We start from the raw sequence: 72,089 nt of genomic DNA, 5'->3' as shown, positions 1-72,089 counted from the left end.
TCTGAAGGCCATGTTCTTCCCTCTGAGTTCAGAATCAGAAGATACAATGGTCAGAGGATCTGTGCTTTCGCTCTGACTCTGATCAACCGGCTTCACAAGTTCCAAAATGAAGCATTCCCCTGATCAGAAGTCTCCTAGGTTTAAAGGTCGCGTCGCTATCCAAGTACAAAAGCAACTGTACCTTCCTGACGACCTACCTAACGTTCTCAGCCACAGCAGAAGCTGGATTTTCCAGAACTGCCCTCCAACGGTAGCATTTCCTATGCAACGCTCAACCCTAATCCTTGGAGTATATAAGAGGCTGAAGACTGAAAGAAACGGCTAGAAGAAGAAGCATTCACATACGCGCAAGATATATTCAAAATCTTCTAAGTTTTCTTTCATCTGAAATTCATTGAGTTTACTATTAGCTTTTTAGAAGCAAATCTCTTGTAAACAATTCTTTGATAAACTGTTTGTTTAGTTCCTTTAGGAGATCAAGGTTGATCGGATCCTAGAGAAGACTAAGAGAGTGAATCTTAGTGTGAGCTAAGTCAGTGTAATTGTTAGTCACTTGTAGGTTTCAAGTGCAGTTGTAACTCTTACCTGATTAGTGGATTGCCTTCATTCTAAGAAGGAAGAAATCACCTTAACGGGTGGACTGGAGTAGCTTGAGTGATTTATCAAGTGAACCAGGATAAAATCCTTGTGTGCTTTACTATCTCTTATCTTTAGCACTTAAGTTCTCGAAAGATTTGTCAAAATCTTTTAGGTGGAAGTTTTATACTGAAAACGTTATTCAAACCCCCCCTTTCTACCGTTTTTCATACCTTCAATTGGTATCAGAGCGCAAGTTCTGATTACCACACCTAACAGTGTTCAGTGATCCGGGCCGGTGTGAAAAACAATGGCTGCCACCACCAGTGAAACTCAAAGAGATGGTTACAATGCAAAGCCTCCTATGTTCGACGGTCAAAGGTTCGAATATTGGAAAGATAGACTGGAAAGTTTCTTTCTGGGTTTCGATGCAGATCTCTGGGATATTATTGTGGATGGCTACGAGCGTCCAGTTGATGCAGATGGCAAGAAGATCCCAAGGTCAGAGATGACTGCAGATCAAAAGAAGCTGTACTCACAACATCACAAAGCAAGAACAATTCTTCTAAGTGCTATTTCTTATGAAGAGTACCAGAAGATTACAGATCGTGAGTTTGCGAAATGCATTTTCGAATCTCTGAAGATGTCTCATGAAGGAAACAAGAAAGTCAAAGAATCAAAGGCATTGTCTTTGATCCAAAAGTATGAATCCTTCATCATGGAGCCAAATGAGTCCATTGAAGAAATGTTCTCCAGATTTCAGTTGCTTGTAGCTGGCATACGACCTCTCAACAAGAGCTACACAACAAAAGATCATGTCATAAGGGTCATCAGGTGTCTTCCTGAAAGTTGGATGCCTTTAGTGACTTCAATAGAGCTCACGAGAGACGTTGAGAATATGAGTTTAGAAGAACTCATCAGCATTTTGAAATGCCATGAGCTGAAGCGCTCAGAGATGCAAGATCTGAGGAAAAAGTCCATAGCCTTGAAATCCAAATCTGAAAAGGCTAAGGTTGAGAAGTCAAAAGCTCTTCAAGCTGAAGAAGAGGAATCTGAAGAAGCATCAGAAGATTCTGATGAAGATGAGCTGACTCTGATCTCCAAGAGACTCAACCGAATCTGGAAGCACAGGCAGAGCAAGTACAAAGGCTCTGGAAAGGCAAAAGGAAAGTCTGAATCCTCAGGCCAGAAGAAGTCCTCAATTAAGGAAGTCACATGCTTCGAGTGCAAAGAATCAGGGCACTACAAAAGTGACTGTCCAAGATTGAAGAAGGACAAGAAGCCAAAGAAGCACTTCAAGACGAAGAAGAGTCTGATGGTGACATTTGATGAATCAGAGTCAGAGGATGTTGACTCTGATGGTGAAGTCCAAGGACTCATGGCTATTATCAAAGGCAAGGAAGCAGAGTCAAAGGAAGCTGTTGACTTTGACTCAGAATCAGAAGGAGATCCTAACTCAGACGATGAAAATGAGGTATTCGCTTCTTTCTCTACCTCTGAACTAAAACATGCCTTGTCTGATATTATGGATAAGTATAACTCCTTATTGTCTAAGCATAAGAAGCTGAAAAAGAACTTATCTGCTGTTTCCAAGACTCCTTCTGAACATGAGAAAATTATTTCTGATTTGAAAAATGATAATCATGCCTTGATCAATTCTAACTCTGTGCTTAAGAACCAAATTGTTAAGTTAGAAGAAATTGTTGCCTGTGATGCCTCTGATTGTAGAAATGAATCTAAGTATGAAAAGTCTTTTCAAAGATTCCTAGCTAAAAGCGTGGATAGAAGCTTAATGGCTTCAATGATCTATGGCGTAAGCAGAAATGGAATGCATGGCATTGGCTATTCTAAACCAATTAGAAATGAGCCCTCTGTGTCTAAAGCTAAATCCTTGTATGAATGCTTTGTTCCCTCTGGTACCATATTGCCTGATCCTGTACCTGCTAAAGTTGCTAAACACCCTCTTAAAAAGGGATCTTTCTCTGTGACTAAATATCATGCAAATATTCCTTTAAAATATCATGTTGAGACACCCAAGGTGATCAGAACCTCTGGGGTAACTAACAAGAGAGGACCCAGAAAGTGGGTACCTAAGGACAAGATTATCTATGTTGCAGATATCCTTGATAGCTCCACTGAAACACCAATCATGGTATCTGGACAGTGGATGCTCGCGTCACATGACGGGAGAAAGGCGTATGTTCCGAGAGCTGAAACTTAAGCCTGGAGGCGAAGTTGGCTTTGGAGGAAATGAAAAGGGTAAAATTGTTGGTACTGGTACTATTTGTGTAGATAGTAGTCCATGCATTGATAATGTATTATTAGTAGACGGCTTAACACATAACTTATTGTCTATAAGTCAATTAGCTGACAAGGGTTATGATGTTATATTCAATCAAAAGTCCTGCCGGGCTGTAAGTCAGATCGATGGCTCTGTTCTGTTTAACAGCAAGAGGAAGAACAACATTTATAAGATCAGATTATCTGAGTTGGAGGCTCAGAATGTGAAGTGCCTTCTGTCTGTTAATGAAGAGCAGTGGGTATGGCATAGACGGTTAGGGCATGCCAGTATGAGAAAGATTTCTCAGCTGAGCAAGCTAAACCTTGTCAGGGGCTTACCCAATCTGAAGTTCGCTTCAGACGCTCTTTGTGAAGCATGTCAGAAAGGCAAATTCACAAAAGTCCCTTTCAAGGCAAAGAATGTTGTCTCAACCTCAAGGCCGTTAGAACTTCTGCATATCGACCTTTTTGGACCAGTGAAAACTGAGTCTATAGGTGGCAAGAGATATGGGATGGTTATCGTTGATGACTATAGCCGCTGGACATGGGTAAAGTTTCTAACCCGCAAGGATGAGTCTCATGCTGTGTTCTCTACCTTCATTGCTCAAGTGCAAAACGAGAAGGCTTGTAGGATTGTGCGTGTCAGAAGTGACCATGGTGGAGAGTTTGAGAATGACAAGTTTGAGAGTCTGTTTGATTCCTATGGAATTGCACATGATTTCTCTTGTCCCAGAACTCCTCAACAAAACGGTGTTGTTGAGAGGAAGAACAGAACTCTTCAGGAGATGGCTAGAACCATGCTCCAAGAAACTGGCATGGCTAAGCACTTTTGGGCAGAGGCAGTAAATACAGCATGTTACATTCAGAACAGAATCTCTGTGAGACCAATTCTGAATAAGACTCCTTATGAATTGTGGAAGAACATAAAACCCAACATTTCTTATTTTCATCCTTTTGGCTGTGTTTGTTATGTTCTCAATACTAAGGATAGATTGCATAAATTTGATGCTAAGTCTTCTAAGTGTCTATTACTTGGTTATTCTGAGAGATCTAAAGGTTTTAGATTTTATAATACTGATGCTAAGACTATTGAAGAATCTATTCATGTTAGATTTGACGATAAGCTTGACTCTGACCAGTCAAAGCTAGTTGAAAAGTTTGCAGATTTAAGCATTAATGTTTCTGACAAAGGCAAAGCTCCAGAGAAAGCTGAGCCAGAGGAAGATGAACCAGAGGAAGAAGCTGGTCCCTCTAACTCACAAACTCTGAAGAAGAGCAGAATCACAGCAGCTCACCCTAAGGAATTGATTCTGGGCAACAAAGACGAACCAGTCAGAACCAGATCAGCCTTCAGACCCTCTGAAGAGACCTTGCTCAGTCTGAAAGGATTGGTGTCCTTAATTGAACCCAAGTCCATAGATGAAGCTCTTCAGGACAAGGATTAGATTCTGGCCATGGAAGAAGAATTGAATCAATTTTCCAAGAACGATGTTTGGAGCTTAGTGAAGAAGTCCGAGAGTGTCCATGTTATTGGAACGAAATGGGTATTCAGAAACAAGCTGAATGAGAAAGGAGATGTAGTCAGAAACAAGGCAAGGCTAGTTGCTCAAGGCTACAGCCAGCAGGAAGGAATAGACTACACTGAAACATTTGCTCCAGTAGCAAGACTGGAGGCAATCAGACTGTTGATCTCTTTCTCAGGAAATCACAACATAGTTCTACATCAGATGGACGTGAAGAGTGCCTTCCTAAATGGTTATATCTCAGAGGAAGTCTATGTACATCAACCCCCAGGTTTTGAAGATGAGAAGAAACCAGACCATGTGTTCAAATTGAAGAAATCACTCTACGGTCTGAAGCAAGCTCCCAGAGCATGGTATGAGAGACTTAGCTCATTCCTTCTGGAGAATGAGTTTGTAAGGGGTAAAGTAGATACAACTCTTTTTTGCAAGACTTATAAAGATGATATCTTAATTGTGCAAATTTATGTTGATGATATTATATTTGGTTCTGCTAATCAATCTCTATGCAAAGAATTTTCTGAGATGATGCAGGCTGAATTTGAGATGAGTATGATGGGAGAATTAAAGTACTTTCTGGGAATACAAGTTGATCAAACACCAGAAGGAACATATATCCATCAGAGCAAGTACACTAAAGAACTTCTGAAGAAGTTCAATATGCTGGAATCTACAGTGGCCAAGACTCCAATGCATCCTACATGCATTCTGGAGAAAGAAGATAAAAGTGGTAAAGTATGTCAGAAGCTCTATCGTGGCATGATAGGTTCACTTCTATACTTAACTGCATCTAGGCCAGACATACTATTTAGTGTTCATTTATGTGCTCGTTTCCAATCAGATCCAAGGGAAACTCACTTAACTGCTGTTAAGAGGATCCTAAGGTATTTGAAAGGCACCACTAACCTTGGCTTGATGTATAAGAAAACATCAGAGTATAAGCTTTCAGGTTACTGTGATGCTGATTATGCTGGAGATAGAACAGAGAGAAAAAGTACTTCTGGAAATTGTCAATTTCTGGGAAGCAATCTAGTCTCATGGGCAAGCAAGAGGCAATCAACCATTGCACTATCAACTGCAGAGGCAGAATATATCTCAGCAGCAATATGCAGCACTCAGATGCTCTGGATGAAACATCAGCTGTAGGATTATCAGATCCTTGAGAGCAATATCCCAATCTATTGTGATAACACCGCTGCAATCTCATTGAGTAAGAATCCTATCCTGCATTCAAGGGCAAAGCACATTGAGGTAAAGTATCACTTTATTAGAGATTATGTACAGAAGGGCGTACTTCTTCTGAAGTTTGTTGATACTGACCATCAATGGGCAGATATCTTTACAAAGCCCTTAGCAGAGGATAGATTTAATTTTATTCTGAAAAATCTAAACATGGACTTTTGTCCAGAGTGAAGATGGATCAGAACCTCTGACTATGATACTTCTTGATCAGAAAATGTCTAGTCCAGAAGGTAACTCAATCAGAGTGTGTGTACCCACTGGTACTGACTCTGAAGCTGAGACAACAACACGTGCGTCAGTATTTCTGATGCATAGTTCCTTGTGCCCGTGTGACAGTCTGTTATGATTGCGTGTAGATATGCTTCTCTCCTGTGTGTGATTTGTGTATTTTACTGTTACTATCTATCTTTAATTTTCAACCGTTGATCTTAAAGTGCTTTTTGAATCAACAACGGTTATTTGCCAAAACCCACTATACACACACGATCTCTGTCACTTCCAGTTTTTACTCTCGCTCTCTCTACTTTTTCGAAACCGCTTATCCTCGATTTCTCTCTCGATCTCTCTTCATCTTTCAACCTTCATCTTCTACCTCAAACCTTCAACCGCTTCAAAATGGTGAGACAAACCAGAAGAGCTACTGCAGATGCACCCCAGTTCCCTCACATGGTAGTTGGTCTCGCAACGGGTCAAAGGGGCCCTGAGAATCCGACACAAGATCAAGCTCAAGAGCAGATTGTTCCAATTGCAGAACGAGGCTGTGCCGTTCACTGCGTATTTGCTCCTGAGGAACTTCAAGTCCTGGCAGAATGGAGATTCGACCTCGACAACCTGGCTACAAATGGGTATGATCTTCGTCTTGAAGTCCAAGCTCAAGGTTGGGGAAATTACTTCAACAGACTTCGAGGACCGGTGTATGATAGATTGGTCAAGGAATTCTGGAAGCACGCCGACTGCGATGATACTCAGGTGGTATCTCACATTCTCGGAAGAAAGATCATCATCACTGAGAAGTCTTTCGTGAATTTGTTGGGTGCAGACACTGCTTTTGGGTATCGTTTCCAACTCACGGAATCGAAGCTGAAACCCAGCACCAAGGATACAATCAACCAGGCCCTGTACACCAATTTCAAACCGGGCAAGACGAGTTACAAGGTGATGGACCTTCATCCCAAGCTCTGGATCTGGCACAAAATCCTGCTCCACTGCATAAACCAGAGACCGAAGGGCAGTTCTCCAGACTACATCAACTTCAACCAGAAGGTGATGTTGTTCTTCATCCAAGACCAGAAGAAGATCTGCCTTCCCTACTTCCTGTTCTCCTACTTGAAGGAATGTATCCGGAAGTCTCGCACCTCTGCCTCCATCAAGTCAGCAATCAAGTATATCCCCTTTGGGAGGCTGCTCTCAGACTTTCTCATTGAAAGCAACTTGGTGCAAGATCTGGTCCATGCTGGATGTGTAGAGGACCTGACCACCATTGTCAGTGATGTCTTCACTGCAAATTCTCTGAAGAAGATGGGTTTGGTCCAGAAGAAGATTGCTCCTGCTCGTGAAGACACATCTTCTGAAATCAGAAGTAGAAGGATGCCTCTGAATGACTACCCTCTGTGGACACAGGCAGACAATCCTGACGCCATTCGGTGCTATGTTGAAGACCTAAGGGCTCAAGGATTCGAAATTGATCTTGATGATTTCGTCAGCAGACTGCCACCAGCTCCAGAGTTTCCTTCTCCTCCCAAGAAGAAAGCTCAGAGGAAGATGATACTGGACGAATCTTCTGAGGAATCAGATGTGCCTCTGGTCAAAAAGAAGAAGAAAAAGCCTGATGATGGTGATGATAGTGATAATGAGGATGGTCCTCCTAAGAAGAAGAAGAAGAAGGTCAGAATCGTGGTGAAGCCTACTCGGGTGGAACCAGCTGCTGAAGTGGTCAGAAGGACTGAACCTCCTGCCAGAGTGACTAGATCATCAGCACATTCAAGTAAGCCTGCACTTGCTTCTGATGATGATTTGAATTTATTTTATGCACTCCCTATATCTGCCATGCTCCAACACTCCTCAAATCCCCTCACTCCTATTCCTGAATCCCAACCAGCTGCCCAAACCACCTCTCCACCACATTCCCCAAGATCTTCCTTCTTTCAACCTTCCCCTACTGAAGCACCTCTCTGGAATTTGCTTCAGAACCAACCCTCTAGGTCAGAAGAACCAACCTCTCTCATTACCATCCCGTACGACCCATTATCTTCTGAACCCATCATCCATGAACAACCAGAGCCCAACCAAACCGAACCACAACCCAGAACGTCTGATCACTCTGTTCCCAGAGCATCAGCACGTCCTGCTGTCAGAACCACGGATACAGACTCTTCCACAGCCTATACACCTGTATCCTTCCCAACCAATGTTGCTGATTCTTCTCCCTCCAATAACTCTGAATCCATTAGAAAATTCATGGAGGTAAGAAAAGAAAAGGTGTCTACCTTAGAGGAGTATTACCTCACTTGTCCAAGCCCTAGGAGATATCCTGGCCCTAGACCTGAACGTCTAGTTGACCCAGATGAACCTATCTTGGCCAATCCTTTACAAGAGGCAGACCCTTTGGCTCAACAAGCTCACCCTGCCCCTGACCAACAAGAGCCTATTCAACCAGAACCTGAACCCGAACATTCAGTGTCTAACCAATCCTCGGTTAGATCACCTCATCCTCTGGTTGAAACTTCAGAACCTCACCTTGGAACCTCTGAACCTAATGCTCAACCGTTTAACATTGGTTCTCCACAAGGTGCCTCTGAAGCCCATAGCAGCAATCACCCAGCCTCTCCTGAAACCAACCTCTCCATAATTCCCTACACTCACCTCCGACCCACATCTCTCTCTGAGTGCATCAATACTTTCTATCATGAAGCTTCTTTGATGCTACGCAATGTGCACGGTCAGACTGACCTCAGTGAGAACGCTGAACGTGTGGCTGATGAGTGGCACAATCTAGGCACTTGGCTAGTGGCTCAAGTTCCAATTATGATGCAGCTCCTGCATGCAGAGGGAAGTCAGAGCATTGAGGCTGCAAAGCAAAGGTTTGCTCGAAGGGTGGCTCTTCATGAACAAGAACAGAGACATAAGCTTCTTGAAGCTATTGAAGAAGCCAAGAGAAAGAAAGCTCAAGCAGAAGAAGCTGCACGTCAAGCAGCAGCTCAAGCTGAACAAGCCCGATTAGAGGCAGAGCGACTTGAAGCTGAGGCTGAAGCTCTTAGATGCCAAGCACTTGCACCAGTAGTGTTTACTCCTGCTGCTTCTGCTTCCATTCCAGATCCTCAAGCTGCTCAGAATGTTCCTTCCGATTCTGCTCAGTCAAGCTCATCCAGACTCGACATCATGGAACAGCGTCTTGACATTCATGAATCCATGCTGATTGAGATGAAGCACATGATGATGGAACTTCTGCGTCGAACGGATAAACCTTAGTTTTAGGATCTCTTCGTTTTTCTTTTTCTTTAACGTTGTTTTATTTTTGTTAAACTCTGTTTCTTTTTATTTACTTATTCTACTTTGTTCGTTTGTGATTAACTATGCATATATATATATATTTGTGTCACATATGTTTGCAAAAATCTTTTTATTCATCATGTCTCTATGTTTACATCATACATTCTTTCCCTAAAAGTCTAGAATGGAGGATCCCTCCTCATTCTTCTGCACTCCTGGCGCTGCTCTGACCTATCCTTCTCCAGACGCTCCAGTGCATACTGGATGTTGCTGAGCCTGTCCTTTAGCTCATCCCTCTCCAGAATCTCTTCTGCGGTATTGAGCTTCTCTTCCAAACTCTCTTTTTCTTCCAGCAGCTTGAGTTCAAGCCGGCTGAGTTCTTGCACCTCCTCCACGAAGGCAAGAAACTCCCTCAGGTCTCTCTTCACCTCTGGACGCAGGTCCTCTTCCAGCAGTGTCTGTGTCAGCTCCGCGATGGTCGTTGTACCCTCTGGATGCCTGATGTTCAGGAACAAGTCCTCCTCAAAGGCCTTTTTCCTCAGCTCTTCTAGTGCTACGATGTATGATGCCATTTTTCTTTTCCTACAAATTGTTCGAAGTGTGAAGCTTACCTTTCTCTCCAACGCTTTATATAGGCTTCACTTTCTCTCTAAAAGTTAATGCTCCTACGGTTTCTCGAGGTTAAGTTCTTGGTAACTGACCCTTCTCTTTACTCCCTTAACCGGTGGTAAACGTTCTTCTCTTGCATTAACTCTTCTATTTATTTCGCCTAACTCTGATTCTTGCATCGTTTTCATCTTCTTTAAACTTAGACCTTCTCTAAGGGGGAGTACCTTGTACTTCAAGCTAAGTTTTTCACACCCCAAGCTTTTTGCTTATGACAAAAAGGGGGAGTAAACCCAGTTTTTGATGTGTAAGATGTGTTAGTGTGATTTATTTTTCTTTTGGAGAATTTAAGAGTTCCACCTTCATGACCATAGATGTGTCACTGGGCAAATACAAGGAATACATTTCACTTCTTCTGAAGTGATTCTAAGTTGACTCTGATACCTAAGACTCTGATACCTTGTCCATGACTCTGATTACCTATGCGCTCTGATTACTCAATTTTCATCTATGTCATAAGTTTTTCACTCTGAACTCTTATATCATTTAGCTCAGAATCTAGACTTTACTAACGTTTTCATCAAGTATTAGATTCAGGGGGAGCTAAGCTCAGAATCAAGCAGTGACTTGAATTCAGAATGAGCAAGATAAACTATTCACATCAGGATAAGTATTATTCTATATCTCTAAACTCTGAGTGAATTCAGTTTAATGTTTAAGAATTGTTCATCAAAAATCTTAGTTTTGTCATCATCAAAAAGGGGGAGATTGTAAGATCAAGTTTTGATCTAGTAGTACAACTCTATGTTTTGATGATTACAAGTTAACCTTTTGATATGAACAATTGTGGTACTCTAACGTGTTCTTCTGAGTGTGCTATTTACAGGCTCTGACCTCTATTCAATCTCACACAAATCAGAAGCACTGTGCTTAAAGAGTGAACCAAGCAACGCTTTCGCATTCACCATGTTCAGTATGAACAGTGGAAAAGCTTCAGAAGTTCTGAAGTTATACAAACTCTGATGTGGACTCAGTCACTAGAAGCTCTGAAGATCCAGAAGTTCTGATAACCAAGAAATACTGAAGGTTCAGATGTTCTGATGGTGTAGAAGACTCTGAAGTTGCAGAAGCTGAATAGTGGAAACTCTGAAGTCCAGAAGCAAGAAACTCTGAAGGCCATGTTCTTCCCTCTGAGTTCAGAATCAGAAGATACAATGGTCAGAGGATCTGTGCTTTCGCTCTGACTCTGATCAACCGGCTTCACAAGTTCCAAAATGAAGCATTCCCCTGATCAGAAGTCTCCTAGGTTTAAAGGTCGCGTCGCTATCCAAGTACAAAAGCAACTGTACCTTCATGACGACCTACCTAACGTTCTCAGCCACAGCAGAAGCTGGATTTTCCAGAACTGCCCTCCAACGGTAGCATTTCCTATGCAACGCTCAACCCTAATCCTTGGAGTATATAAGAGGCTGAAGACTGAAAGAAACGGCTAGAAGAAGAAGCATTCACATACGCGCAAGATATATTCAAAATCTTCTAAGTTTTCTTTCATCTGAAATTCATCGAGTTTACTATTAGCTTTTTAGAAGCAAATCTCTTGTAAACAATTCTTTGATAAACAGTTTGTTTAGTTCCTTTAGGAGATCAAGGTTGATCGGATCCTAGAGAAGACTAAGAGAGTGAATCTTAGTGTGAGCTAAGTCAGTGTAATTGTTAGTCACTTGTAGGTTTCAAGTGCAGTTGTAACTCTAACCTGATTAGTGGATTGCCTTCATTCTAAGAAGGAAGAAATCACCTTAACGGGTGGACTGGAGTAGCTTGAGTGATTTATCAAGTGAACCAGGATAAAATCCTTGTGTGCTTTACTATCTCTTATCTTTAGCACTTAAGTTCTCGAAAGATTTGTCAAAATCTTTTAGGTGGAAGTTTTATACTGAAAACGTTATTCAAACCCCCCCTTTCTACCGTTTTTCATACCTTCATTCAGAACTTCTTGAAGGTTCTGAAGACAGTGAGTCTGATGAGAAGTGAGCCAACATTTCAGAAGAGTCTCAATTTTCTCAAGAGCTTGAGAAATCTGAGAAGAAGAAAGATTAACGCTCCATGGAAAGACTTGGTCAAATACCAAAGTCTTGAGTTCAGAAATTAAATCGACAGAAGTCATTCTTGAACTAGAAGGAAGGGAGGATGGAACTGAATGATAAGGAAGTGAATTGCGTTGTGATGGAGAAGAAGGATTGCGGAGATTATAAGGAGAAAAAGTAACAGAAAATCATGCATAAAACTTATCAAATCATAAAGGCATGTGAGTTACGAAGAAGACTATGCATTGAATCAGAGAAGAATTAATTAACACAGTCAACATAAAATAAATTTAGTCATAACAAATAAATGCATGCATGATAGAGATGAGGGATTCAGGGCTTGGAAGTGGAGGGAAGGTTGGCCATTAGGTACTTCATGATTGCTTCCATTTTGCCTGAGGACTCTTGGATTTGCTTGCTTTGCTCATTCTGAACACGTCCTTGTTCCTCAACCATCTGAAATGACCTTTGCTGATCATTCTGAATTCTGTCAATTCGGGCAGCAAGAATTTCAACTTTTGGAGCTGGAGCAGAGGTAGGAACTTCTGGAGCTTGAGTATGAGGAGCAACTTGAGCATCTGATGACATTGCAATATCAACTTGAGTTGACCCTAGCTTCTGAACTTCATCAGCATCTGCATCTTCCAGAATAACTATGCCGTCAGAGCTTTCTTCTGCAACCTCTGCTGAAGGCATCTCAGCATCCTCTGAGGTACATTCAGAGACAACACATTGTCGTTCAGCCATGGCTCTTCTCAAGGGTTCACAAACCTTGTGCAGCACTCTCTGCCTCTGCTCATAGGCCCTTTCAGATGCATCATGAACTCTTAGTCTTTTCTCCCTGCTAAGTTGCTTCTGAAGTTCATGACCTTTGCCTTTTGACCATCTCTCAAAGGCAGACCATAGACCATCAACAAGAGAAGCATCAAACTGATTATCAGTTACCTGATACAGCCAGTTCAGTCTTCTGGTGGCCTCTTCAGAAAACTCCTGAATGAGTTGAGTAAGACTCTGAGGAAGGAAGGAGGTGGCCAGGGTCAGAACAGGCTGAGGAGTTCTGGCAGCATTGGAGCTTGAAGCATTTGATTCATCCATGTTCTCTGAAGGAGTGGAATCAATCTCATGGTCCTTCTCTACGCCTGAGTGATCTGATTCATCCATGTGCTCAGCTTCAGAGATAGTATCTGGCCTTTGCCTTGAGGTGACAGTCTTCTCAGGTGAAGTGAAACTCAGATCCTGTGAGTTGACTGCTGAGTAGTTGGACAAAGACACATAGGAGGTCTCAGCAGCATCTGGAAGCTGATCTTCAAAGTTGGAAGCAATTTGCTGAAGGGGCTTCACGTTGAAAGGCGGTACAAGGATCTGAACATCATCATCCTCTTTTTCTGTCTCAGCAGGGATCTCACCAGTTTGGGTTATGAGGAAGGTGTGTGAAGTGGATGCAGGCTTGGGAGTGAATTGTTGAACTAAGGTTCTCAAAGTAGCCTCACTTTGAACAATACCTTGAATGAAGGAATTGAAAGGAGGTATTGGTTCAGTGGAGACGGATGTGGAAGAGGTATAAATTGGAGTGGAAGGGATGACTGTGGTAGCTGTTTGGATGGTTGATTTAGGAGCTTGAGGTTCAGCTTGTGTTTGAGTTTGTGTTTCAGGTTGAGGTTCAGGTTGAGTAGGTTCTGTTTGGTTTGAGGTAGGCAGAGAGGTAGATATAGGCAGGGGTTGTTCAGGTATAACTACTAAAGCAGAATCAGAGTTAATGCTTTCAGTAATTACCTTACTGGGACTTCTGATGGATGTGGTTGTGGTAAGTTTGGCAGCCCTTGCTGGATCAGAAGTTCTTTTAGATCTTCTTTCACGTTGTTCTTCTGAAGCAGGTTCAGAAGCTTGCTCTGCAACTGCCTCTTTCTGCTGAAGGGGACCTTTCAGAGGCAGTTTCCCTCTCCTCACAAAGTGTACTTCATCAGAATCTGTGGATTCTTCAGCCTCTGAGGCATGTCATCATCTTCAGTCTCCTCACTTGAGGAGTCTTCCCATGAGTCTTCTGAGCTTTCAGAATCAGAATCTTGTTGTGGTTGAGCTGAGGTTCTCTTCGGAGGCCTTTCAGGAGAGAGTTCCCTGATGATCACAGTCTTGGATGCAGCTTTCTTCTTTGCAGGTTCCTCTATCAGAATCCCTTTGCCCTTAGGATCTGAGGGCTTGCTGCTTGTTGTTCTCCTTGATTTCCTGGTTGTCAACTTAGGAGGACTTTCAGGAAGTGTGTTGACAAATTCTGCAAGAGTGATAGGATCTCCTTGTCTTCTGAGCATCCGCACATACTCCAGAATACATGCTGGATTGTCCTTCTTGGACCAAATAGGAAAATCATCAATGGGGTAGTTCCTCTGACGCATCTCATCAGAAGTGTCTTCTCTGGGAGCAACTTGAATTTTCTCAATGATCTGCATCTTCTTCAACTTTGTGCCATTGAGAGCATCACTGATACTCATGGCCAGATCTTCATGAAGTCCAAGGTCTGATAGAGTCTTGACAAGCTTATTTTGGACGAAGATATCTGACAGCAGCCTTCCATACGGAATGTAAGAGATGAACCGCTTGTTCTCAGAAACAGTTGTGGTCCTTGATTTCTCAACACATTCCTTCAGATAATTGAAGAGCAGGAATGGCAGGCATATAGGCTCACCTATTGAAATGTAGTACATGATTACCTTTTGAGTTGCATTCAGGTAATCTGTTCCTCCAGTCCTGGGGTGAATGCAGTGCATGAAGATCTTCTGCCAAATCTTCATCTGAGACTTCAAGTCCTTAATGTTATACTTGGTTTTCTCGTAAGACCAGTTGTCATAGAGCGCCTTGTTGACAACAGTCCTCATCCCAGCAACATTTGCCTCAACATTTTTAATCCTTTTTCCCTGCTGGAACTCCATACCCAGCAGCTTTGCAATAGATTCTTCAGAGATCACAATTTTCTTGTCCAGCACATGAGAGACAACGTAGTAGTCGTTGCAGACTGCGTTCTTCCAGAACTCGACAACCAACTTGTGATAGATCGGACCACAGAGCCTGTTGAAGTAGCCAGACCACCCTTGCAAGTTGACTTGGTCCCTAATATCAAACCCATGTTGAGCCAGATTATCAAAATCAACTCTTGCTTCACAGCACACATTCAGGTCTTCTACTTTCTTTGCACAAGTAACTACATTTGGTGCATTCAGAATCTTCTGTGCTTCCTCAAATCTTTGATTCTCTTGATCTTCAGCAGTTTGTTTGGACGAAGCAGAAACATTTACCTTGGGTTTCCTCGATTTCCCCATGATTCTCAGAGAATGAGGTTTAGGGTTCAGAGAGAAAGGGGAAATGTTGGAGGGAGGAGTATGAATGAATGCAATGCACACGAATAGTTTTAAAACCGTAAGTGTAAGTGAGTGGGAGATCGTGTGTGACAGTGCATATAGTGGGTTTAATGGTAACCGTTGACAGTTTTAAGAAATAAAAGGCAAAATCAACAGTTATAAAATATATAGTCTGAAAATAGCGTAGTAGAGGAGAGTAGACATCATCATTATAGCAGATATACCACGTGTTGGTCAATTCGCAAGTGTACGAATACCTCCGGGTTTTAAAATATCGAACCACAGGGATTGTGAGTGAGAATTGTTGATTTAAGTCTAGAGTTTGCAAGTTCTTAAAACAGTAAAATTCAGAAATTGGTTTTGGTTGATTGTGACAAAAGTTTTGCAAAAGAGCAATGTTGAAAGTGATGTAAATAACAAATGATGGAAAATTGCCTTGGGTTTTTGATCAACTAATCCATTTTAGTCCACCTATCCTATGCATGTGATATCTTGATTTGTCTCTTGTTGTTATAGCCTATGTACTTACTAGTTGATTCCTCACAAAAGTAATTCTCTCAAATTGAAAGATAAGCCCAATTCCTTGTGTACTTAAACATTCATAAGAGGTATGATAGCATGGTTATTCAGGCCAACAAAACCCTACCCTCACTCTATTCCTAGAAGCAAGTATAGAAGGATCTATTCCAATTCATGTCCCTAAATCATAACAAATTTCCATTTGATTATAATCTAGCCTATAGCAGAGGTGCACCAAAGCTAAACATGCAATAAGGAATTGAAATACAAGATTGAATCAAGACTCATGCATAGAAATAGGATTTAACAAACTAAAATTTCATAGAATCTCTTAACCCAAAGCAAAAAGTAAACTAGCCACTCATGGCTAGTGAATTCATAAAGGAAATGTAAAGAAAACCTGAGAAGAAATACAAGTTGGAAGCCTCCCTTGGCCCCATAGTTCTCCTCAGCTCTCAAACTTGATCAAAAATGAGTAAAATATCCAAATGTATCAAAGAAATTGGCCTAAGCCTTATTTATAGGCAAAATGAACGAAACTGGGCGCTCAGGCGCCAATTCAGAGCGCCTGAGCGCCAATTGCATGTTGAAAAAAACATGCCTCTGACCCTATTGGCGCCTAGGTGCCCATTCCCAGCGCCTAGGCGCTTAAGCTCGCCTGAAAGTGACTTTTTGGCTTCTGAAACTCCTCTTTTCAATCCTCTTTATGTTCTTCATCAATTCCATGCTTCTTGGCCTTCTTTCTCCTTCAGTTTCTGCTCTCCAAACCTAACCAACAAGACAAGGAAGATTCTAGAAGCTCCAAGAGCTCATTAGCACTAGAAGTCCTTCATAAAACACAACAAAACCATGCAAGTCCTAAACTTTACTTAAAATGCAAGAAAACTACCTATAAAACTACTAAATTACCAAAACAAAATCAAGACTAAAGAAAAGAATAAAAATGCATGAGAATGCATGAAACACTACATGAGACTCAACAAAAAGACTCAAAACAAACGAAGAAATGACCTTAAAAACACTACTAAAATAGGGTCATCACACCACTATACTCAACGACAGCTCGTCCTCGAGCGTAAATAACACTCGCTTGCCCTCAAGCGCAAGAAATGCTCCCATACAAGTGCTCTCAACAAGGAATACTTCACAAAAACAGGGGGATAAAGGAATCACAGCTAGTTCCAAGAGAAAGACCCGACAACCTACTTCATGCATCTTTTGAAAAGAGAAGAGTGCAGAGTCCATTCATGAGAAGCATATAGAACTAAAAATCCTAGGACAAGATGTTCATTTAGTGCACTGAGCACACAAACAAGTTCATAGGTCCTGAATGTCATTCACTCAATAGCAACAAAGATCAAACATGCAAATATTCACAGAGACTTCCAAAAGGGTTGAAACATTGGCTAGGTAAAGCATGATGGTGGTTGGTCCCTAAGGGAAATTTAGGCTTTCAAGCACATTGAGTGTGGTCCTCTTCTATTAACCCCGGAGCTTTTCACCACAAACACTTTTTTTTTAACAAGTCTCTTGCACCCATCTTTACAAACTCTTCTTGTCTTTTTCCAACTCCAACTTTTGTTTAGGAGTTCTTTTTCTTTCTTCTTTTTTTTTTACTGTTTTTTTTCTTGAGGCAAGAGACTATTTCTCATTTTCAGCTCCACTCAAATGAAACAAGGACCAACACTCCCCAATATTCCAACCAAAACATCCATCCCAAACTTGGCTACAACAAGATTCTCCAATTAAGCTCAAATGGGGCAACTAAGGGCAATGTTCAACCACAAACTCAGAATCTCAAGAAATCCTATAAGTCTCAAGAATAAAACAGAAATCACTAAGCATGCTATGAGTGAAATTAACGCAGAACCAAGAATTGCAAGTGAGTCAGGATCCTCTAGGGAATTTTTATGGTGAAGGGTCAAAGATAGACCCTTAATGGACTCACCTCGACTCCCTTCTCAAGACACACTCGGAAGACCGAAGTCTCCTCCTCTCTTCCCCAACATGCAATCACTCATCCCCGAAACAACAACAAGTATTCACAAAAGCATTTTCAAAAACAGCACTAGTAGGGAAGCAAAACTATAGCTAAAAGCATGTGAGTATAGGGAAGTAAGGACCCAAAAACAAAAACAAAACCAGCTAAAACAATGCATGATCAAAAAGAAAACAAAATCTACAAATTGAAAATATGCTAAAAATGCATGACCTAAACTAAGAGTAGAGTTACCTCAACAAAGTCACTTCATGGGGTCATGGTCACCCCTTCCATCGCCATAATCCAGATGAACACCGGCATCATGCATCAAGCTCAAGTCTATCATCCCCTGCTCCAAGGTATTAAAATCCAAGGGCCCATTGTACCTGGGGTCTGATGTGCTACCTCCCCTCCAATGGAGGTCAAGATCCCTGTGTAGGCGATCTTGCCTCAAAAACATCCGCCCGAAAGCGGCCTCCATCCAAGCAGGAGAAGGATCAGCACGTGGTGGAGTAACCACCTCATTCACCACCTCAACATCTTCTTCTTCATCTTCTCCCGCTGGCTCCTCAGGATCCTCTTCCTCTTCATCTTCTTGAGGCATCCCTGCTGTCCATTCCTTATAAAGTTGAGCGATCCTCTCCTTACTGAGCAGAGGTGCCACAGGCAACCTCTTCTCAATAACATGGACTGGCCTCCTAGGTCTGTCCCTCACCGCATGAATCAAAGAGCAAATCAAGTGAGGAAAGATGGGCCGATGCTTGTCTTTACTCCTGTTGTAAAGGGAATAAATCCAACCAGCAATGATGGTGGCCACATCCATAAGATGACCTCTCACAATGCAATAGATAGCAACCAGTGTAACCTCTCTAACTTCAGATTTGTTAGAGCTAGGAATGAGGGAATCCTGCAAAAATTCAGCCCAAACTCTAGCCAGCGGTGTCATATCCTTCCTTTTCACAAAAATGATCTCATCTTCAACTGCTTCCCAGTCCCGCCCAGGCCTAACAATCACTGCCTTCATGTCTTCCAAGATCTCCGGTGACTTCTCTTCTAAGAGCTCATGATAAGTGGCCTTCTCGGGGAAAAGCTCCTTCTCTTGGTCCTCCGTGAGGAGACCAAGATGCCTGCGAATGACTGCTGGATTGTAGTCAATCACATCGCCCCTAAACCAAGATGAATTCACCGGTGGCCTGGACCTGTCCTCTTGATTGTCACAGTAGGTGTTCGCGTAGAACTCCCTAACCATGACTTCACAAGCAAACGGAATGGGGTTGACCCAATTCTTCCACCTCCTAATCTCCATGGCTTCTTGCATGCCCAAGAGGTCTCTCCTTCCCTCCCGATACAAAACTCCCCGCTCCTTCACACACTCCTTGTGTGCTAGGTGAGCTCGGTAAAACTCCTCCTTAATCGCCGATAAGAAGCAGGAGCGATCAAAACTCCGGGAGGTGGAGGAAGAAGCTGCAGCTCTTGTGTTGGTTCTTGCTCTTTTTACAGGCATCTGCAAAATTGTTAGCCCATACACAAGCCACAAATGTTAGAAATGTTAGTTCAAAAATAAAAAGAAAAGAAAGAAGAAACTTTGTACAAAAAAAACAAAAATAGAACAACCTAAGAGCACCCAACAAGTTTCTTAGTGATTTTGGCAAAGAGAGAAAAATTACCACAAGCACTTGCCAAAAATCGACTAAGAGAACCCATTGAGGCATTCTATCAAACACCTTATAAGCAAAAGCTAAACTAAACTAATCCACAAAATCCTAACTACTCATTCCTCACGAACTCACAACCCCTTTCTAATTAAGCACAAATCACCCCAATATGAACATACACAACCCAAACCCAACTTGCAATAGCACAATTTCACTCACCCTTACCCAAAAGAAGCATGCATTGCAAAACTTATGAACTATGGTGAAGGAAAGTGGAAAAGACTTGATGCAATGCAGAACTTTGAAGTAAAAGGAAGAGCCAATGTGTGTGCAAGTGAGAAATGAGAAGTGGAAATGGGGTATGGAGAGAGTGGGGTGCGTTTTTTTATGGGAGAATGGGAGTTAAGAGTGGGAAAATGAAAGGTTGGGGCGCTCGAGCGCTCATGGGGAACGCTCAGGCGCTCGTGCCAGGTACAGAGGCACTCTGCCACTAATTGGCGCCTAGGCGCTCAACCCAATTTTTTCACAAAAAATTTTTTTTTTCTTTTTTTTTTTTGAAATTAAACACCTACAATACTACAAAATTAAAAAAAAGAAATAATAAAATAAAAAGAATGGGTTGTCTCCCATTTAGCCCTAGGTTATAGTCCTAGGTGGACTCTCCTTCCGATGGTGTTAGGAAGGAAATTCCTTTCCATTGATTAACTTACCACAAGTGCAAGGAAGAAACCTTGCACAAAACCTCTGGAGTAAATCCTCCCATGAGGTTATGTCCTCTTGCTCATCAAACCAAGCTCTAGCCTCCCTTGTCAAAGAATGAGGGAAGAGTTTAATCTTCACTTCATCACTTGAAACACCCTCAATCTTAGCAAGGGTGCTAGCTTGGGTAAACTTCACCATATGAGCATGCAAGTTCTCGTACTTGGATCCCCCATACTTGTTACCATTAATAAGCTTGATGAGAGCCGGATGGAAGTGGGGAGCTTTTAGTTGAGACCGGCATTTATCAACATGGTGAGCCAAAGCCAATATGGTGGAGTTTCCTCGGAAGATCCTCATGCTCATATGGAAAGGTTCATCCGTAATTGCAACACTTATTGGGTGATGAATGTTGCTTCGGAAGCAATTCGGTTGAGCCTACTTCCATTCTCTTTGAAGGACGCAGCAGAGGATTGGCTAAATTCACAACCTCAAGGGAGTCTCACTACTTGGGAATACCTTGCAGAAAAGTTCACAACGAGGTTCTTCCCAAGGTCCCTTGTGAGGAAATTGAAGAATGACATCATGACCTTCGCACAATCCTCAGATGAAAATATTTATGAGGCTTGGGAGCATTTCAAAAAGCTTTTGAGGAAATGTCCTCAACACAATCTCACCCAAGCTTAATGTGTTGCAAAGTTCTATGATGGTTTGTTATACTCATCAAGGTTTGGCTTGGATGCGGCTTCAAACGGGGAGTTCGATGCTCTTCCCCCACAAGCGGGGTATGACTTGATTGAAAAAATGGCAGTGAGAGCCATGAACTCCGAGAATGAACGCCAAATCCGAAGAAGTGCTTTTGAATTTGAAACTTATGATAAGCTCATTGCCTCCGATAAGCAACTCTCCGAGGAAGTAGCGGAAATCCGAAAGCATATAATGGAGACCAAGTCAATTGGAGCAAGAATGACTTGTTTGGAGTGCAAATTTTGTGGTGAATCTCATGCTAGTAACCAGTGTACTGTCAATGATGGTGATAGCGAGACTAGTGCATTAACTCATGGAAGAGGAGCTCCAACCGCAGAACAAGGGCCTCTTGTCCAGCCGCAAATTGTTGAAAGGACGGTTGGCAAGAGGAGTCTAGAGGAGCTGATCGAGAGATTCATTGATCATACAACGAGCAATTACAAGATCCATGAGATGGCTATAAAGAGCTTGGAGAACCAATTGGGACAGCTAGCAAAGCAAATGTCCGATAATCACCAAGGTAAGTTCTCTTCCGAAACTTTAACTTTGACTGAGCAAGAAAATACTGCTGTTGTTTCTACTAGGAGTGGAAAAGTGTTGCATGAGGCAGAGAAAAAAGTTGAGGGAGAGAAAAATGAGGAAGTTGAGGAAGAGAGAGATGAGGATGTCATGGAAAAAGAGCGAGAGAGCCCATTAGAACTAGAGTTGTAAATACCCATATTCCTGAGCTCCGCAAGATTCCATTTCCCAAGGCTTTGGTGAATAAAAATTTAGATAAACAATTTTCTAAGTTTTTGGAAGTTTTTAAGAAAATCCATATTAATATTCCTTTCTCCGAAGCCTTGGAGCAAATGCCAATCTATGCTAAGTTCATGAAAGATATCCTCAGCAAGAGAAGAAAGTTGAGTGAGGTTGATGAAACTATCTTGATGACCGAAGAGTGTAGTGCCATTTTGCAAAGAAAGATGCTTAAGAAGAGAAGAGATCCCGAGAGTTTTACTTTCCGGTGGAGATTGAGGGGTTAACTGTGGTAGAAGCCTTGTGTGATTTAGGAGCGAGTATCAACTAGATGCCGCTTAGTATGTTTGAAAGGTTGAACTTAGGTGAGGTTACCCCAACTATGATTTCTTTGCAAATGGCGGATAGGTCTTTAAAAACCCCTTACGGGATCATTGAAGATGTTGTGGTTAAGGTGGATGAGTTTGTCTTCCCAGTGGATTTTGTCATTCTAGACATGGAAGAGGACTCAAAAGTCCCTCTCATACTGGGGAACTCTAACTTTGAAAGTAGGTAAAGATGAGGTCCTCTTCAATATTTTTGACTCTTTGAAACACCGAGCAGATGAGGAAGTTTTCCGATGTGAAGTGGTGGATGAGCTCGTGTGTGAAGAGTTTGTTAGGATATCTATTAAGGACCCCTTGGAAACAACAATCATGGAGGGGCTAGAGATAGAGGACCAAAATATTGAGAGAGAACTTGATTCTTTGTACCATGAGGTGAATGCTACTCTATCTCAATTAGAATCTGTCTCTTCCCTTTTTACCAAAAGGATTTGGAAAGAAGAATTAATTAGGGATGAGGAGATTCCGATTGAGGATAAGAGTGAGCTCAATCCACTCCCTTCCTCTCTCAAGTATGCGTTACTCGAGGAAGGTGAGAATAAACCTGTTATTTTGAGTAGTGCTCTCACTCCCTTGGAAGAGGAGAAACTCCTCAGAGTTTTGAGGGATCATAAGTCTGCTTTGGGTTGGACTATTGATGATATCAAAGGTATTAACCCTGCGATATGCATGCATAAAATTTTGCTGGAAGAAAATTACAAACCTATAGTCCAACCTCAAAGGAGACTTAACCCTTCCATGAAGGATGTGGTGAGGAAAGAGATAATTAAATTGCTTGATGCAGGTGTTATTTATCCAATCTCGGATAGTGAATGGGTAAGTCCTGTTCAAGTGGTTCCCAAGAAAGGAGGCATCACTGTTGTTGCCAATGAGAACAATGAATTGATTCCCACTCGTCAAGTGACGAAGTGGAGGGTTTGTATTGACTACCGAAGGCTGAATTCGGTAACTAGAAAAGATCACTTCCCTTTGCCTTTCATAGATCAAATGCTTGATAAGTTGGCTGGGCATCAATACTACTGTTTTCTTGATGGCTATTCCGGGTACAACCAAATTTGTGTTGCACCGAAAGTGTAAGACCCAAGTTTTTAAGCTTATGCCAAGTGAATAAAATTCTTATTCGCGATTAGGGTTGATGTATCGTCAAGGGAAAACTTGAACAAAAGTTTACTAAATGAAATAAATTTATGAAGGAGAAAGTTCAGGAAAAGTCTAAGGATTGTATCAAAATCGACAAAAGGTATAGCACGATCGATATACGCTTAAACCTAGGGCAAAAACCCTAGTAAATAGCTAGTTTACGCGTAAAGTCACGATGGAAACTAATTCCAAAAATCTTCAGAGAAATGTTAGAACTTCTCTTATTCCATATATAACAAGCGTTTCAAGGCGAAACCCTAGGATCTACGAACGTCCGATTCCAATCCTCGGAAGTTTGCCGAAACTAGAACCCTGATAGTTCAAAACCCTAAAATCAACCGACGATGAAGGCTTTTTCTATCACACACGTACACCCATTTCTCTCGATGATTTCAATCTTTCTTCAGAAGGAAGTTTTCTATTCCGACATTCAATGCAAAAAGTAACTTATCGGGTAAAATAGTTTTACACCGACTTTGCATTAGTCACCTAAAATACAAGGAAACCTCTTTTGAGTTTTGGTATTATGTCGCCAAAACCTATCTTAGAATTCACGGAGAATGAAGCCGGAAAAATCGGAATCGCGAAACTTTCATTTTCCCGCGTTTTTCCAACCTCTATATATAGCATGAAAATGAGAAAAAAATCACAAAACTTACCCATTTCTTCCCACCAAGGCCGCGAGCTTCACAAGAGGAGGAGGAGAAGAGATTTTCTTCATTTCTTGCTTGATCGTTGATTCAACAGTTGCTGCTTGAAGGTATCGAGGTATAGTCGCTAATCCTTACCTCTGATCGTCTTTTCCATAGCTTTTCTCTTTGTCTTTATGTGCTAATAGTTTTGAGGTTTTTGCAAAACTATCCTGATAACTTCATTTTTCTATCTAAACATCTTCCCTACGTGCCCAAGAGCATGTTTAGCGAATAATACTGCGCCGATTCTCGAAAAACTACCGTCGAGTTTCAATTCTGCTTAAAATACCCATTTTGGGGCAAAGCTTCGTCCTTTGGACTGAAAACTATCGCCTTAGCTTAGTGCTAGTAGGATTAGTCGTCATAAACGTCGTTGGTGACGTCCCCATCCAATTTGCTTTTTGAAATTTCAGTTTTGAAATTCTGAGCTAAAAATATTGACCAAAATACCCCTGCGATAGTTTTTGATCCGATAATTTTTCCGAGTTTAGAATACCCTTAGTTACGACTAATAATAACCTAGGAACCAAGTTTGATCGAAGAAAAATCGACCCACCTAATTACCAATAGTGGCCGAGCACCCTAGGGGGGGGAGGAAGAAAATTCTTGTTTCAAAAACTTGTCCTTTCGCGCTAGATTATCGTACCTCGGAGTGTATACTACTTCGTGTAACCTTAGTGAGTATTGATTGCTGAGTTTCTGATAGTTTTTGATGGAATTATGTGGTTTTACTCTAAAGGTTCTTTTGAAGAATTTCCTGAAGATCAAGGAGCGCATTGTGAAGGAACTTTCGAGGAGAATCCTGGAGAATCTACAGGTGAGGGCTACTCACTGAATCCTTAGTTAATGCCTAGGTGTCGATGCTTTCGACTTGATTTACTGTTTACGCACTTGTTTGTGTTTGATTGGAAAAATGTTTTCTGAGGCTTCGGCTGACAATGTAGATGATTCATCTACTGACTGTTTTTGAGATTGAAGTACATGGTATGTGCTAAGTGGTTAATCTAGGATGTGTGATGTATGCTTTATATGCTAAGTGCTACGTGGTTATTCTAGGATGTGTTGATATATGACATGTTTGTTGACTGTGCTGATTTAATTATGTCTTTTCACTTATATCTGTGGTACTGAGGAGTGAGAATAACGGGCAGGTCATGCCGATTTTATTTTGAGATTTTGGGGAAAGTTTGATAGGACGAACGAAGATTCAGGCCTTGTTATGGTTATAGTGGATCGAGACATTCTCGGGGAGTTAATTGGGTTTATGGGATGTTGAAAACTCATAAGATTTGCGATAAGACTAAAAGGAAATTATTTTGTAAGGAAAACCCATAAGACATTAAACAACCTCTAAATCTTCAAATAATGATAATAAACTCGAAAGGAAGCTTAGGATTCAAATCTTAGTTTTGGAAAACGAGAAGTGTCGTCGGATCCAAGTGTTGAGAGATTCATAAGTTTTGAGTATGTTGGTACTCTTGTGCTCTGGGAGCAGTTGTGTTGTTAGGCTATCTGAGAGATAAGCCGGGAAACAGGTAGTTTCCGAGTATGTTGATACTCTTTTCTCGTTGAGCAGTTTTGACCATCGGATGGAGATGAGTCGGATGATTTGGAGATCATCATGAGTTATTGTGTTCTTGTAAAGATGTGTCTTTTGTCGCAGAATCGACTTTACCTTAGGGTAAGCTTTTAGAGACATTAATTTAGCTAGAACACGTGGCGACGTGTCGAGTGAGGTCGGAGACGTTGTTTGGCTAATCATTTCGCATTCATGCACCATTAATGAGGTATTAACACAAGACGGACTTCGGACCTCGGTGGATTCCAAAATAGTCATAAGACCCGGATTTCCGCGTAAGAGCGCTAGTAGGCGACTCTTAGTAGCAGACCGAAATGGCAGGCCTTCGGGTTTTATGCTGATCTGACTACCGTTGTTGTTGGTATAAGAGGCACGCGGGCCGAAATGGTCCCACCGTGGCTGGTGCTAGGGCTGATCCGTTGATGTCCATCCTTTCCGGAATGCATTTGGTTAACTGGGTTAACCGTCATTTCATTTCATGCAACATGCATACTGACTTAGTTGCTGAGTGTGATTGATAATTGTTAATCCTATTTGATGCATGCTATTTGTTATTGCTGTCATTTATATTCATTGTGGAATATGCAACCCTAGGATGCTATCCTTAACTTATAAGCCTAGATGGCTACCTCTTATCTGTACCTATTGGTGATATTATTTACATAATTCTTTGGAGTTGACCCTCGCGTCTTCTGTGTGTGTTTTGGCGGACTACGCCCATTGTCAGATGTCTTTAGCGGATTGGTTCACGATGGTCCACCCTTCGGGGGGGACTAGATATGAGATGATAGATCAGGATGACCCCGACGCGTGGGTGGTCGACCCCGCTAACCATCGCGCGACGTACTCGGGGAGAATCATGGAGGATCGGGTAGACAGAGTAGGACACTTGATGGAAGGAGTGCTGAGGAGGTGCACTGTCAGTTTCAACCTGCCACCCGGAGTGCATTGCGGACCCGGAGTAGGAGCATCGCCACCACCGTCATCCCCTGATGATGAGGACCCCTCAGAGGAGGAGCCTGTGGGAGTGCATTCTGTAGAGTCCAGTTCACCCTCCATTGCTATCATTGATGATCATGGATCGGGCCCTAAGCCCGTGAGTCCAGCACCGGAGCGCATCGCGGTTGCGAGGGGAGGACGGATAGTGTTTATAGACTTGGTCGTTCTAGATTCAGATTCAGACGACGATCATGCTAGCATGTAGGTTTTAGTGCTGGTGTGAGCTCCTTGAGATAGGATTAGTGTAGGAGTAGAGTCTTAGCTCTGACCATCATTTGTTTCTTTGGGGACAGGGTAGTTTCCCGCCTATAGCTTTTTGTGTGGTTTCTTTACGGGAATCACAGAGAGTTGGTTGGACTTAGGAGGTCTTCTTTTAGGCCGATTGGGCTAACTTATTCTCATTTTTGAGGTTTGTGTAGCGGACACTTCACCTTTACTTTGGTCTGTACATATTGCCTACGAGCGTTACCTTTTCTTACTTCCCGTCACTGGAGGTTTACTCGTGACGTGGTTTGCTACTTACAGCGGGGGCTGTGATTATTATTGTATATTAGTTCTGTTATCTTTCGTTGTCGAGTTTATTCCTTTCAGTCTTTGTTTATATTATCGAAAAAAAAATATTCACGTTTTTCCGCATTAAGTTTCTTTTGGTTACTAAAGTGATGCCACCGAAATCGGGGTGTTACAGAAAGACCAAGAGAAGACGGCATTCACTTGCCCTTACAGCGTGTTTGCTTATAAGAGAATGCCATTTGGGCTTTGCAATGCCCCAGCCACTTTCCAATGGTGTATGTTTGCTATTTTCTCTGACTTGATAGAGACTTGCATCGAGATTTTTATGGACGACTTCTCTGTTTTTGGTCCAAATTTTGATGCTTGTCTAGGGAATCTAGCTTTGGTTTTGAAGAGATGTCAAGAGACCAACTTGGTCTTAAATTGGGAGAAGTGCCATTTCATGGTTAGGGATGGCATAGTGCTTGGACACAAGGTGTTCGAAAAGGGGATTGAGGTTGATAGAGCTAAGATTGAAGTTATTGAAAAGCTCCCTCCCCCAACTAATATCAAAGGTATTAGGAGTTTTCTCGGGCATGCTGGTTTCTATAGGCGGTTTATTAAAGACTTTTCCAAATTAGCTAAGCCTATGACCAACTTGCTTGAAAAGGAAGCACCTTTTACTTTTGATGAAAATTGTTTGAAAGCTTTTGAGTCTATTAAAGAGAGTTTGGTGACAGCCCCTGTTATTGTTGCTCCGGATTGGTCTCTACCAATTGAGATCATGTGTGACGCTAGTGATCTAGCTTTAGGGGCTGTCTTGTGTCAAAAGAAAGAAAGAGTGTTGTATGTGATATACTATGCAAGTAGAGTGTTGAATGAGGCCCAAAGGAACTACACTACAACTGAAAAAAAGTTGTTGGGTGTAGTCTTTGCTTGCGAGAAGTTTAGGCCTTACATCTTGGGTTTTAAAGTTATTGTTCATACTGACCATGCTGCTTTGAGACATTTGTTTGCTAAACAGGACTCTAAGCCAAGGTTGATTCGATGGGTCTTACTCCTTCAAGAGTTCGACCTTGAGATCATTGACCGGAGAGGCAAGGACAATGGAGTGGCAGACCATTTGTCGAGATTAGAAGGTGGGGCGTGCAGCCCAATACCTATTCAAGAGGAGTTCCCGGATGAGAAACTCCTAGCTGTTTCCACCGAGGAACCCCTACCCTGGTATGTACTAATTTCCGTGTTGCTGGACTTATTCCCCATGACTTGACCTGGCAGCAGAAGAAGAAATTTCTGCATGATGCAAAATCATACCTCTGAGATGATCCTTTCCTTTTCAAAATTTGTTCTGATGGAGTCATAAGAAGGTGCATCCCAGATGTTGATTTTGAGAAAATTCTTTGGCATTGCCATGGATCAAGTTATGGTGGACATTTTAGTGGGGAGAGGACCGCTGCTAAGGTTCTCCAAAGTGGTTTCTATTGGCCTACTCTACATAAGGATAGTAGAGCTTTTGTTGAGAGTTGTGATAGATGTCAGCGGACTGGGATCATTTCAAGGAGAAATGAGATGCCCCTAAACAATATTTTGGAAATTGAGTTGTTTGATGTTTGGGGCATCGATTTCATGGGACCTTTCCCACCTTCTTTTGGTTGCCAGTATATTTTAGTGGCTGTTGATTATGTTTCTAAGTGGGTTGAAGCCGCTGCACTCTCAACAAATGACTCTAAGGTGGTGGTTGCTTTTCTGAAAAAGAACATTTTCACTAGGTTTGGTGTCCCTAGGGCTATTATAAGTGATGGGGGTACTCACTTTTGTAACAGAGCTTTCGAGGCTCTTTTGAAAAAATACGGTGTTAAGCACAAAGTGTCTACCCCTATCACCCTCAAACTAGTGGGCAGGTTGAGATTTCTAATCGGAAGTTAAAACGTATTCTTGAAAAGGTGGTAGATTCTTCCAGAAGGGATTGGTCAAGGAAACTTGACGATGCTTTGTGGGCCTACCGAACCTCTTTTTAAACTCCGATTGGTACCTCTCCTTTCCACCTAGTTTTTGGGAGAGCGTGTCACTTACCTGTGGAATTAGAACACAAGGCCTATTGGGCCATAAGGAAATTGAATTTTGATTGGAAAGTTGCTAGCGAGAAGAGACTCTTGCAATTGAATGAGCTTGATGAGTTTCGACTCCGAGCTTATGAGAGTGCTAGCATCTACAAGGAAAAGACAAAGAAGTGGCATGATAGGAAGATTCTTAATAGGGAATTTGTCTCAGGGAAATTAGTGCTACTCTTCAATTCTAGATTGAGACTATTCCCTAGGAAACTTAAGTCCAGATGGTCTGGACCCTTTGTGGTCAAGAGGGTGTACCCTCATGGTGCTGTTGAGGTTGAAAACCCAGAGACCAAGAATACTTTTACTGTGAACGGTCAGAGGTTGAAAGTGTACCTAGGTGGTGAAGTATTGAAGTTGGAAACCATGTTTTTCAGACCTCCAACTTGACAAGGAGGATAGTCTACCTAAGACTATAACAATGGGCTGCTTGGGAGACAACCCAAGTCTTGTTTTATTTTGCATGTTTGGTTGTTGCATTTTGCAGGGAATGGGAGCCTGAAGTTTAGAAATAAGAGGTGGATCCGAGGCCTCTGTTGTGTTTGGTAAAAGAGGTTATCCCTACTCTCTTAGCAAAATTCATGCATTTTTAGCATATTTTTCCTTTGTAGCGTTTCTTTATCTTCTCAATCATGCATTTTTGTAAATGGAGTCTTTTGTGTCTGGGTTGCTATTCCCCTATACTTAGATGACATGCTTCAGAGTTTTGCTCTCTCACATGATGCTTGTTTTGAAAATGTTTTTAAGAGGATACTTTGTGTTGTTTTTGGGGGATGTTTGTATGTTGGGAAAGAGAGGATGAGACTTCGGTCTTCTAAATGTGTCTTGATGATTGAGTTGATGTGAGTCCACAAGGGTTCATCTTTGACCCTTCACCATAAATCTTCCTGGAGGATCCTGACTCACTTGCACTTCTTGGTTCTGGGTTGAATTCATTCTTTGCGTGCTTTAGGAGACTTGCATTCTTGAGACTTGTAGGTTTTCTTGGACTTCAGAGCTTGTACTGTACATCTTTATCCCGAGTCAACCCTTTTGATCCTTTTGGAGAATTCTTTGTTATCCTTGTTGTGTGGGTCGGCTGTTTGGTTGGAGAATGGGGAGTTGTGGTCTTTAAATTGTTTTGGAGCTAAATAAAGTTTGAAATGTCTCTTGCCCCAAGAGTAAAAAAAAAAATAGAAGAAGAAAAAGGAAAAAGCTCCTAATCAAGTTGGAGTTGCAAAGAGGAAAAAAGAAAGTTGAAAAGGGGGGGTCAAGAGACTTGTGTTAGAAAAGTTTGTTGTTGAAAGCTCCGAGGTGTCTAATAAGACCACACTCAAACTTGTGCAGCCATAGTTTTCCTTAGGGACCACCTACCTTGTGCTTCGCCTAGCCAACATTGCAACCCTTTTGAAGTCTCATTGATAATGCATTGTCAACTTTAGTTGCTCTTGAGTGAATGATTCCCAGAACCTATGAACTTGCTTGTGTGCTCAATGCACTAAATCATTTTCTCATGCTAGGATGTTAGTTCTAAATGCGTCTCATAGTGGACTCTAATTCTTCTTTATCTAAGAGTAGCATGAAGTTGATTGTTGTATCTCCCTCTTGGAACTAACTGCATTCACTTGATCTCCCGATTTTCTGTTAGTGTATCCCTTTTTTGGCGTGTGTGTTGGGAGTAATTCTTGGAGCTTGAGGGCAAGCTAATCTTAGTGACGCTCGAGGGAGAGCTGTCGTTGAGTATAGTGGTGTGATGACCCTAGTTTAGTGGTGTTTTTAGGGTCATTCCTTTGTTAGTTTTGTGTCTTTTTGTTGAGTCTCATGTAGTGTTTCTTGCATTATCATGCATTTTTATCTTTCTTTGTGTTTTTATTTTGTTTAGGTATTTTTGTAGTTTTATAGGGAGTTTTCTTGCATTTTAAGTAAGTTTAGGACTTGCATGATTTTCTTATGTTTAATGAAGGACCTCTTGTGCTAATGAGCTCTTTGAGCTTTTGGATATTTGCCTTGACTTGTTGGTTAGATTTGCTGATCAGAAACTGAAGGAAAAAGAAGGCCAAGGAGCATGGAATTGAAGGAGGACTTAAAGGGGTTTGAAAGAGGAGTTACAAGAAGCCAAAAAGTCTTTTCCAGCGAGCTTGAGCGCCTAGGCGCTGGGAATTGGCGCCTAGGCGCTAGTTATATTTTCTGAACCTCCTGGAATTGGCGCCCAGGCGCTGGGAATTGGCGCCTGGGAATTGGCGCCTAGGCGTCAATTACCTTACAGAGAGCATGTTTTCAGCTTGAATTGGCGCTCAGGCGCTCTGAATTGGCGCCTGAGCGCCCAGACTCGCCTGTTTTGCCTATAAATTGGTTTTTAGACATTTTTCTTGGAACCTTTTGTCAATTTCTCATATTGTAATAAGTTAGAAGAGAGGGTTTGAATTCTAGAGCTTGAGGAGCTTTCTCTAAGCCTTATGTTCCAGGTTTCATCTTTACTTTCTTGTATGGATTTCATAGCCATGCTTGGCTAAAACCCCTTTTGCTTTGGGTTCTTTGTAAGACTTTGAATGTTTTAGCTTTCAATCCTTTTCTATTCATGATGTTCTGAGTAAACCCTTGAATCTCACTCCTATGCTTATTCTTTCAAGCTTGAATGCATGCTAGCTTTTTACTTTTCTATAATCGTAACGATAGTTTGTTATAGAATTGAGACTTGTTGTGAGATTACCTCTACTATACTTGCTGTTAGGAATAGAGGAAGGGTTGGGGTTTGTTGGCCTAAATTGTATGCTTAGTGCTTCTAGCAAATGTTTAGGTTATTAAGGAATTGAACCTATCTTTTGATTAGGAAGGGTTTTCTTTCCGAGGCATCGAAAGATAACTAACTAGGCTAGAACATCAAGGAGAGACTCCGGATTTATTGAATAGGAAGGTTTGCTAAAACTGAATTAGTTGAGCAAGAACCCAAGGCAATCTCATCACTGATTTCCACACACTTTATTACTTGTTCACTTGTCTTTTACATGACCTAAGAAACAATCAACCTTTAAAACTGAATTTTACTTGCTTTTCAACCTTGAACTTGATTCTTAAACTGAATTTGCAATATAATTCCCTGTGGTTCGACAATTTAAAACCGGGTAGATTCTGTACACTTGCAGATTGACCAACAAGCAACATCTTTTGATGTATTTGCTTATGGATTAGCACCCTCTGAATCAATGCCTTGATCTGCAATTGTTATGCTCATATCTGCAAACTTTTCAGCTAGCTTTGACTTGTCAGAGTCAAGCTTGTCATCAAATATGACATGAATAGATTCTTCAATAGTTCTATATTCAATGTTATAAACTCTAAAACCTTTATAACGTTCAGAATATCCTACCAGATAGCATTTCAAAGACTTAGAATCAAACTTATGCAATCTATCCTTAATATTTAACATATAGAAAATCCAACCAAAAGGATTAATGTAAGAAATGTTGGGCTTTGTATTCTTCCACAATTCATAAGGAGTCTTATTCAGAATTGGTCTTATAGAGATTATGTACTGAATATAACATGCTGTGTTTACTGCCTCAGCCGAGAAGTGCTTTGCCATGTCAGTTCCTTGGATCATGGTTCTCGCCATCTCTTGAAGAGTTATGTTCTTCCTTTCCACAACGCCATTCTGCTGAGGAGTTCTAGGACAAGAGAAATCATGTGATATCCCATAGGTATCAAAGATTTTATCAAACTCCTCATTCTCGAACTCTCCACCATGATCACTCCTGACACGGACAATTCTGCAACCATTCTCATTTTGCACTTGGGCAACAAAGGTAGAGAACACAGAATGCGACTCATCCCTGTGTCTTAAGAATTTTACCAATTTCTAGCGGCTAAAGTCGTCAACGAAGACCATCCCATATTTCTTGCCACCTATAGACTCAGTTTTCACTGGTCCAAATAGGTCAATATGCAGAAGTTCCAACGGCCTCAAGGTGGAAACAACATTCTTTGCCTTGAAAGAGACTTTTGTAAATTTGCCTTTCTGACATGCTTCACAAAGAGCATCTGAAGAATACTTCAGAGTGGGTAAGCCCCTGACAAGGTCAAGCTTACTTAGCTGAGAAATCTTTCTCATGCTAGCATGCCCTAACCATCTATGTCATACCCATTGCTCCTCGTTAACAGAAAGAAGACACTTTACTTTTTGAGTTTCCAACTCAGATAATCTGATCTTGTAGATGTTGTTCCGCCTCTTGCTGTTAAACAAAACAGAGCCATCGATCTGACTTACAACCCTACATGACTTTTGATTGAAAATAATGTCATAACCCTTGTCAGCTAATTGACTTATTGACAATAAATTATGCATTAAACTGTCAACTAATAAAACATTATCAATGCGTGGACCCTTACCAATACCTATGGTTCCAGAGCCAACAATCTTACCCTTCTCGTTGCCTCCAAAACCAACTTCACCTCCAGGTTTAAGTTTTAGGTCTTGGAACATACGCTTTTCTCCCGTCGTGTGACGCGAGCATCCACTGTCCAGATACCATTATTGGAGTCTCAGTGGAGCTATCAAGGATATCTGCAACATATATAATATTTTCCTTAGGTACCCACTTTCTGGGTCCTTTCTTGTTAGTTACCCCAGAAGTTCTGACAACTTTGGGTCTTTCAACAGGATAATGCAAAGGAATCTGAGCATGATATTTTGACATAGAAAATGTTCCTTTCTTAATAGGTAAAGAAACTTCAGAAGATAAGGGTTCAGGTATTATGGTGCCAGAAGGAACAAAATGTTCATAAAGAGATTTAGGTTTAGGCATAAGAGGCTCACTTCTACTGGGTCTAGAATAGCCAATACCATTCATTCCATTTTTGCTAACGCCATAGATCATTGAAGCCATTAAGCTTCTATCTACGCTTTTAGCTAGGAATCTTTGAAAATATTTTTCATATTTGGTTTCATTTTTATCATCAAAGGTACTAGATGGAATAACTTCTTCTAACTTGGAAATTTGATTTTTAAGAACAAAGTTAGAGTTAACCAGAGAGAAGTTGTTTTCATTTAATTATGAAATGGTTTTCTTATATCTAGCAGAGACTTCAGAAGCATCAAGAAAATTATTTTTCAACTTTTTATGCTTAGTCAGAAGAGAATCATGTTTACTCATAATTTCAGCTAAAGCAGATTTAAGTTCAGACAATGAAAAGGATGCGAATACCTCATTTTCATCTTCAGAGTCTGTCTCAACTTCTGATGTTGGATCAGCGTCTGATTCAGTCTTTGACAATAGCCATGAGTCTTTCAACAACTTCACCATCAGAGTCCACTTCTTCTGAGTCTGAATCATCAAGAGTTACCATGAGACCTTTCCTAGCCTTGAAGTGTTTCTTAGGCTTCTTGTCTTTCTTCAGCTTAGGACAATCACTCTTGTAATGTCTTGCCTCCTTGCATTCAAAGCATGTAACCTCTTTAGGTGATGATTTACGTTGACCCGATGAAGACTCTTATTTTCCTTTGGCTTTTGGTGATCCTCTGAATTTGCTTTTCCTGTGCTTCCAAAGGTGATTGATCCTTTTAGAAATCAATGAAAGCTCATCTTCATCAGAATCTTCGGAAGATTCTTCTGAAACTTGTTCAGCTTGAAGTGCCTTGGCCTTCTCAGAGTTTGACTTCAGAGCTGTGGATTTCTGCTTCTTCTGGATGACGTGGTCAGCAAGATCTATCTCATGACTCTTCAGAATGCGGATGAGTTCTTCCAAACTCATCTTGTTGATGTTTCTGGACAACTTCAAGGAAGTTACCAAGGGCATCCACTTCTTAGGAAGACCCCTGAGAATCCTCTTTACGTGGTCAGCAGTGGTGTAGCCTTTGTCAAGCACTCTAATTCCAGCATTGATCATCTGGAATCTGGAAAACATAACACTTACTGATTCTTCAGGTTCCATCATGAAGGCTTCATACTTTTTGATCAAAGATAACGCCTTTGTTTCATTGACTTCTTCATTTCCTTCATGAGACATCTTTAAGGAATCAAATATGGCCTTTGCAGAATCACAGTCAGTGATCTTCTCATATTCTTCATATGAGATAGCATTCAGCAAAATGGTTCTTGCTCTATGATGATCTTTGTACATCTTCTTTTGACTCTCGTTCATCTTATCTCTTGGAATCTTCACTCCATCTTCATCAACTAGACGAGGGTAGCCATCAACAACATGATCTTAGAGATCAGCATCAAAGCCAAGAAAGAAAATTTCGATGCTATCTTTCCAATAATCAAACTTTTCTCCATCGAAGATAGGTGGTTTAGCACTACAGTGATCTTTTTGAGTATCGCTGGTGGTGGTCGCCATTTGAGTTTTTCACACCGGTCCAGATCTTTGAACACTGTTAAGTGTGGTAATCAGAACTTACGCTCTGATACCAATTGAAGGTATGAAAAACACTAGAAAGGGGGGGGGGTTGAATAGGGTTTTTAAGATTAACCGCTTTCTCTCAATGATAATAACAATCATTTCCTTGAAAGAATATAAAGTGCTAAAGAGGAGGGATAAAGAAAAGCACACAAGGATTTTATCCTGGTTCACTTGATGAATCTCTCAAGCTAGTGCAGTCCACCCGTTAAGGTGATTTCTTCCTTCTTAGAATGAAGGCAATCCATTATTCAAAGATTGTTATACCTGCACTAGCACACCTTGCTCAGTGACTAACAATACTAAGAACTAGCAGCACTAAGACAACCTTTCCTTAGTCTTCTCAAGAATACTGACCTCACCGGTCTCTCAAGGATCTACAAACAAAGTTTGTGAAAGAGTTTGGTTTACAATGAGATGCTTCTAAACAAACAGAAGTAAACACAATAAGAACAGTGAGGAAGTATTGCTAAGGTATTCGCTGAAAGTATTTCATGTGTATGCACAATAGTTTCTTAGCACATTTCTTCTATCTTCAGCCTTTAAATACTCCAAGGTGTTGAGGTTGTTTCCTTTGAAATAATCTATCCGTTAGGGGGCAGTGCTGGAATTTCCAGAGCTTGTTGTGGTTGAACGTCGTAGGTAAGGCGGTCAGAATAGTACATTTGCTTTTGTACGAATGACAATGACATTGCCTTAGCCTAGTTGACTCTTGATCTTGGACGACGCTTCATGTTGGAACTTGTGAAGCTGGGTGATCAGAGTCAGAAGGAAGCTTGGATCCTCTAACCTTCAGAACTTTTGCTTCTTGACCGTTCATCAGAACATTTGGACTTCAGAGCATGAAGTGCTTCTGGTCTTGAGAGCCAGCTTACTCTTGGACTTCAGAGCTTCCAAGTCTTCAGCTTTTGGACCGTTCCTCAGAACATCTGGTCTGCAGAGCTTCAGAGCTAGAATCTTTCAGAGTCCACATCAGAGCTTTAATCTTCAGAACATCTGAAGCGTTTGCTACCGTTCAGAAGAACGTAGTGAATGCAGAAGCGTAACATTGGCTACTCTTGGGTCTTCAACTTCTGATAAATGTTGAGTCTTTGAATCAGAGTCAGAGCCTGTTTGCCACAACTTAAAAGACAAAGGTTAGAGTACCATAATTGTTCATACATAATAAATAAACTTGTTATCAACAAAACATAAAGTTATACCACCTAACCAAATCTTGGTCTTACACACACCAAGCGAACTTTAGTGGTAGCAAAGGGAATGAAGAAAAATACTCTTTTTTGAATTTCCACAAAGATGACAACGCCTTAGGTGAATGAAATTAATGATTGTTCTATAGAGCTAGGGTATATGCAGCTCGACACTTGAGTGAGAAGGGGCTTCATACTCTTTGCAAGGAAAAATATGCTTTCGATGAAAGGTACATCTCTTAAAACTTTCGGTGAACAGTGATGTCGGCTGCTGATCTCAATGTCCTTATTATAAGGGTTTATAACCCTAAACTATAAAAAAAGGGGTCTAGAGCAAGAAGCTCTAGAAAAAAAAAAGAACTGATGGGCTCGGGCTGAAAGAGAAAGTGAGCCATTATTTTTTTTTCAGATTTTTTTCTTAACTCATTTCTTATCATTTTCAAATTAAAGACATAACATCCAATTAATTTTAATCCATCTTTTAAATCACTTAAAGTAAAAGAAAAAGGTCAAAATGGAGGGAAAAAAAATTTATTCACATTTTCTTATTCCTAAAATTTTACTTCTACTCAAACACCTTGATAGCTCTACATTTTCACCATCTTCATACAAATTTTATAAACTAAGTTAAACGTTTTTTTATTTTTTTTGAAACTGGATAATATATTGAAATCAAAACGCCATAGAGGCTAATACATCCGAAGTCACCAAAAGATCCAAATCTGGGGGAACCTCCTCAATCCAAACAATGTTAGAAAATTTTGAGGAGTTCTTAGCCAAGAAATCAGCCACACTGTTACCGGAACGACGAACAAAGGAAAGATCAAAACTAGTAAAGTAAGAGACCATGTCTCGACAATCATTTAAAACTGAAAATAAATAAGAATCCCCTAGCCTATTCTTCTTCCAAGCCTCAAAAAGTTGTAGGCAATCCGTCTCTAAAACCACCCGGAAGAAACCAAGGTCCTTGGCCAAAGAAACGCTCCAACGGAATGCTAAAGCTTCAGCCATGAGAGCGGAAGATGCACTTGTGAAACCAAGAGCAGCCGCTGCCATCACCTCCCCATTGTTATTCCTTGCTATCATACCAAAACCTGTATCGCTAGCAGCAGTCCATGAGGCATCAAAGTTAATTTTGATGGTGTTCCCAACCGGTCGTCGCCAAGCTATCCTTAAGTCCTCTACACGAGCTGGACCTGGTGCTAGTGACCCGCTGCTGTCCGCGCATTCCAGCGTTGGAACACGATGTAGCAGGGCCTCAAAGGTGGCTTGGATCCCGTTATGCACAAGGTTATTCCTCTGCTCCCATATTGCATATATCATAGTCATACCATAACTGATTACCTCTGGTTCATCTGTGTCGAACAACTGTTGTAAGTAACTTGCAGGATCGTCACTTTCCCGGAACCTCAAACTCAAAGGCGAAGCAAACCACCATCGGAGCACCACAGGAAGTTGGAACAGAACATGAGCTGCTGTCTCCTCAGATTCCAAGCAAAACCGACAGCTCCCGTCAACCTCCATTCCACACTTCCTCAACGCTTGACGCACAGGTAAGATCTCGAGCATTGCCCGCCAAGCCACATCCTTCACTCGCGGTAGAACCTGAGCTTTCCACAAAGACATCCAGAAGCTTTTCCGTTGGCCATGCCCTCTTGCATCAGAGCTGGAGGAAGGAGAGGCTGCATGCCGGGAACGATGTTGGCGCACAAAGTCATAGCCAGTTTTGGTGGTGTAGGTTCCATCGGTTGTCATGGGCCAAAAGAGAACATCTGGTGATGGGCGCAAAGGGAGAGGGATTGATATGATCTCATTGGCTGTGGGAGGCCAGAAATTCAACTCAATCAAGTCTCAATTCCAAGCCTGCACATTATCAACAAATAAATTGGACACATAATTTAAGTTAGCAAGTTGTGCCATATCTTCACGGTATATCAAAGATATCCACTTGGAAGCCAACAATCCTTCCAAATATCAATCTTTTTACCATCACCAACTCTCCAGCGAGCCCCTTCCTCAAAAACCCAAGAAGTGCGAAAGATGCTAGTCCAGGCATAACTAGGACGTGCATGCTTCTTCGCTGCACTTAGAGGGACATGAGGGTAATACACGGCCTTAAAGACACGGCCCAAGAGGGACTCTGGTTGCTTTTGAATGCGCCACCACGTTTTTGCAACAAGAGCTGTATTAAAAGCTTTGAAATCACGAAAGCCCACGCCACCATCCCACTTAGATCGACACAACGAGTCCCATTTGAGCCAATGAATCCCCCGACGGGAGGCATCACCACTCCAATAGAACTTGCTGATCATGCGCTCAATATCTGCACATAAACCGTCAGGTAAGAGAAAACAAGACATTATATAAGCTGGAATTGCTTGAGCCACAGCTTTAATAAGGACCTCTCTACCCGCCCGGGATAGGGATTTTTCATTCCAACCTTTGAGTTTCTTCCAAACTCTCTCTTTGACAAATTGGAAAATTTGGGTCTTAGACTTACCAATAATGGTAGGAATCCCCAAATATCTGTCATAGTTATCCACTGCCTACACACCCAAAAGCATTTTAAGCTCATTGAAACGGGAACTAGGCACATTGCGGCTACATGATAGCATTGATTTGTTAAAATTAATGATCTGTCCAGAAACTCTCTCATAGGAAGCAAGGATCCTCCGGATCGCTTGGGCTTCTTCCACTGTGGCTCTAGCAAAGACCACACTATCATCTGTAAAAAGAAGATGTGAGATAACAAGTGCAGATGAGGAGCGAGCAATTTTAATGCCATGAAGGGTTGAGGCTTCGATCTCCTTCTGAATCAAAGTAGAGAAAACCTCCCCACAGAGAATAAATAAGTACAGAGACAATGGGTCTCCTTGTCGCAAACCTCTACCCGGGTCAAAAGGAACCTGGGGGCTTCCATTCAGCATCACCTGAAACTGAACTGAGGTAACACAACCCATAATGAGAGATGTCCAAGCAGTAGGAAACCCCATCTGCACCAGGACACTCTCCAGAAACGGCCATTCGACCCTATCATACGCCTTAGACATATCAAGCTTTAAAGCCATCATGCCATTACGGCCCGACATCGTTTTCTTCATCAGATGGAAACACTCATATGCCACTAGTGCATTGTCAGTGATCAACCGACCCGGAACAAACGCACTTTGGGGGCCAGTAATGATATCAGATAAAACAAGCTTAAGTCTAAATAACCTAAATGACTCGAATCGAGTTTTCATTTTGCTCATGGCACTCTCATTTATTTCCATGATATTAAATCAAATTAAAATCGCATTGAATAAGTGATTCATTTATTAGCAACTAACTTTTGGTACATCAGAAAGATAAATTACATCCATTAGGGATTGAACTCTAGACCTTCCCCACCTAACCTACATGTCTCCTAGCTCTTACCAGTTACCACTTGAGCTATCATTCTATTAACTTGTACAAATTTCCAACACTTATTTATATATATAAATATGCACTCAATAAATATATAAGATCAAAATTAAAACACTTCTATTAAAAGCTTATATATATATAAAAAGTATTACATTCCATTTAGTAATTTCACAAGTGATTCCTTTATAAATCAAACTCTATAAGACCATAATCCCTTATTCAATAACTTGCAGATCCCTAACACGCATCACAAACAATATGAAAACAATCCACATAACCACAACTTAACACAATCACACCGTGAAAAATCAAAATCCCGGACGTGAGCAAATTATACCCCATTCTCCTTCTAGCTTAGCTTTCAACTGATCCAGTTCTTTCCCAGGCAACGAAACCGTCACAATCCTTCCATCACCACCACCATCTTCCGGTGCCGGAAGAACCAAAACAACACCTTGATCACCCACCCCACGGAAAGTACAATTCGCCATAACCGGTTTATGTCCATTCAGCTTCACACCGCGAAAATCAGCTTCTTCCAAATCTACAAAAGTCAAGTTCGCTCCATAAACAATAAAGTCCTCTTTCCCTTCACCTTCATCCACCAACTTCTCCATAGCATGATTCTCAACAGTCCTTTTCTCAGCAATCAGCTTAGCCAATTTTAACACATCAGATTTCCCAGCAGCCGAACTTGCCTCGAATTTGCTCAACACGAGGCCGTTGGAGGGGAACTCATTTTCAGCACGGTTAGAGTCACTTGTGCAAATTGTCACAACCCTTGGTCCAGAGCCATCACTTATTTGCGCTATGCATTTCCACACCAATGCTGAAATAATTTCAAAATATGAAGCTTCAACTTTTGTGGCGTTGTTGGTTTGGTTTGTGGCCGTTAGCAGCTGCTGAAGTTGTTTGGATGTGATGTGGAAAGTGTGAGTGGCCACGTCGTTGTCGTTAGTGGCGAGCCAGAATTCACCAACAATTCTGGTCTTTTTAATGATAGAGGGTTTCTCAATATTGAGGGACTTAGTTGGGAATTGAGGTTCAGAGAGATTTGAGATGTGAAGTGATTTTGGTGGGGGGTTACCCGCCAGGATCTGACTCCACTTGGTGATGAAATTAAAAGCTGAAACTGCATCTCCAAGGACATGAGCCCAGCTTAGTCCTAAGGACAGTCCTCCACATTTGAACCAAGTGAACTGAAAGGGGAAACAAAATTATTGATCAGAAATTCAGTTACTTATACTATCCAACAAAAGACGTACACACATTTATGCCTAGTTTGAAGGCTAGGTGCATGGTCTAAATCTCCTTAACCATATAGGTCAAATCACAGTAATAATAATTTGGTATGTGTTTTATGATATTTTTGTGATATATGTTAATATACTGAATCACTTAAAACTGAGATGATTTATCTCATGTTTATTTGAAATGATTTACCAACCCTAATTTCAAAGGATAGAAAATGAATAAAATAGAAATCTAACAGTAGAAAACACAAATTTTCAAAGAATCTCCTCCCATTTGGTTGAGAAAAAAACCTGAGGAGAAAAGAAAAATTGAAGACCCACATCAATTATTTTCACCTGATCTTTCCAGCTAGAAAATTCGAGTGGGCGAGAATTTCATGTTATTTGACAAATATACTCTTCAATTTACAATTTATAATAATAATACATATTGACAAAGTATGATAATGAATAGGTTTAGACCCGTCTCCTTTTTGGGCGGATTATGTTTACCCAAATTATTTTGTAGCTAGACCTAGATCTAAATATGTAGATTTAGACACATTTATATAGGAAAGACCACTTATATTCAATTTTATATTGAAATAATTAGGTTTATAACTCTCAATTGAAAACTCTATATCTAATAAACTTGATTCATGGCAGATGAACAAAATCTTATCGATCAACTATAATTGAGCGCGGCTGATCATTTAGAGAATCCTTCAATCTAATTACATTTTTTATTTATTAATTTATTGAATTATGTTGGTACTAAAACCCTTATCTCAGTGTACTGTAAAAAAAAAAACCCTTATCTCAGTAACTTTCCAGTGTCTCAGGCTCTTTCTCAGCCACAGAGCATGCATTAAGTTTGTTCAGCGGCAGTTCCTCAACCGTGATTCATATTGATTTCTGTCAGGATTTACTATTATAACACCACCCACTTTTGCACCTTTTCCCATACAGGTCTTAACCAACGGTCCTTGGGATGTTTGGTAAATTATTAGTATTGCTTGCACAAAGACTTGCACGTGGAGTGAAAAAAATGATAAAACAAAATTAATATTTGCTAAATTAAGAAAGTACATGTACTTCATGAAATAAATACCTCAATAATTGAATTTGGTAGAAAAACTTTAATTGATTTTATCATCAATAATGATTTCATGGACAACCTTTGACGTCGATTATTAGAATGATATGAAGAGAACATAATTAAATAATAGATATAATATATGATATTATGTAAGGAAAAGACAGATAAAAATAAATACGTCAGTGTGTATTTTTTTTGTTACGAGAGGAAAATAATATCTCATTGTACATGTTTGGCGGTATACATATTATTATTTTTTATATCAGGTACCATAAATATTATTTGTGAAAGTGTTTGTAAAAACTTAAAAAAATAATTTAAGAGTTATTTTAGACTTATTAAATTAGTTTTTTAAGCCGCTCAAATTAATTTATGCTTATAAGTTTCAACCAATACTATTTTAAGCTATTTTAATAAACAATCTCAAATTTCTGATAATCATTTATGGCAAAAAATTTATAGCCAATTAGGTTATTGTCAGAAAGCCGAAAAATAGACATCTCACTTACACTTTCTGTTGAAGTTGTAATTAATATGTTTTATTTTATACTATGTACCTTTTTTTCCTTATTAATTGTTCACTTTGAAAAAAAAAATTTGTTTCAATAAATTTATCCGTTTAACATTTTAAAAGAGCATTAAATGATATTTTTCTATTTTGGAGTAATAAAATGAGGAAATATCAAATATATTCCAGAGAGATAAAATAGAAAAACAAATAATACTTTCTAAAAATTAACAATATTAATTGCCTTCCTTGTGTTTTTTTCTTTCCCTGTACTGTTGAATAAGAATGGAAATAGTAGTTTTAAGCATTTAAAGGTAAATCAAACAAACTATGTGCACAATCAATTATAATTTAGAACTCTTTTTAGATACTCATTAATAAGTATGAAAATAAAAGAAAAATTATATATCTAACAAAAATCAGAAGAAGAAGTTGAAGGTGTACGTATACCTTAATGAAAAGCAAAGGAGAAAAGGCAAGATCGGGACCAAGCACGTGATCCGGTGCAAGTCCCTCAACTCCATACCCATTTTCATCAAACCACTCTCTCAGCGTTATCTCCTGGTGCGACTCCGCAACGCGCACACCAGCATCATTGCACTTGATGTACGGTCTACCCGACTCGGATCTCCTGATCCGACCCGAAACATGGGAGTATTTGTCCAGCAACGGGAACATAGGTCCCTTCAAGTCACAGGCTGTGAGACCCTGCACAGCTTCAGAGCTGAAGAAGTAAACGGGTCGGATATAGTGGAGTTTCATGAGCAAGTCCATGTAGTTCAGCTGATATGCACCGTTTTCTTCGCCTCTTGGGGTGGCTGGAACCACCGTGGAGATTCTTGAGCTCACAGGGGTGGTTTCGAAATCAGGTAGAGAACCCATTAGAATTAACAGAGATTAATGAGAGAATTGGAACTTGGAAGGGTATGTGTGTGTTGTGTTGTGTGTGTGTTATTTCGATGATGGAAGGAAGGGTGTGTGTAGTTTCATTTATAGGAAGGCAATAATGGGATGGTAGAAGAAAAATGAGGCATGTCTTGATCCTGCATTTAAAAAAAGTAAAATATAAAGACAAGAATGAAAATGGCAGATAATAATTTATGGGGTTGTTTATGTTACACACTACGTACGTACTGAAAAGGTGTGTATATATCATTACCCTATTTAATAGTTTTTTTATAAATATTAATTTTACGAAACAGTGCATACACTACATCTAATGAATAGTTGTTTTAAGAGGTAAATATTTAATTTCCTTAAGTCTTGGTTCAAGTCTTCTGAACGAAACAAAAAAGTTAGTGTCATTTTGAAGTGAATGTTCCCTGCTTAGAACAGGATTGATGAGCCTATAAGAGTATAAGTGACAAAAAAATGGTGCATACTATCGAAACTCAGTTGACAAGAACATATCGCTTTCCTTAGAGAAGGTTGTTTGTTCAATTTCTGCTATCGATTTGATGATTGTGTTGGTATGAAATATGTAAATATCTTTACAAACAATGTGTGGTTTCGAAGGCATGTCTGGCCGATGATAATATCTGGAGTCAAATCAACCAGAATTTTGTTCATTGAAATATTTGAACAAAAATTCTAATTGGTTTGACTCCCGATATGTACTATTATATGTCAGACGTGCCTTCGAAACCACACGTCGTTTATAGAGTAGGTATTTACATGTATATATATATATATATAGAGCTGTAGAAATTATTATACTCTTGTTATATGTTTAATTTTAGCCTCCTTTTGACTTAAACCCTAGTCCCAAATTTCTGTCTCCCTCCATTAGAACATATAAGTTTGAAAACCCTTATATTTCAGAAGGTGATGAGTTTTTTTTTTTTTTTGAAAATGGCAGAAGGTGGTAAGCTTAAATTAACACTATAGTAGCAAAGGACGCCAAGACATGTGGTAATTAAGTAGTAGCTGAGGTGTCCGTGGTATATATAAATATATGCATTGAACAAAATTTTGGTTGATTTGACTCCCGATATGTACTATTATATGTCAGACGTGCCTTCGAAACCACACGTCGTTTATAGAGTAGGTATTTACATGTATATATATATATATATATATATATATATATATATATATATAGGGAGAGAGCTGTAGAAATTATTATACTCTTGTTATATGTTTAATTTTAGCCTCCTTTTGACTTAAACCCTAGTCCCAAATTTCTGTCTCCCTCCATTAGAACATATAAGTTTGAGAACCCTTATATTTCAGAAGGTGATGAGTTTTTTTTTTTTTTTTTGAAAATGGCAGAAGGTGGTAAGCTTAAATTAACACTATAGTAGCAAAGGACGCCAAGACATGTGGTAATTAAGTAGTAGCTGAGGTGTCCGTGGTATATATAAATATATGCATTAAATGAAACGCACATTTAATTAGGTTTACGTCTAATTTAGCATTAAATAAAGGTTTTGTAACACCCCATTTTCTGTTATTAGATTATTTATTATTTTATTTTAATTAGTATTATGGTATATGGTAATTAAGTGATTTTGTTAGATAATTAAGTGATTATGTGATATAGATAAATACGGTTTTAGGGTTTAGTATGAGTAATTGAGTGTGGGGCCCATAGTATGGCTATTTAAGGGTTAGGAGTGAAATAGAAAGAAAGAAAAGAAAAAAAATAAGGATTAGAAGAGAAGTAGAACAAGAAACACGTGAAAGCAGAGAAGGAGAGGAGAAAAGAGGAGAAAACTTAGAACTGATCTACAAGAGGTAAGGGTTTGAATTCATGTTTTATGGATTGGTATGATAGTGGATAATGATAGAAAGCATGATTTAGGAACCCTAGGTTGCAAAAAATCCCAAATTGAAATAGTTAGGGTTTGGTTTTTAGATGATTTTGGGGGTAGATGATAGGCTTGCATGATGCGCAGAAATTTACGTTCTCTTGTACCCTTTTTCGTGCTATGTTAATGGCCGAATTTGAAGAAGTAGTCTTCATAAAAGTCGTCGGTTTTTCTGTTACGAAACTTTTGCCACTGGTTTCACGTCATTCCGACGTCTGTAGCTCGAGTTATGTGTATTTTAGTGAGTATAGGATAAGCTGTCCAGTTTCTTACGAACTGCGGTTAGTGTACGATTTTTCCTGATTTTTGTACTTTGAATGGTGACTTGAAAATTTATAGAGGTTTACAAAACGTGTATACGGAACCATGATAAAAATATTAGATTTTTCTGAGTATATTTGATAATTTACATCTGTTTAATAGTTCATTAGATGTGTGGTGCGCGCACATGGCGAGTTGCGCAGGAACATGTCGCAAGATGTCGCGACATGGCGAGTTGCGTAGGGAGATGTCGTGAGATGTCGTGACATGGCGAGTTATTCAGCGACATGGCGAGTTGCGTAGGGAGATGTCGTGAGATGTCGCGACATGGCGAGTTGTGCAGTGAGATGTCGCGAGATGGCGAGCATGAGCATGTCGCGAGTTTTTGGGAAAATTTAGAAAGAAATCCAGTCTTTAGGAAATAGTTGCAGAACCTGTTATATATGAATTATATTTAATTTACATCTATTTTTAATAATCATTATATGATGTTGTTTCTGAATTGATGTAATGTTTGAGATGCTAAGTTGTTGTGATTGCAAGTTGTATAATTGATAACATGTAATATGTGTTTTGTGCAACTGGTGATGAATATGCTAAAATAATTAGGACTTGGAGATGGTCTGAATATGCATATGTTAGTTGAGTTTTGCACAATACACTGCATAGTTGTCAAGAGGCAATGTTTGCTAGTTCTCGTGGAGGCTAGTGACTTGTCCCAAAACTAGAGTGGTTTTGAAGCCTAGAGCGAGGGCTTTATTGGTGGTTATCTGTCTGGAGTGGACGCGGTGATACCGCTAAGGATAACAACTTTGGTACCAAAGGCATTTGCACGAGTCTCACTTGAGTCATATGTGTTATGGTGATATTTTTGGAGAGATTTGATGTGGTGGTAATTAGAGACTATTATATATGTTCTAATTGAGCTATAATTTATGGAGTATTTGCCATAACTGTGAACTTGATTAATTATGTTAAAATTACATAATTTATTATTTGTTAGTGAATGTGAGTAATTTATGTGGAGCATAGATAAGCTTTTACATTATTTATTATTATGCTTATCCATATGATATGAGTTCTCACCCTTCTGTTGGAATGATGTTCTATGCGACATCGCTCAGGTACTGAAGATAGTAGAGCTTCTCGCGAGGGTTAGTTGGAGGAGCTAGTCTTTCATTTACGGTTTAGTTAGGGGAGTCATGCTCTGTTATGTAACACCGGGAAACGTTTAGTTTTGTACCTTGATGTTAAGAGTTACCTATGAACACTCTTTATGTTAAATTTAGGAGTTGAAATAAATCCGTTGTGCTATGCATATGATGTTGCGACATTAAAGTTGGAAAATTTATATATTTATTATGAGCATGACAGGTGTTTTGATTTATGTTTCTGGAGAATAAGTGTGACACCCTCTGTGTTATGCATTTTACTCTGATTTATGATATATTATTATGCGGGGTTTAGAGGGTGTTACATTAGTGGTATCAGAGCATGATTGGTCAGTAGTCTAGGGTTATTAGCATGTCTAATTCAATTTGTATTCGATATGTGTTTATGACACAATCGATACTGTTTTGGAATTCCTATCCCGAGTTGTTCGTTTAAGAAAATTTTCGAGGGCGAAAATTCTTAAGTGGGGGAGAGTTGTAACACCCCATTATCTGTTATTAGGTTATTTATTATTTTATTTTAATTAGTATTATGGTATATGGTAATTAAGTGATTTTGTTAGATAATTAAGTGATTATGTGATATAGATAAATACGGTTTTAGGGTTTAGTATGAGTAATTGAGTGTGGGGCCCATTGTATGGCTATTTAAGGGTTAGGAGTGAAATAGAAAGAAAGAAAAGAAAAAAAATAAGGATTAGAAGAGAAGCAGAACAAGAAACACGTGAAAGCAGAGAAGGAGAGGAGAAAAGAGGAGAAAACTTAGAACTGATCTACAAGAGGTAAGGGTTTGAATTCATGTTTTATGGATTGGTATGATAGTGGATAATGATAGAAAGCATGATTTAGGAACCCTAGGTTGCAAAAAATCCCAAATTGAAATAGTTAGGGTTTGGTTTTTAGATGATTTTGGGGGTAGATGATAGGCTTGCATGATGCGCAGAAATTTACGTTCTCTTGTACCCTTTTTCGTGCTATGTTAATGGCCGAATTTGAAGAAGTAGTCTTCATAAAAGTTGTAGGTTTTTCTGTTACGAAACTTTTTACACTGGTTTCACGTCATTCCGACGTCTGTAGCTCGAGTTATGTGTATTTTAGTGAGTATAGGTTAAGCTGTCCAGTTTCTTACGAACTGCGGTTAGTGTACGATTTTTCCTGATTTTTGTACTTTGAATGGTGACTTGAAAATTTATAGAGGTTTACAAAACGTGTATACGGAACCATGATAAAAATATTAGATTTTTCTGAGTATATTTGATAATTTACATCTGTTTAATAGTTCATTAGATGTGTGGTGCGCGCACATGGCGAGTTGCGCAGGAACATGTCGCAAGATGTCGCGACATGGCGAGTTGCGTAGGGAGATGTCGTGAGATGTCGTGACATGGCGAGTTATTCAGCGACATGGCGAGTTGCGTAGGGAGATGTCGTGAGATGTCGCGACATGGCGAGTTGTGCAGTGAGATGTCGCGAGATGGCGAGCATGAGCATGTCGCGAGTTTTTGGGAAAATTTAGAGAGAAATCCAGTCTTTAGGAAATAGTTGCAGAACCTGTTATATATGAATTATATTTAATTTACATCTATTTTTAATAATCATTATATGATGTTGTTTCTGAATTGATGTTATGTTTGAGATGCTAAGTTGTTGTGATTGCAAGTTGTATAATTGATAACATGTAATATGTGTTTTGTGCAACTGGTGATGAATATGCTAAAATAATTAGGACTTGGAGATGGTCTGAATATGCATATGTTAGTTGAGTTTTGCACAATACACTGCATAGTTGTCAAGAGGCAATGTTTGCTAGTTCTCGTGGAGGCTAGTGACTTGTCCCAAAACTGGAGTGGTTTTGAAGCCTAGAGCGAGGGCTTTATTGGTGGTTATCTGTCTGGAGTGGACGCGGTGATACCGCTAAGGATAACAACTTTGGTACCAAAGGCATTTGCACGAGTCTCACTTGAGTCATATGTGTTATGGTGATATTTTTGGAGAGATTTGATGTGGTGGTAATTAGAGACTATTATATATGTTCTAATTGAGCTATAATTTATGGAGTATTTGCCATAACTGTGAACTTGATTAATTATGTTAAAATTACATAATTTATTATTTGTTAGTGAATGTGAGTAATTTATGTGGAGCATAGATAAGCTTTTACATTATTTATTATTATGCTTATCCATATGATATGAGTTCTCACCCTTCTGTTGGAATGATGTTCTATGCGACATCGCTCAGGTACTGAAGATAGTAGAGCTTCTCGCGAGGGTTAGTTGGAGGAGCTAGTCTTTCATTTACGGTTTAGTTAGGGGAGTCATGCTCTGTTATGTAACACCGGGAAACGTTTAGTTTTGTACCTTGATGTTAAGAGTTACCTATGAACTCTCTTTATGTTAAATTTTGGAGTTGAAATAAATCCGCTGTGCTATGCATATGATGTTGCGACATTAAAGTTGGAAAATTTATATATTTATTATGAGCATGACAGGTGTTTTGATTTATGTTTCTGGAGAATAAGTGTGACACCCTCTGTGTTATGCATTTTACTCTGATTTATGATATATTATTATGCGGGGTTTAGAGGGTGTTACATTAGTGGTATCAGAGCATGATTGGTCAGTAGTCTAGGGTTATTAGCATGTCTAATTCTTTTTGTATTCGATATGTGTTTATGACACAATCGATACTGTTTTGGAATTCCTATCCCGAGTTGTTCGTTTAAGGAAATTTTCGAGGGCGAAAATTCTTAAGTGGGGGAGAGTTGTAACACCCCATTATCTGTTATTAGGTTATTTATTATTTTATTTTAATTAGTATTATGGTATATGGTAATTAAGTGATTTTGTTAGATAATTAAGTGATTATGTGATATAGATAAATACGGTTTTAGGGTTTAGTATGAGTAATTGAGTGTGGGGCCCATTGTATGGCTATTTAAGGGTTAGGAGTGAAATAGAAAGAAAGAAAAGAAAAAAAATAAGGATTAGAAGAGAAGCAGAACAAGAAACACGTGAAAGCAGAGAAGGAGAGGAGAAAAGAGGAGAAAACTTAGAACTGATCTACAAGAGGTAAGGGTTTGAATTCATGTTTTATGGATTGGTATGATAGTGGATAATGATAGAAAGCATGATTTAGGAACCCTAGGTTGCAAAAAATCCCAAATTGAAATAGTTAGGGTTTGGTTTTTAGATGATTTTGGGGGTAGACGATAGGCTTGCATGATGCGCAGAAATTTACGTTCTCTTGTACCCTTTTTCGTGCTATGTTAATGGCCGAATTTGAAGAAGTAGTCTTCATAAAAGTTGTAGGTTTTTCTGTTACGAAACTTTTTCCACTGGTTTCACGTCATTCCGACGTCTGTAGCTCGAGTTATGTGTATTTTAGTGAGTATAGGTTAAGCTGTCCAGTTTCTTACGAACTGCGGTTAGTGTACGATTTTTCCTGATTTTTGTACTTTGAATTGTGACTTGAAAATTTATAGAGGTTTACAAAACGTGTATACGGAACCATGATAAAAATATTAGATTTTTCTGAGTATATTTGATAATTTACATCTGTTTAATAGTTCATTAGATGTGTGGTGCGCGCACATGGCGAGTTGCGCAGGAACATGTCGCAAGATGTCGCGACATGGCGAGTTGCGTAGGGAGATGTCGTGAGATGTCGCGACATGGCGAGTTATTCAGCGACATGGCGAGTTGCGTAGGGAGATGTCGTGAGATGTCGCGACCTGGCGAGTTGTGCAGTGAGATGTCGCGAGATGGCGAGCATGAGCATGTCTCGAGTTTTTGGGAAAATTTAGAGAGAAATCCAGTCTTTAGGAAATAGTTGCAGAACCTGTTATATATGAATTATATTTAATTTACATCTATTTTTAATAATCATTATATGATGTTGTTTCTGAATTGATGTTATGTTTGAGATGCTAAGTTGTTGTGATTGCAAGTTGTATAATTGATAACATGTAATATGTGTTTTGTGCAACTGGTGATGAATATGCTAAAATAATTAGGACTTGGAGATGGTCTGAATATGCATATGTTAGTTGAGTTTTGCACAATACACTGCATAGTTGTCAAGAGGCAATGTTTGCTAGTTCTCGTGGAGGCTAGTGACTTGTCCCAAAACTGGAGTGGTTTTGAAGCCTAGAGCGAGGGCTTTATTGGTGGTTATCTGTCTGGAGTGGACGCGGTGATACCGCTAAGGATAACAACTTTGGTACCAAAGGCATTTGCACGAGTCTCACTTGAGTCATATGTGTTATGGTGATATTTTTGGAGAGATTTGATGTGGTGGTAATTAGAGACTATTATATATGTTCTAATTGAGCTATAATTTATTGAGTATTTGCCATAACTGTGAACTTGATTAATTATGTTAAAATTACATAATTTATTATTTGTTAGTGAATGTGAGTAATTTATGTGGAGCATAGATAAGCTTTTACATTATTTATTATTATGCTTATCCATATGATATGAGTTCTCACCCTTCTGTTGGAATGATGTTCTATGCGACATCGCTCAGGTACTGAAGATAGTAGAGCTTCTCGCGAGGGTTAGTTGGAGGAGCTAGTCTTTCATTTACGGTTTAGTTAGGGGAGTCATGCTCTGTTATGTAACACCGGGAAACGTTTAGTTTTGTACCTTGATGTTAAGAGTTACCTATGAACTCTCTTTATGTTAAATTTTGGAGTTGAAATAAATCCGTTGTGCTATGCATATGATGTTGCGACATTAAAGTTGGAAAATTTATATATTTATTATGAGCATGACAGGTGTTTTGATTTATGTTTCTGGAGAATAAGTGTGACACCCTCTGTGTTATGCATTTTACTCAGCTGATATATTTGAATTCACCATCCTTAGAGAGGGATTCTTTCCGTCGCTAATTTGTGACTAGGTTAGTGATGAACTTTATTTTTTGAGCAGATTTATTTTTTCCAGTACAATAACAGTTTAGTTTGATTATTTTTCCCGAAATCCTAAATGAGTTAATACAAAATCTAATATTGGTTTAAAGTTTCACATTCATATATTTAAGATCATGTTCATCAACATACATAATCATAGTAGTGAAGCCAAACGTAATCATAGTAAAATGTCAAAAGCATAATTAAAACTTATGTGTCAAATGCATAAATATTTATCTAAATGAAAGGTCATCAAACTCATCATCAAATTCATCCTCATCTTTCTTCTGTTGAACTGTAAGTGGTTGAAGTGGTTGTTCAACAGAGCATGAAGTCAAACCTTGAGTAAACTTTGTAAGATCAAGTTTTGATCGTGTAGTACAACTCTATGTTTTGATGATTACAAGTTAACGTTTTAGTATGAACAATTATGGTACTCTAACGTGTTTTCTGAGTGTGCTCTTAACAGGCTCTGACCTTGACACAATCTCACACAAATCAGAAGCACTTTGCTTAAAGAGTAACCCTAGCAACGCTTTCGCAATCTCTATGTTCAATCTGAACAGTAGAAAAGCTTCAGAAGATCTGAAGTTAATCAAGCTCTGATGTGGACTCAACTCACTTGAACTTCTGAAGATCCAGACGTTTTGATAACCCAGACACTCTGAAGGTTCAGAAGCTCTGATGGTTTAGAAGACTGAAGATCCAGAAGCTGAAAAGTGGAGACTCTGAAGTCCAGAAGCAAACTGGCTCTGAAGACAAAGTACTTCTCCTCTGAGTTCAGAATCAGAAGGTACAACGGTCAGAGGATCCATGCTTCTCTCTGACTCTGATCAACAAGCTTCACAAGTTCCAACACGAAGCATTCCTCTGATCAGAAGTCAACAAGGTTAAAGGTCACATCACTATCCAAAGTACAAAAGCAAGTGTACTATCCTGACGCCCTAACCTAACATTCTCAGCCACAGCAGAAGCTGGAAATCCCAGATCTGCCCTCCAACGGTAGCATTCCCATGCAATGTTCAAACCCTATTCCTTGGAGTATATATAGAGGCTGAAGACTGAAAGATGCGGTTAGGAAGAAACTTATACGCGCAAGCAATATTCAAATCTTCTAAGCAATCTTTCTTCATCGAATTCATTGTGTTTACTACAAGCTTTTCAGAAGCAATCTCTTTGTAAACAATATCTTTTAAACAGTTGTTTAGTTTACCTTTAGGAGATCAAGGTTGATCGGATCCTAGAGAAGACTAAGAGAGTGAATCTTAGTGTGAACTAAGTCAGTGTATTGTTAGTCACTTGTAGGTTTCAAGTGCAGTTGTAACAAATCTCTGATTAGTGAATTGCCTTCATTCTAAGAAGGAAGAAATCACCTTCACGGGTGGACTGGACTAGCTTGAGTGATTCATCAAGTGAACCAGGATAAAATCCTTGTGTGCTTTTCTCATCTCTTATCTTAAGCACTTTACTTGTGTTTCGAAAGATTTGTTAAAATCTTAAGTGGCAAGTTTTTATTCTGAAAACGCTATTCAAACCCCCCCTTTCTATCATTTTTCATACCTTCAATTGGTATCAGAGCGCAAGTTCTGATTACCACACCTAACAGTGTTCAGTGATCCGGGTCGGTGTGAAAAACAAATGGCTACCACCAGTGAAACGCAAAAAGATGGTTACAATGCAAAGCCTCCTATGTTCGATGGTCAAAGGTTCGACTATTGGAAAGACAGAATAAAAAGTTTCTTTCTGGGTTTCGACGCAGATCTCTGGGATATCATTGTGGATGGCTACGAGCGTCCAGTTGATGCTGATGGCAAGAAGATCTCCAGATCAGAGATGACTGCTGAGCAAAAGAAGCTTTACTCACAACACCACAAAGCTAGAGTTATTCTTCTTAGTGCTATTTCCTATGAAGAGTACCAGAAGATTACTGATCGTGAGTTTGCTAAGGGTATCTTTGAATCCCTGAAAATGTCCCATGAAGGAAACAAGAAAGTGAAAGAATCAAAGGCGTTGTCCTTGATTCAGAAATATGAATCCTTCATCATGGAACCTAACGAGTCCATTGAGGATATGTTTTCCAGATTTCAGTTGCTTGTAGTTGGAATAAGACCTCTCAACAAAAGCTATACTACAAAAGATCATGTCATAAGGGTTATTAGAAGTCTTCCTGAAAGCTGGATGCCTTTAGTGACTTCAATAGAGCTTACAAGAGATGTGGAGCGTATGAGTTTAGAAGAACTCATCAGCATACTGAAATGTCATGAGTTGAAGCGCTCAGAGATGCAAGATATGAGGAAGAAGTCTATAGCTTTGAAATCCAAATCTGAGAAGTCTAAATCTGAGAAGTCAAAAGCTCTCCAAGCTAAAGCAGAAGAATCTGAAGAAGCATCAGAAGATTCTGATGAAGATGAGCTGACTCTGATCTCCAAAAGGCTCAACCGCATCTGGAAGCACAGGCAGAGCAAGTACAGAGGCTCTGGAAAGGCCAAAGGAAAGTTTGAATCCTCATCAGGCCAGAAGAAGTCCTCAGTCAAGGAAGTCACATGTTTCGAATGCAAATACTCAGGGCACTACAAGAGTGACTGTCCAAAGCTGAAAAAGGACAAGAAGCCAAAGAAGCACTTCAAAACAAAGAAAAGTCTGATGGTGACTTTTGATGAATCGGAGTCAGAAGATGTTGATTCTGATGGTGAAGTTCAAGGACTCATGGCTATTGTCAAAGACAAAGAAGCAGAGTCAAAAGATGCAACTAACTCTGACTCAGCATCAGAAGAAGATCCTAACTCAGACGATGAAAATGATGTATTCACTTCTTTCTCAACCTCTGAACTAAAACATGCTTTGTCTGATATTATGGATAAGTATAACTCTTTATTGACTAAGCATAAAAAGTTGAAAAAGGATTTCTCTGCTGCTTCTAAGACTTCTTCTGAACATGAGAAAATTATTTCTGAGTTGAAAAATAATAATCATGCTTTAGTGAATTCCAACTCTGTGCTTAAGAACCAAATTTCTAAGCTAGAAGAAGTGGTTGCTTATGATGCCTCTGATAGTAAGAATGAATCTAAATATGAAAAATCCTTTCAAAGATTCCTGGCTAAAAGCGTAGACAGAAGCTTAATGGCTTCAATGATCTATGGCGTAAGCAGAAATGGAATGTATGGCATTGGCTATTCTAGACCCAGTAGAAATGAGCCTCCTATGCCTAAGGCTAAATCCTTGTATGAACATTTTGTACCCTCTGGTACTATATTTCCTGAACCATTACCTGTTAAAGTTGCTAACCCCCCTCTCAAAAAGGGAACTTTCTCCATGTCTAAATATCATGCTAAAATTCCTTTACACTATCATGTTGAGAAACCCAAGGTGATCATAACCTCTGAGGTAACTAACAAGAGAGGACCCAGAAAGTGGGTACCTAAGGATAAGATTATCTATGTTGCAGATATCCTTGATCGCTCCACTGAAACACCAATCATGGTATCTGGACAGTGGATGCTCGCGTCACATGACGGGAGAAAGGCGTATATTCCAAGAGCTAAAACTTAAGCCTGGAGGCGAAGTTGGCTTTGGTTGCAACGAGAAGGGTTAAATTGTTGGTACTGGTACTATTTGTGTTGATAGTAGTCCATGCATTGATAATGTTTTATTGGTAGACGGCTTAACTCACAACTTATTGTCTATAAGTCAATTAGCTGACAAGGGTTATGATGTTATTTTCAATCAAAAGTCTTGCAGGGATGTAAGTCAGATCGATGGCTCTGTTCTGTTTAACAGCAAGAGGAAGAACAACATTTATAAGATCAGATTATCTGAGTTGGAATCTCAGAATATGAAGTGCCTTCTTTCTGTTAATGAGGAGCAATGGGTATGGCATAGACGGTTAGGGCATGCCAGTATGAGAAAGATTTCTCAGCTGAGTAAGCTCAACCTTGTCAGGGGCTTACCTGCTCTGAAGTTCTCTTCAGATGCTCTTTGTGAAGCATGTCAGAAAGGCAAATTCACAAAAGTCCCTTTCAAGGCAAAGAATGTTGTCTCTACCTCAAGGCCGTTGGAACATCTGCATATCGACCTGTTTGGACCAGTGAAAACTGAGTCTATAGGTGGCAAAAGATATGGGATGGTCATTGTTGACGACTATAGCCGCTGGACATGGGTAAAATTTCTATCCCACAAGGATGAGTCTCATTCTGTGTTCTCTACCTTCATAGCCCAAGTGCAAAACGAGAAAGCTTGTAGGATTGTGCGTGTCAGAAGTGACCATGGTGGAGAGTTTGAGAATGACAAGTTTGAGAGTCTGTTTGATTCCTATGGAATTGCACATGATTTCTCTTGTCCTAGAACTCCACAACAAAATGGTGTTGTTGAGAGGAAGAACAGAACTCTTCAGGAGATGGCTAGAACCATGCTCCAAGAAACTGGCATGGCAAAGCACTTTTGGGCAGAGGCAGTAAACTCAGCATGTTACATTCAGAAGAGAATCTCTGTGAGACCAATTCTGAATAAGACTTCTTATGAATTGTGGAAGAATATAAAACCCAACATTTCTTATTTTCATCCTTTTGGTTGTGTTTGCTATGTTCTAAATACTAAGGATAGACTGCATAAGTTTGGTGTTAAATCTTCTAAATGTCTATTACTTGGTTACTCTAATCGATCTAAAGGTTTCAGATTTTATAATACTGATGCTAAAACTATTGAAGAATATATTCATGTTAGATTTGATGATAAGCTTGACTCTGATCAGTCAAAGCTAGTTGAAAAGTTTGCAGATTTGAGTATAAATGTTCCTGACAAAGGCAAAGCTCCAGAGGAAGCTGAGCCAGAGGAAGATGAACCAGAAGAAGCTGGTCCCTCTGATTCACAACCTCAGAAGAAGAGCAGAATCACTGCGTCTCATCCTAAGGAATTGATTCTGGGTAACAAAGATGAACCAGTCAGAACCAGATCAGCCTTCAGACCCTCTGAAGAGACTTTGCTCAGTCTGAAAGGATTGGTGTCCTTAATTGAACCCAAGTCAATTGATGAAGCTCTTCAAGACAAGGACTGGATTCTGGCTATGGAAGAAGAACTGAATCAATTTTCCAAGAATGATGTTTGGAGCCTAGTGAAGAAACCTCAAAGCGTTCATGTGATTGGAACCAAATGGGTTTTCAGAAACAAGCTGAATGAGAAAGGAGATGTAGTCAGAAACAAGGCAAGGCTAGTTGCTCAAGGCTACAGTCAGCAAGAAGGAATAGACTATACTGAAACGTTTGCTCCGGTAGCAAGACTGGAAGCTATCAGACTACTGATCTCATTCTCAGTGAATCACAACATAATTCTTCATCAGATGGATGTTAAGAGTGCCTTCCTAAATGGTTACATCTCAGAGGAAGTCTATGTTCATCAACCTCCAGGTTTTGAAGATGAGAAGAACCCTGACCATGTTTTCAAATTGAAGAAATCTCTCTATGGTCTTAAGCAAGCTCCCAGAGCATGGTATGAGAGACTCAACTCATTCCTTCTGGAAAATAAGTTTGTAAGGGGTAAAGTAGATAGAACTCTCTTTTGCAAAACTTACAAAGATGATATCTTAATTGTGCAAATTTATGTTGATGATATTATATTTGGATCTGCTAATCCATCTCTATGCAAAGAGTTTTCTAATATGATGCAGGCTGAATTTGAAATGAGTATGATGGGAGAACTCAAGTACTTTCTGGGTATACAAGTTGATCAAACACCAGAAGGAACTTACATTAATCAGAGCAAGTACACTAAAGAACTTCTGAAGAAGTTCAACATGACAAAATCTACAATTTCTAAGACTCCAATGCATCCTACATGCATCCTGGAGAAAGAAGATGCAAGTGGTAAAGTTTGTCAGAAGCTCTATCGTGGTATGATAGGATCACTTCTATACTTAACTGCATCTAGGCCAGATATTCTGTTTAGTGTTCATCTATGCGCTCGTTTCCAATCAGATCCCAGGGAAACCCACTTAACTGCTGTTAAGAGGATCCTGAGATATCTGAAAGGTACCACTAACCTTGGCTTGATGTATAAGAAAACATCAGAGTATAAGCTTTCAGGTTATTGTGATGCTGATTATGCTGGAGATAGAACTGAGAGAAAAAGCACTTCTGGAAATTGTCAATTTATGGGAAGTAACTTAGTCTCATGGGAGAGCAAGAGGCAATCAACCATTGCACTATCCACTGCAGAGGCAGAATATATCTCAGCAGCAATTTGCAGCACTCAGATGCTCTGGATGAAACATCAGCTGGAGGATTATCAAATCCTTGAGAGCAACATCCCAATCTATTGTGATAACACTGCTGCAATCTCACTGAGTAAGAATCCTATCTTACACTCAAGGGCAAAACACATTGAGGTAAAATATCATTTTATTAGAGATTATGTTCAGAAGGGCGTACTTCTTCTGAAGTTTGTTGATACTGACCATCAATGGGCAGATATCTTTACAAAGCCCTTAGCAGATGATAGATTTAATTTCATTCTGAAAAATCTGAATATGGACATTTGTCCAGCATGAAGATGGATCAGAACCTCTGACTATGATGCTTCTTTATCAGAAGATGTCTAGTTCAGAAGGTAACTCCATAAGAGGTTAAGTACCCATTGGTGCTTACTCTGAAGCTGAGACAGTAAATGTGTGTCAGTAGCTATGATACATCGTTCCTTGTGCCCGTGCTGACACTCTGTCGTAATGAGTGTAGATGTGCTTCTCTCCACCGTGTGATATGTGTATTAACTGTTTGTAATGATGTTCTTAATTTTTAACCGTTGATTTTACTTTGTTTTTAATCAACAACGGTTATTTTCAAAAACCACTATGCACACACGTTCTCCATCACTTATTGTTTTACTCTCTCTCTCTCTCTCTCCTGTTTGCAAAACCCTTTATCCCCACGATCTCTCTCTCTCTCTCTCTCTCTTTCATCCTCTCTTTCTACCCAAACCTTCAACCGCTTCAAAAATGGTGAAATCCAACAAAGGTGAAACTGTTGCCGGAAGGAAATTTCCTACCATGGTGGTGGGTCAGGCTACCGGTCAATCGAGCACTGCCACTCAGCGAAATCAACCAGATATTCAAGCTACAGGTCATATAATTCCTCTCGCACAAAGGGGTTGTGCTGTTACTTGTGTCTACTCTCCTGATGAACTTCAGGTTCTTGCTGAATGGAGATTTGATCTTGACAACATTGCTGCCAACGGGTTTGATCTTCGTCCTGAAGTAAAAGCTCAAGGCTGGGAAGAATACTTCAACAGGCTTCCTGGTTCAGTTTACATCAAATTGGTAAAGGAATTCTGGAAGCATGTCGACTGTGATGATAACCAAGTGGTCTCCTACATCGCTGGCAGAAGAATTATCATCACAGAGAAATCAATCGTTGTCTTCTAGGTGAAGATACCAGTACAGGCTACAGATTCCAACTGTTGGAATCAAAGGTGAAACCCAAGACCAAAGGAGTTGTTAACCAAGCTCTCTACACAAACTGGAAGCCAGGCAAGAATGACTGCAAAGTGGTAGAACTTCATCCTAAGCTGAGGATTTGGCACAAGATTCTTCTGCATTGCATCAATCAAAGGCCAAAGGGAAGCTCTCCAGATTACATCAATTTCTGTCAGAAAGTGATGCTTTTCTTCATTCAGGACCACAAGAAAATCTGCCTTCCCTTCTTCCTGTTCTCTTATCTCAAAGAGTGCATCAAGAAGTCCAGAACAACTGCTTCTCAAAAATCTGCAATCAGATACATTCCTTTTGGAAGATTGCTCTCAGACCTCTTCCCGGAAAGCAAATTGATAGAAGATCTGACTAAAGCAGGCTGCACAGAGGATCTGACGACTGTTGTTGGTGATGTCTTCACTCCCACATCCATGAAAAAGATGGGATTGATTAAAACAAAGGTTGCACCTGTTCATGAAGACACCTCTGATGAAGTCCGACAGAGAAGAGTCCCTCTGACCGATTACCCTCTATGGTTCAAAGCTGATGACCCAGCTGCTATCTTGCACTATCTAGCTGATCTAAGGGAACAAGGTTTTGAAATAGATGTGGATGAGTTTTTCAGAACCCTGCCACCAGCACCAGAATTTGATTCTCCTCCAAAGAAGAAGAAGAAGAGAAGAATTATTGTAGAGGAATCCTCTGAAGAGACTGATCCCTCAGATGGTGTTGATCAGAAGAAGAAGAATGAAAAGCCTAAGAGGAAGCATGAGGAACCCTCTAAGCCAGATGCTTCATCTGATGGTGATGATGATGATGCTCCTCCACCAAAGAAGTTGAAGAAGCAAGTGAGAATAGTGGTGAATCCAACTCGTGTGGAACCAGCTGTTGAGGTAACCAGAACTGAGGCTCTATCCAGGGTTACTCGGTCTGCAGTGAAATCATCAAGTAAGTTTGCTGTTTCATTTAATGATGATGATTTAAACTCATTTGATGCACTACCAATTTCTGCCCTTCTGAATCGCACTGCTACCCCACTCTCTCCCATTCAAGAGTCTCAACCAGCTGACCAAAACACCTCTCCAACTACCTCACCTAGATCTTCATTCTTTCAACCCTCTGATGAAGAAGCACCTCTTTGGAATATGCTTCAGACTCCCAAACCCTCTGAACCTACCTCACCTATAACCATTCAGTATAATCCACAAGCCTCTGAACCCATTATTTCTGACCAATCTCACCATGAACCCAGAACCTCTGATCACTTTGTCCGCAGAGTATCTGATCATCATTCTCGCAGAACAACTGATACAGACAATACTGCTCCTTGTCCCTCTGTATCCTTTCCCACAAATGTTTCCAACTCCTCACCCTCAAATAACTCAGAGTCCATTCGCCAATTTGACCAAATTGCGAAACAGAAAGAGTCTGCTATCCCTGACCACTATCAGACCATTCCTAGCCCAAGGAAATATCTTGGACCTAGACCAGAACGTCTAGTTGATCCAGATCATCCTATTCCAGTGGTCCCTCTGAATGCAGCATCTCCTTTATCTCAACCTGTACAACCAGCATTTCCCTCACAACCAGAAAATGTCCAACCAGAAAACTCGGTCTCATACCATTCCTCGGTTAAATCTCCAAACCCTGAGGTTGAGACCTCTCAGCCTAACCTTGAGATCAACATCTCAAACATCCAAACTCTAGATGTTGGTTCTCCTCAAGGTGCTTCTGAAGCAAATAGCAGTAATCATCCCACTTCTCCTGAAACTAATCTCTCCATTGTTCCCTATACATATCTTAAACCCAACTCCCTTCTTGAGTGCATCAGTGTGTTTAATTATGAAGCATCATTAATGGTTCGCAATGTGCAAGGTCACACTGACCTTCATGAGAACCCTGACTCTGTTGCTGAAGAATGGGATCATCTGTGTGATTGGATGATTGCTCAAGTTCCTATCTTGATGAGTCATCTCACAACTGAAAGGGATCAGAGGATTGAAGCTGCTAGGCAGCGTTTCAACAGAAGAGTGGCTATGCATGAACAACAACTAAGGGTTGAGTTACTTGATGCTATTGAGGAAGCTAGAAAGAAGAAAGAACAAGAAGATGAGGCTGCACGTCTAGAAGCTGAACGACTTGAGAATGCAAGGTTAGAAGCTCTGAAAGAAGCTGAGAGGCTACAGGCTGAAGCTGATGCTCTTCGAGGTCAAGTTCTTGCACCAGTGCCTTTCACAAGTGCTGCTTCACACTCCACTCAAGTTCCTCACTCTGCTCAAGACAATCTTCAGGATATTCCATCCAGCTCTACTCAGCCAAGATCTTCCAGACTTGCTATTTTGGAACAACGTCTTAATTCTCATGAGACTCTCTTGTTCACCATGAATGAAGCCATTCAAGAACTCCTTCGTCGCACGGGAAAACCTTAGTTCTAGGATCTCTCCCATTTTCTTCTTTGTTTGAAAAACTTTTAGTTATTTGCTTCTATGTTTTTAGTTTCTTTATTGCGTTATGTGATTATTTATTTCGCTTTTCTTCTTGCATTTAACACAACATATATTTGAAAAAAAAAATTTATATAATAACTCAACATTACATATTACATCATCATTCATCTGCATTTCTCTAGAATGGAGGATCCTTCCTCATTCTTCTACACTCTTGGCGCTGCTCTACTCTTTCCTTCTCCAGACGATCGAGTATGTACTCTATGTTGCAGAGCCTGTTGCTCAGCTCATCCCTCTCCAGACTGTCCTCCATCGTCTCCAGATCTTTCTCCACTGCTTCCTTCTCCTCCAGCAGATTCAGCTCCAACTTGCACAGCTCCTGAATCTCCTCCACGAAGCAGAGGAACGCCTTCAGATCTTTCTCCAATTTTGGACTAAGATTCTTCTCAAGCAGCCTTGAAGTCAGCTCATGTATGGTTATCGAACCCTCTGGGTGCCTAACATTGATGAAAAGATCTTCATCAAAAGCCTTCCTTCTGAGCTCCTCTAATGCAACAATGTATGATGCCATTTGTTATTCTAAAGTAGTCTTGTTGTGAAGCCTACTTTGTTCCTAATCGCTTTATATAAGCATTCTTCTCTCTCCGGAAGTTATTGCTCTTGCAGTTTCTCGAGGATAAGTTATTGGTAACTGAAGCTTCTCTTTACTCCCGTGGCCGGTGGTAAACGTTCTGCATATGCATTAACTCCTTTCATTAATTCACTAATTTCTTTTTCATCATTAATTCTTTCTCAATCTTTTTGAAACTTAGACCTTCTCTAAGGGGGAGTACCTTCTGACACCCCAAGCTTTTTGCTTATGACAAAAAGGGGGAGTATAACCCAGTTTTTTATGTGTAAGCTGTGTTAGTGTGATTTCTTTTTCTTTTGGAGAATTTAAGAGTTCCACCATTATGACCATAGATATGTCACTGGGCAAATACAAGGAATACATTTCACTTCTTCTGAAGTGATATTGGTTGACTCTGATACCCTACTCATGACTCTGAATAATTATGCGCTCTGATTATTTCATTTCATCTATGTCATGCGTTTTCACTCTGAACTCTTTTATTATTTAGCTCAGAATCTAGATATCACTAATGTTTTCATTAAGTCTTAGATTCAGGGGGAGCTAAGCTCAGAATCAAGCTGTGACTTGGATTCAGAATGAGCAAAATAAACCATTCACATCAGGATAAGTCTTTTTCTATTCCTTATACTCTGAGTGAATTCAGTTTATTGTTTAAGAATTGTTCATCAAAATACTTGGTTTTGTCATCATAAAAAAATGGGAGATTGTAAGATCAAGTTTTGATCGTGTAGTACAACTCTATGTTTTGATGATTACAAGTTAACGTTTTAGTATGAACAATTATGGTACTCTAACGTGTTTTTTGAGTGTGCTCTTAACAGGCTCTGACCTTGACACAATCTCACACAAATCAGAAGCACTTTGCTTAAAGAGTAACCCTAGCAACGCTTTCGCAATCTCTATGTTCAATCTGAACAGTAGAAAAGCTTCAGAAGATCTGAAGTGAATCAAGCTCTGATGTGGACTCAACTCACTTGAAGTTCTGAAGATCCAGACGTTCTGATAACCCAGACACTCTGAAGGTTTAGAAGCTCTGATGGTTTAGAAGACTCTGAAGATCCAGAAGCTGAAAAGTGGAGACACTGAAGTCCAGAAGCAAATTGGCTCTGAAGACCAAGTACTTCTCCTCTGAGTTCAGAATCAGAAGGTACAACGGTCAGAGGATCCATGCTTCCCTCTGACTCTGATCAACAAGCTTCACAAGTTCCAACACGAAGCATTCCTTTGATCAGAAGTCAACAAGGTTAAAGGTCACGTCACTATCCAAAGTACAAAAGCAAGTGTACTATCCTGACGACCTAACCTAACATTCTCAGCCACAGCAGAAGCTGGAAATCCCAGATCTGCCCTCCAACGGTAGCATTCCCATACAATGTTCAAACCCTATTCCTTGGAGTATATATAGAGGCTGAAGACTGAAAGATGCGGTTAGGAAGAAACTTATACGCGAAAGCAATATTCAAATCTTCTAAGCAATCTTTCTTCATCGAATTCATTGTGTTTACTACAAGCTTTTCAGAAGCAATCTCTTTGTAAACAATATCTTTTAAACAGTTGTTTAGTTTACCTTTAGGAGATCAAGGTTGATCGGATCCTAGAGAAGACTAAGAGAGTGAATCTTAGTGTGAGCTAAGTCAGTGTATTGTTAGTCACTTGTAGGTTTCAAGTGCAGTTGTAACAAATCTCTGATTAGTGAATTGCCTTCATTCTAAGAAGGAAGAAATCACCTTCACGGGTGGACTGGACTAGCTTGAGTGATTCATCAAGTGAACCAGGATAAAATCCTTGTGTGCTTTTCTCATCTCTTATCTTAAGCACTTTACTTGTGTTTCGAAAGATTTGTTAAAATCTTAAGTGGAAAGTTTTTATTCTGAAAACGCTATTCAAACCCCCCCTTTCTATCGTTTTTCATACCTTCAAACTTCTCCATAAATCTCTCATTGAATTCAAATTTATCATCATAAGTCATAATTTATCCTTAAGCTTCTTGTTCTCATTTATTAGACTAGAAATGAAATTCCTCATTGTCTCATATTCTACAGGTAAGACGCCATGATATGATGTTGCCTTAGCACGTTTGTATTTTACAGCCTCTGGACCTAATCTATTTATTCGCCCCTTCTTGTTCAACCTCCAACAACCTCTAAGTAGATGTCCTCATCTGATTTTTTTATTGGCACCATCATTATTTCTCTTGTGAGTCTCTCGCAGAAACACGTGTTTCAAAATCAACATTAACATAAAATTTAGATATTAGACATATTGAAAAATGAAAACTACAACACCAGAACAACTAGAAAAAACAAACAAAAAAACAAAGTTACAATCATGTAAAGATAGATATAACCAATCTCCTCTCAAATATATGCACCTATTTTTTCACCTACAATAGATAGTAACTTTTTCGCTCGGTGGACTACATCCCTTAATGAGTTGCTAATGTCTATTGCCGAGACAAGAAAAATTGTATTCCTTAAAATGGTTGCTTCGCTTTCCGTTTGGTGGATTACACTCCTTAACATGTTGCTTATGTATAGTCTTCTCCGTTAGGAGAAAGGACGCATTCCCTAAAAGCAATACTTCGTTTTCCGCTCGTTGAAGTGCATCCCATAACAGGCTGCTTAAGTCTTATCTTCCCCGAGACAAGGACAGCAATTTTCCTTTAACATATTACTTCGCTTCTCGCTTGGTTGATGATTTACATTCCTTTATTGGATGGACCGCATGCCCTAGAATTTTTTCTTAGCCAAAATTATACTAAATAGAAGCACAATAGGTGCTCCAACTTGTTACCAAAAAGGGGGAAGCAACCCAGGTCACAAAATTCAAAGCATACTTTCTTTCCCCATCTAATAATGAGTTATTACAATTTAGCGCAACAAACAACACAATATTAAAAAATTAAAATGGATCCACATTTAGGTTTACTTCGTTTTTTTCTCGGTGGATTACATCCCCTTATCAGGTTATTTATTTATAGTTTTTGCCGACACAAGAAATATCGTAATCCTTAAAAGTATTACTTCACTTTTCTCTTGGTGGACTGCATCCCTCAATGGGTTGCTTGTGTCTAGTCTTCCTAAGACAAGAAAGATTGTATTCCTTAAAATCATTGCTTCGCTTTCCGCTTAATGGATTGCACCCTTAACAGGTTGCTTATGTATAGTCTTCGCCAAGACGAGAAAGACTGTATTCCCTAAAAGGAAGATTTTGCTTTCCTCTCGGTGAAGTGCATCCCTTAACATGCCGCTTATGTCTAGTCTTCACCGAGACAAGAAAGACAATATTCCTTTAACAAATTACTTCGCTTCTCGCTCGGTTGGTGATCTTCTTTCCTTTATTGGATGGATCGCTTGTCCTAGATTTTTTTTATTAGCCAGAATTATATTAAACAGAAGCACAATAGGTGCTCCAACCCGTTACCAAAAGGGGAATCAACAAAGGTCACAAAATGTCTAGCATAGTTTCTTTCCCTATCTAATAATGAGCCATTACAATTTAGATAAGGCTTAATAGCTTGTTTTGGTCCCTAACGTTTCACGATTTGGAAAAATTGGTTCCTCCAGGAATTTATTAGATTCCTCAATCCCTCACGTATGGTCTTTATTGCAGAACTGGTCTTATGTCCAACTTCCGTCAAATTTTAAACGTTATAAGCGTACATGGATTAATCAAGTGAGTTGGCAAGCTGATTGGAGAGAGAAAGCGACCTAGGGGAAGCACGTGAGTGGAACGTGACTACTTCATTATCTTCAAACTCCAATGGTAGGATTTTCAAAAACTCTACAAAAGAGGGATTTTCTCTCATCTGCAAATTTGATCTCAATCTCCTTTTATTCTGATTCGATTCGCGAAGGAGAAGAAGAATTGAGCTTTGTTTGAAAGAAAATGGGTGGGAGTAGCGGGTTTTTGTCATCTTCCTCACCTTCTATGGTAGATTGCGAACAATGGTCTCCATTACTATGTGGTTGTGGAGTTGAAGCTCCACTAGTGATTTCTAGGTCGGGTGACAACCCTGGTAGGAGGTTCTATGGGTGTGGGTTGTACAAGGTAAGCTATGTTTCTCTCTTCTCTTCATCTTCGTGTTTTTTCTTCCTATGTTGTATTGGGTCTCTGTTTTGGCCAGGTACATGGGAGGAGAATGTGCAAGTTCTTTGTATGGCATGATCAGGAGAATTCACGAGACAAGAATCTACTTGGTGTGCTGTTGAAGAAGATATATGAAATGAAGGAAAGACAGAGGTTGTTGGTGTTTATCTTGGTGATTTGTATTATTTTGATAGTTGTACTTCTAATTAGCTTGGTCCTTTGCATTGTAAAAAATTAGTAGAATATGTGGGTAAACTTTGTAAAGGGGATGCGGATTAGCTTGGGCAGATGTTGCAAAATGTTGTAGCCATTGATGTATTGAAATGAATGAAAGACAAAGGTTTATTGACAAGTTCTTTGTTTGTCATGTGCATTACTTGAGACCGAGACACAATTATAAAGGCTTAACATAATAATGGCTTAACATCCACAATAATCCAAACATAATAATGACTTAACAAGTATCGATCACATTAAGGATAATGAACCCCACACAAATTGCAAATACATGACAAGAGAATCCAGACATTGGCTCTTGGCCTAAACATACAAACAAGAGTCATGGCATATATGCCTAAATTGTTCACCACAAAAACAACAAAAGATGGCACTTAGGCCTAAATTTTTCATCACACTAACATATCCAAAACTACTTAGTCCCACTACTCTCTCCAATATTCTTCTTTCCTCTTGTTGCAGCTTTATTTGGTTTTCCTTGTGTCTTAGGCTTAGGCTTAGGCTTGGTCACTCTAGGCTTTCTTTGTGGAGGCTGAGTTTGAGATGGTGGAGTGTGGCCCTGAGATGATGGTGGCAGGACCTGAGGTGATGGTGGTTGGCTCTGAGATGATGGTGGCTGACTCTCAGTACCAGTTTGAGATTGTGGTGCCTGAGATCCAACTAGAATTTTAGTAGCAGTAGAAGATCCAACTTCATTCCTCTGTTCAGGGTGCAAGAGTTGAGTATTATCCTGAAAATAATCCCAAAGTTATTAGCAAAGATTAAACAAAATTGGATTTGAATCTAGGCCCTTGAATCTATAATACAGTAAAGATGATCTAACCTTATTTCCACCAACAGGTATTGCTATGTTTTCCGCAGTCTTCCTTGTGCATGTCCTTTTATTATGTCCAAATTTCCCACATCTTCGGCACTTCACATTTTTGTGATGTTTCCTCAACCTCATCTTGTTAGGGTCCTTAGGCTCATCATTCTTCTTAGATCTATATGTTTTTGGCCTTCCAACATCTCTCCTCATGAATGGTGGATTTAGTGGCAAAGAATGATCCTCACCCCATAGCTTTGGTCCATTATTTGGTCCGATGAGGTAAGAGTAAGTCTCCATATATGTGGATTTTCTCTGTGAATTAACAAAGTAATTAATCTTAGTAAGTCAAAATTATCAATTTGAAATTGCCTCAATTTAAAGGTAAGAGTTTCTCACCTATAGCATGGATGCACATACTCCTCTAGGTCACGCCTTGCCCACCATATACAAGCAACAACATGCAGGGGATGCCTGTTAAATCTCACATTTTGCAGGCACAACTCCCAGTTCCAATTTCACAGCCAGCTTGTGAATGCCCTTTGAAACCTCAAAGTCAGTTATGGGGGGTATCTCCATGCCACAAAGGAGTCCAACTACCAGAGTACTTCTTTGACAACTCCAACTTCTGCTGCATTATGGGACATAAATTACCCCTCCATCTTTGCATGACATCCCTCTGCTTCACAGTTTTGTTAATGAGGTAGTGTTTAATGCCTTCCAACAAGGAAATGATAGGTGATAGCAAATCCGCAAGTGTATGGATTGATCGAAGTAATACAAAAGATTTTTGAACCACATGGGTAGTTGTTTATCAATTTCTTCTAAGAGTTTAGTGTTTAGAATGTGAAAAAGAAAGCAATATTAGTTTGAGTTTTTGTTGTGTTAAACACACTTGTGATCAAAAGCTAGAATTATAACTCAGAAAAAGAAGTACATGTGGCAGAGTTTCACTTGATCTAATTGTGTTTCTCACAACCAAGTCCTTATATGAATATTAGAATCCCTTCCATTAACAGCCTCTACCTTTCCTTGTTAATTCCTTAATCAAATAAATCATTCAATCTCATTTTCTAATCCTAATTCCCTAGTGCTTAGTCAATTCAATTGAAGAATGAAGCTTATAAGTTCATGCCAACACAATAAGTTTGCACCCTTATTCCTAAGTGATAAAAAACAAATTAATCTAATCCCAGGTCCCGTAATCCTTACCAACTTCCATTGTGCAAGAAGAAAGCAAAAAACTTGTGTGCACACAAGAGAATATTAAATCAGGGAAAAGTTGATGAAAAAGAAACTCAATTCATATAAGAAACTCAGAAATTCAAAATATAATCAAAGGTAAGGTTCACTTCACCCAAAGTACAAAGTTAAACTAGCCAAACATGGCTAGGGAATTTATAATGCAAATTAAAAGAACAAAAACCTGAAACAAGAGTGTCAAGAAGACCCCCACAAGCTCCAAGAAACTAAAATTCTAAGTTTCGTTCAAAAAAATACAAAATACCTAAAAGAAATGACAAAATCCCTATTTATAGAGTTTCCAGCGACCATTCACGCATGTGCGTGGCCTCCTCCTCGCACATGCGTGCACAAAACGTCATATTGAAGTCATCAGGTCGGGTTCACCACGCATGTGCGTGGCCTAGAGACACACATGCGTGGGTTAGGTCAGGTTCACCAAGCATGTGTGTGGACCAGTGGCGCACATGTGTGGTCTTCAGTTTTTTCCTCTTTTCTTCATACAGTAATGCCACGCATCTGCCATCCATGACGCACATGCGCGACTCATCAGATTCTTTTTCAATTTTGTAATTTTCTCTTCTCATATCATCATGGCTATCCAACCTGAAAATAATCACAGGAATCCATCAAAACAATAATGTAACTCATGGGAACATGCATTCAATCATAATCATTCAGCTTTCTTCCAATCAATTCGTCAAATGAAACTCCCAACATGCAATCAATATTCATGCATTCTTCAAATTTCAACCCAAATTTGACCAAAGTGACTAACTCTAACTAAAACTAATAAAAACTAATAAAAATATTAAATAAATAAACTAAAAATACCTAAACTAATGCAAATGCATATATGCACTAAAAAGGGACTCAACTTGACTCAAAACTCAATAAAAGACTCAAAAATAAGAAGAAAAGGACGAGAAAGACTCGATAAACATAGAATAAACCCCGGGTCATCAATAGGCTTCTCCCTATGCTCTAGAATGACCATATTGAAGTCTTCACACATGTTATTGACCTGCAAGTCACAATGTGTGTCAGTAGAAAAAGCTGATATGACCCATTGTTTTGGTGGGAGGTTTTTCAGTTCCAGATAGGCAGCTTCATTCAGTGGTTTCATTGCTTCCATTGCTACAGTCCATTCAGGAACTATGCTTGCCCTAACAGCCCTCCATAAACAGCAATTAAGGTCATTTCGAAGATACTTCTTCCTAAAATTTCCATACATGTGTTTCACACACAGCAGATAACAATTGGACTTCCACCTAAGTATGCAATGGTTTGTACCAAACCCTGCACATAAGTTAAATAGTATTAGCTAATGATGTGTAAAACTCTAGGTTAAAAAAATGATATGTAAAACTGAAACCGCTTTTTGTTTATCTGAGATGAATGCCCATTTCTTCCTCTCTACATTGTCAAGGTCCTCCACAAGTAGACTCACAAACCACTTCCATGAGTGTGTGGTTTTTGCCTCAACCACAACATAGGATATAGAAAACATCTGATTGTTTCTATGTTCCCCTACAGAAGATAACAACTGGCCTTCATACATTCCTTTGAGGAAGCAACCATCTACCTCAATCAGTGGCCTACATTTCCTCATAAAAGCCTGATTCTATGGAGCCTGACACACATAAATTCTCTAAAACACAAGTCCATTTGGATGATCTCCATCAGCAGTCTTGATAATGCATGTGGATCAAAGGTTACTCCTCAACAATTCATTTGCATACTTCTTGAGATGAATGTATTGATCAGAACGGGCACATTGTATCATTTCCATAGCCAAATTCTTAGCTCTGATTTCTTTTCACTTGCCAATGTTGATTCCCCACCTATGTCTTGCTTCTTCACTCAGTGCTGAAGGCTTCATGGTTGGTGTATGCCTCAAAATTAGCACAAACTTTTGTGCAAAAAATCTCTGTTTTGCCTACCTATTGGTTGCAGACCTAGAACAGTTATGTTGAAGATCATAACTTACCAACAACCAGTAGTCCCTAGTTTATGTCCTGCTGATCCTAAGATAAAATGTTCACTTCTTCACACAACCAACTACAACTCCCTCCGGCTAGCATCCTTTTTTGTGTGTTTCTTTTGTCTAGTCTTATCCCTTTCAACTTCACTCCCATCTTGTACATGAGTATCATTCTCAGTCACTGCTTCCTTGTCAACCTCAGCAGTTTGGTCCTTCTCTTTGTCAACTTCAACTTCCTCACCCTTATCCTTCTCAGTCACAACTTCAAATTATTCAACTGGATCATTCTCCTTCTCTATCACAACATCTTCTAATTGAACTTCCACTCCCTCAAACTCTACATCACCTTCAACACCCTTATCCTCCTCTTTATCAGCCGCAACTGCGTCAGCCTCAGACTCTGGATCACCTTGCACATTATCCGTCTCCTTCTTAGTTACAAAGTCTGGAACAACTTGCACACCACTGCCATTATCCTTCTCAGTCTCAATTATTTCTATTTCTACATCAGACTCACCAGCCTTATCAACAATGTCCAAGAGTGCTACAGTAAAAGAAGATGTCTCAACAATATGCTCCACATAGACATGGACTTTACTGTGGCCCTTCACATCAGTGCAGAACTGCCTGACTTCTTCATCACAATTTCGAGGCCTTATTGAACCACAACTTAGACTAGGGTGACTATACCACAAGGACAGACATTTGAAATAACCAATAGACTTTACTACTTTACCAACTCCAATAGATGAAATTTCATCTATGTCCCAGTTGTCAATAGTGTTTACAACCCCTCCCTCATGATGTTGGGTCCAATGTGATTTTGCCTCCATGATGTATGTGCATGTCTATTTTACGAGCAATAGTTTCCCTACAGACAAGCACAAAGATATTCTATATCAACCACATAATCTAACCTAATTTATTAAACATCCCAAATGGACAAAACTTTGCATTGAAATCATTCACCAACCCACTATCTTCAACGACTAAGATATAAAGAAGTGAATAGACAGCTCACCTTGACAAATAGTCTGGGGGCAAAGGATCGATATCCCGAAAAAGATATTCCCTTGCTTGCTTCTGTTCGGGACCATAACTTCACCATCTGTAGGGTTCAAATTGCTCTAACATTGCACATCATGTTCCCAACGCTAACCTTATGTGGAGAGTGAGTCTTCCTTCGAGCTTCATTGTTCTTCTTAAAGGTAGCCTTCTTCCGAGAACCTCCAATGCCTTCTTTATCGCCTTCCTAGTGTCGTTCTTGCCTTCGCCTACTTTCGCCTCCGATCGCCTAGGTTTTTTCACCGCTCTCTCTCTAGTTTCTTAGTGAAGTGTTTTTGGACCCT

General features: G+C 39.8%; 3 protein-coding genes and 1 non-coding gene across 4 annotated transcripts; all 4 read right to left on the bottom strand.

The window, feature by feature from the left end:
• Nucleotides 1–20,568: 20,568 nt before the first annotated feature.
• LOC130721661 (small nucleolar RNA R71) lies at nt 20,569–20,675 on the bottom strand. Its single transcript, XR_009013582.1, has one exon. It is a non-coding gene; the product is annotated as a small nucleolar RNA R71 (small nucleolar RNA).
• Nucleotides 20,676–37,116: 16,441 nt separating this feature from the next.
• On the bottom strand, nt 37,117–38,199 carry LOC130719473 (uncharacterized). Its single transcript, XM_057570100.1, has one exon. It carries the CDS (start codon nt 38,197–38,199, stop codon nt 37,117–37,119), a length of 1,083 nt encoding a protein of 360 aa, XP_057426083.1.
• Nucleotides 38,200–39,947: 1,748 nt separating this feature from the next.
• On the bottom strand, nt 39,948–43,712 carry LOC130720841 (protein ECERIFERUM 26-like). The gene is made up of 2 exons (XM_057571542.1): nt 43,142–43,712; nt 39,948–41,051 (listed from the first exon to the last, which is right to left on the bottom strand). Exons 1-2 carry the CDS (start codon nt 43,571–43,573, stop codon nt 40,161–40,163), a joined length of 1,323 nt encoding a protein of 440 aa, XP_057427525.1. The 5' UTR covers nt 43,574–43,712; the 3' UTR covers nt 39,948–40,160.
• A 23,409-nt stretch (nt 43,713–67,121) lies between these two features.
• Nucleotides 67,122–71,573, bottom strand: LOC130719471 (uncharacterized). Its single transcript, XM_057570099.1, has 6 exons — nt 71,082–71,573; nt 70,822–70,988; nt 69,710–69,973; nt 69,224–69,362; nt 67,533–67,829; nt 67,122–67,439 (listed from the first exon to the last, which is right to left on the bottom strand). Exons 1-6 carry the CDS (start codon nt 71,571–71,573, stop codon nt 67,122–67,124), a joined length of 1,677 nt encoding a protein of 558 aa, XP_057426082.1.
• Nucleotides 71,574–72,089: the final 516 nt, after the last annotated feature.

Source organism: Lotus japonicus, chromosome 5 (genome assembly GCF_012489685.1).
Source record: "Lotus japonicus ecotype B-129 chromosome 5, LjGifu_v1.2".
Taxonomy (NCBI): domain Eukaryota; kingdom Viridiplantae; phylum Streptophyta; class Magnoliopsida; order Fabales; family Fabaceae; genus Lotus; species Lotus japonicus.
This window is presented reverse-complemented; position numbering and strand designations above follow the sequence as displayed.

Excerpts from the sequence above, each read along its gene's own strand:
- LOC130720841 (XM_057571542.1), bottom strand. The coding sequence starts at position 43,573 with ATGGGTTCTCTACCTGATTTCGAAACCACCCCTGTGAGCTCAAGAATC. Across the intron at positions 41,052-43,141 it reads CTCCTTTGCTTTTCATTAAG|TTCACTTGGTTCAAATGTGG; the intron begins GTATACGTACAC and ends TTCCCCTTTCAG.
- LOC130719473 (XM_057570100.1), bottom strand. The coding sequence starts at position 38,199 with ATGACAACCGATGGAACCTACACCACCAAAACTGGCTATGACTTTGTG.
- LOC130719471 (XM_057570099.1), bottom strand. The coding sequence starts at position 71,573 with ATGGAGGCAAAATCACATTGGACCCAACATCATGAGGGAGGGGTTGTA. Across the intron at positions 67,830-69,223 it reads AAAAACTGAAGACCACACAT|AGAAAATCCACATATATGGA; the intron begins GTGCGCCACTGG and ends GTTAATTCACAG. Across the intron at positions 67,440-67,532 it reads TACCTGTTGGTGGAAATAAG|GATAATACTCAACTCTTGCA; the intron begins GTTAGATCATCT and ends GATTATTTTCAG.